Source organism: Cryptomeria japonica, chromosome 4 (genome assembly GCF_030272615.1).
Source record: "Cryptomeria japonica chromosome 4, Sugi_1.0, whole genome shotgun sequence".
Lineage (NCBI taxonomy): Eukaryota > Viridiplantae > Streptophyta > Pinopsida > Cupressales > Cupressaceae > Cryptomeria > Cryptomeria japonica.
This window is the reverse complement of record NC_081408.1, coordinates 752,814,061-752,886,149: the sequence shown is the minus strand read 5'-3', so window position 1 is coordinate 752,886,149 and position 72,089 is coordinate 752,814,061.

The window sequence follows — 72,089 nt, the reverse complement described above, 5'->3', positions numbered from 1 at the left end:
ATGTGAGTGATTTTATCCTGATTTTACTCTTCCATGGGTGTACATTCTTCTATTTTTAGGATCTCTGCCATCAAACAAATCTCTGAATTTATCAAAGAACTCATGATCCATCACACTTAAACCAGAAGCTTATCCAAATCCTTTCACATCTCTAGGATATCATCTTTGACTATCAAATTGATCCTAAGTCGACAAGTTTGTATCCTTATTCATCCTATTCCTTCTTTCCCACGGGCCACAACTAGTGCCTACAAAATCCCTCATAATTTCAAATTTGAAACTCTACCATAAATTCTAACCAGCCTGGCAAATCTAATAGTCATTTCTTGTCAACACGACCTTTGACTTTCCATCTATATCCATAGACCTACCAAGACCTGACTAGACTATGCCATATTATCTCTCGACTAGATTGTGTTAGTGGCTTCACCATAGGTCTTCTTGGCCAAATCAAAACACATGGGATCATCTCATGATGCCGCGATTTGTAACCTCCTTCCAACTTTCATCATGGGATTACGAGAGTCATCTGATCTGTTCAATCTTTGCTACTTTGCATACTGCCCGCCAACTCTTTCAAGATTAAAGGTCAAGCACCTTTTTCCTCAAGATAAAACATCTTCATTTATTTCAAGCACGTGCAATTTGATGGGACCATTAGTATACTGACCTTTATGACCCAAGAACTAGTAACACAATGCTTCGACCGGTTACATTGCTAACCCTATCAGTTTTTACTAATAACATGTGGCACAATCTCATGATGTCGGGGTCTTTAAAATTCTCACATCTTTGATCATGGGGAAGCATGAACTGTTGGATCCATCCTACCTTAAATCTCCCACCAAACTACTTAGGACTTTCAAGCTTAGGGAGATTATGGGTGTGGATATTTAAAAGGAAATTGGTCATAAAGAGACTTTGCGACTTAGTAAAAATCATGAACTGGTTATCCATCACTTAACATCTTAGGAAACGAATGGCCCCGCTTATGGTAAATAACCCTTGGCTTCAAGTGGAAAAAGTAATAGTGGAATATATCATTTCTAGGTTTTTCTTCACAAAGCATAAGAGACCTTGATAAAACCTAAACCCTAGACCTTGGATCACTTTAAAAAGATACAAATAAAACCAGAAAATCAATATTTTAAACTCAAAACTGAGAATTTCATGCAATCAATTTTCAGAGCTATCAAGTGACATGAATGCTAGAGTATTAACTAGAAGAGGGATAAGAGAGAATTCTTGTATGATCTCCACTATTGAGCCTAGAACAACAAAGGAAGCCTTTGGAGATGAACATTGGATCAAGGATATGGAAGAAGAACTTGACTAGATTGAGAAGAACAATACATTGGCATTGGTACCCAGACCGGAGAACAAGAATGTAATAGGTACAAAATGGGTATTCAGAAATAAGCAAAAGGAAGATGGAGCAACAGTTAGAAATAAAGCCAGACCGGTATGCAAAGGTTATTCACAAGAAGGTGAAGACTATGGTGAGACATTTGCACTAGTTACAAGATTGGAAGATGTAAGGACTCTACTTACATTTGTAGCATATAGAGGATTCAAGGTATATGAGATGGATGTAAAGTCAAAATTTCTAAATGAAATATTGGAAGAGAAAGTCTACATTGAATAGCCAGATGGTTATGCTTTGACTGAAGCAAAGGATATGGTGTGAAAATTGGTTTTCATAGAACCAGTGAAGATAATAACACATATATCAAGACAAAAGGGGACAAGATACTAGTTAGTGAAGTGCTTGTGGATATTATTTTTGGAGGTAATGATGACATGTGTGATGACTTTGCTAATGAGATAAAATTCTTTATAGGTTTGCAAATTCAACAGATGCAGGAAGGAATTTTTATCACGTAGTCCAAGTATGTGAAAGAAATGTTGAAGACTTTTGGAATGGGAGACTGTAAATTAGTTGGAACACCAATTGTTATAGGTTGTAAGTTGTCTAAGGAAGATGATTTTGCATCAGTTGATGAAAAAGAGTATAGGTCGATGATAGGGAAACTACACTATGTTGTTCATAGCAGGCCAGATATTGCTCATGCAGTTGGATTACTTGCCAGATTTTATAAAAGTCTAAAGGAGACACACATGGTAACAAATAAAAGAATTTTTAGATATTTGAAAGGTACAATTGACTATGGATTATGGTATCCATATGCAAGATACTTTGATTTAAAAATTTATACAGATGCATGTTATCACTATTTTAAAATTGGGTTCTTCTTTCCCCATAATTGGCTATGGTACTTTGAAAATATTCGAATAGGGTGTGGTCCCAAGTGCTTCAGCTTTGTTCTAAACCTAGAGGGTTTAAGGGTTTTTCAAGTTTTAGACTTTATCTTTTGTGTTAGATCCCCTGGTTTCTATTCTGTCGTTACTTTATTCCACTTAAGTCATGGGTCGCGGGGTCGTAGGAAGTGTCCCCCCTTGCTATTTACCTAGGCGGCTATGTTGATTATTTAAAAAAATTTTGCCTTGTTTTATTTCCTTCTAAAGTGTCAGGCCCAGTAAACGCCGATCAACTTGAGGAAAGATCTGACGGTTGGCGCTATTTTGCAAGGGTTAAGTGCTCACCCTTTAAAGCCGCGAAATAGCGAGAATGAATATCAGCCGTCCATGTGTCATGCTGAGGAAGTAAATGATATGGCCATGAAAGAAGGTAAGGCCCCCCCTTCTATGGTTTTCTTCTGGCGTATTAGATGGTAGCACGTGGCACAAGTTGCCACAGTCAGCAGGTTAAGATTAAAGTTCAAAAGTGGACCCCAAAGATGAGTCAGTTCACAGGTGGAGATGACCTGGCGGGGACAGCTCTTACAATTCATTGAGACCCCGTGGCTCCTTCCAGTGAATGAAAACTTGACAGGTCAGCTCCGAAAATGACAAGGTGCCAGGTGTCCATGACGTGTCTATGGGCCCACCTTTCCTGAAAGCTTCTAACAGGGTTTAAATGCTGAGCAAGTTGAGATATGATCTAACAGCTCGCGCTATTTCGCAGGGGTAAGATGCCCACTTCTTAAGGCCGTGAAATAGCGAGAGTTAACCAGGACCGTCCACGTGTCTTGATGACACGCGGTCTAAAAGGAAACTGTGGGTCCCTATGGTCCTCGCTTGACAAATGAAAAATTGACAAGTCGACTCCAAAAGTGACAAGGCGCCAGGTGTCCATGGCGTGTCAGTGGGCCCACCATCTTTGAGACCCTTCTCAAGGGGTTAAACACCGATCGACTGCAGAGAAGATCCGACGGTCTACGCTATCTCGCAAGGGTTAAGTGCTCACCTTTTAAAGCCACGAAATAGCGAGAATGAATATCAGCCATCCACGTGTCTTGGTGATGACGCAGGCGATAGACCTGCTGAAATGAAAGTGGGGCCCCCATGGTTCTTCTTCTGGCAAGTGATAGAATGACAAATCAGCACAGCAAGTGACTAGATGCCAGGTGTTAGTGACGACTCAGCGGGCCCACCATTCCTGAGGACCTTTTCAAAGGATTAAAAGGTGATCAACTTAAAAGATGATCCAATGGCTCGCGCTATTTTGCAAGGGTGAGGTGCTCACTTCTTAAGGCCACGAAATAGCGAGAGTTAACGAGAGCCATCCACGTGGCATGATGATGACATGGCCAAAAGGTAAAAACATGGGCCCGCCACAGTATAAAGGGATACATTCGACCAGTATCAAAACAGAATGTGAAGGGATTTTCTAAGCCAATGATCAGATGCTGCGTGGTATTATGTAGCCAATAGGAAGATGGGACCCAGACTAAAGACAAAGCCATCAAAATGCAATTCATAGTGAGACACTTGTAGGAAGGTTGCGACCTATTGGAGTTAAAATATGAATTCTCGTATGAATTCGATTTTGAAGGGACGACCAAAGCATGCGGAATCAATGTTATAGTTAAGGCCCAGAGTACAAGCATTTGATTTCCTAACAACCAAGTATAGAGATCTTTTAAAAGGATTTTGCAGAAGATTAACGCAGAGTTATCTTTTGCAAATATAGAGAAGGTGAATCAGTTGCAGAGCGAATTCCTTCAAGCAAGCATCAGGTTCTTTCTTATTTTGCAGCTATTCTTGTGTGTTGTAACATGTGGAATTATTCTCGTATTACAGAAGTGTTTAAGAAGTGATATTCATCTGGTTGTATTGCAAATGGCTCCTAAAAGGGAATTTTCTAGTAAAGTTGATTATTTAGAAAGAAGTGTGTGTGATGACTTTTTAGAACAGTTAAAGCTGTCAACCAACCAGGCATCTAAGGCCAAAGAGCTAGTACCCAGGGCTCCCCATTTGAAGATTGGAGAAGGATTATATGACAAGGGTAATTGGTTAAGAGAGCCACAGGTTGGACTATCTGGGTTGGGGTTATTTAGAGTCGGATTTGGGATGAGGAATTCTCCTGCTCCTCAAAATAGCATTTGGGAATTAGATGTTGGGAAATTGGTAGTCCCAAGGGTGTTCATGGATACAGATTTGTTAACCCAAATGGCATTGAATTATGATTCAGTTACAAGGTGCATCCGGGATGTAAATGGAAAAACCCTCGTGGAGATTAATGCAGAAGAGTTGAGAATAGCATTTGGGCTCAGTGAGTTTACCAACTTCTTGGAACCTATAAACTTCACACAATTAGCTCAGGTGCACAGGGCACAGAGGAGTCATCTCAGGAATGGGCCTCTCAAAGAACTTTTTCTGAAAGTAGGAGGGTTAGCAGTTGTAGGGCCCAACACACAAGAGCCTTTTTCATTAAGTATGTTTACCTTGAGGGCAAAAGGGATGTATTGGGCACTTTGCCAAGTTCTAGGAGAGGATGCTGAATCCAATATGCCAAACCATTATCTGTTAATGATTGTTCAAATTTTGAATCCTTCTCTTGCTATTACATTTGATTATGCTTCTTATATTGCCGATGCTATCCATGGAGGATTGATAGGGATAAAGAATGGAAAGGTGGATAGGCCATTTGGGTGGTATTCACTCTTGATGCACCTTTTTCTCTTCAAAGGTGGAGATTATTTCGCCAGTGGAATGGACCTGGTAAAAGAAAAGGAGGAAGAGAAGATGCCGGTACAACTATGGAGTACTGTATTGTCATGGGACAGAGAGGATGCTAGTTTTCTAAAGTTTGATAAGTATTTTGCATCCAAAATAAGGACTCTCCTTTGCGCTGACAACCCAAGAGTCCCCAAGGTTCTTCTGGAGTTCTTAAGACCAAAAGAATTCGCAGAGAATATCAAGATAGTTCATAACTGGGGTGATATGTACTTGTATCCAGTCTCCATAGTTTTTAGAGTCTTTGGTTTCAGAGGCACCCCATTTTTGTTACCATACCAGGTCCCCCTCAAAGTGGGAATAGCTGAGATTCTCAGACAAATTGGTGACCTGCAAGAGGCAGAGTTAACAGGTAGAGGTAAAGGGACTATTTTCCCTGTAGCTACAGTGGCCCACCAATTTATAATCACCAAGGGAGGCTGGAAATGTTTTGAGGATTTCCTCAAACCCCACCATTTGTCCACTGCAGGGTCTAGATGTGCTGATCTAGAGGACTTTTACAATGGTGTGTTCCGGAAGAAAGTAGCATGCAAAGGTAGGCCTCATCAATTCCACTTTCCTGAAGACCTCATCAGGAATGAATTTAATTTAGATGAATAGGAGTTAAGGAAGGAAAAGTGGGTGGCTTACAAGAAGGCCCTAGATTTTGTGCATCAATTTGATGCTAACTATGACCCATTGTCTAGCTTCTTCCCATTGGAAGAGAAGATAAAATTTTTGATTATTTGCTTTGAGGATGTGATGCAAACAATAAAGGAGAAGAGGGAAGTTGTAATTAAGAATAACCCTGAAAAAGCAAGAATGATTTTAGGAAAATCAACTCCCACTAAAGCAATCCCTCCTGGTGATTACACCCTGCATAAGAAAGTAGGTTATAGTGTGTTGGTGTCTGCAACAGGGGAACCCTCTTCATCCAAAGGAAAGAGGAAAGTACATGAAGTCATTGACATCCAAGACAGCCCAAAGAAGCAGAGGGTGGGGAAGGAAGTGCAATCAGATACACCCCTGTATTCCCCATCCCAATCCCCTCTCCACATAGGAGATGAACAAGTAGCAACTGAATACCTCTCTCAGTTGGGCAGCTTGGGGGAGATTGCATATACATATGATGAAGTGGAAGAAGGGATGCCAGAAGAACCCACTGAAGCACAGATGGACATCACTTCAACTGAACTTAAAGGCCAGGAGTGGGATCCTGAGATAAAGAAGGCCACTAGTGCCTTTCTAGCTGATGATAGCTTTGTCACATCTGAAGCATTCATGCAATTTATCTGGAAGCAACATATAGATAAATATAATGCTAGATGTGAAGCAAGAAAGGAAGAACAACCTAATAAAGATCCAGCCTTAGTGGAGGAAGAAATAAAATAGGAGATGATGGAAGAATTTAAAACCATCACTCCTAAATAGGGAAGGGATCTAGTAGCACAAGCTGGAGTGCTCATTTCACCAGAGTGGAATATTGCTGATGCTCTGGTGCTGGATGCAGTAAGAAAGGAGACCAAATCCATGGAAGGGGTTACATTCAGTAAGGACAATGCTGCACTAGTCATGTGGTCCCTTAAAAGAAATGAGGATAAGAAAGGTAAGGACACCTCAGGGACAAGTCACATTGGTGGACTGATGATCAAGAGAGTAGAGAGTACAGGGGTAGTAGAGGCTGCTAGCACTGTGCTAGAGACTGCCAAATTTAGCGTTGCAGTGGCTGAAAAGGAAGCCAAAGAAAAGGAGGCCCTCCAGCTTAAATTGGAAATAGTTTTAAAGGCTTATGATAGTGCTAAGGAGGAGATAAGAGGCAAAGATAGCATTATTGCTAAATTGCAGAGCCAGCTAGCAGGACAACGCCAACAAGGTGAGTCTTCAACATTAATGATCACCTCTTCTCCTGCAAGACCTCCACCTACTAGCCCCATCATTGAGCTCCCACCGTCTCCTACGCCTTCCAACTCTCAAATGATTGAGATAACTCCCCAAGAATAGGAGAATCTAAAGCAGACTCAGGCCTATTATACGGGGAAGTATGAGGAGAAGATAAAAGCCACAATCTCTAGTTTTGCAGACACTCTAAATGCGTCACTCCTTCACAATAGTGTAGGAAAGGTCATGGAGATATGGACTGAATTAAGAAGAGATAAGGCCATTTTGACACCCATTTTTGACAGATGGAGGCCTAGGGAGAAAGATTTAGAGTTCATGTGTGTTTCCTATGATGAAGCAAGGGCCAATCCCATTATAAAATCTACCTCTGATGTTGCTAAAGTTTTGATGTAATTGGCTGCAGATGTAGACAATGTGGACAGGAAGGCCAATTTATGCAAAAAGGAATACACTGATCAGGTTTTTGAGTTGCTCCCAGGAATTTTTACCAATCCAGATCAGCTGAAAGATAAGCAGATATGGCTCAATGAGATGGATGCCAAGTGTTGTTCACCAAAAGTGATAACCCAAGAACACCTGCAAATCTTTCTATGAAATGGCCAATTTCAGTCTACAAAACACATCAGGGCTTGGACAACATAACATAGGACCCTAATTGATCCTCCTGCACTTTAGGTTCTGCTAGACCTAGAGGGGGACACCCTTTTGATGCATTGAATACCACAATTACAGACACATAACTGCATCAACATTAAGCAGATAGATCATTTCACAAGCTCAACATATTAGGAAACATTATAGATTGGCTAAATCTATACAAACGATAAGATGAAACAGAGCTTGGAAAGAATGGAACACAAACACCCCTAAACATGAAGGGAAAATAGATTTATCTTTTAAATGCATATCTGAAAACATCCCCAAACTTGCAAGATCAGTGCCTTGTTCATTGGGCAACAGAGTCACAGACAGAACCACAAATATGAATCATAGATGCAAATTTGTTTTCCTTAAACAAGATATTCATGCATCAATACCTTATATTAATGCACTATTTGACTCATTCACAATTTTATCAGATCTGGAAATATATTTCATCATTTATGATTGACTACAGAGTTTAAAACCTTCCTTGAAGGATACCTATAAACAATCACACAATTTCCTTGAAATTGACAAATCTTATCCTCCTTGAGGATTCAATTCATAATAATGAAATACTTACACAGAGACAATACTGTGAGGAATTTACTCATGCCTGACACAAGCAAGACCTGCAACTAAAATCACATTTACAACAATGCACTGCAATCTTCTGTACCCTGAAACAAACCAGAAGCATTTACAAATTTGGGTCATGACATTCAGAAATGGAAGCCATCAAATCTGGAGCATTTTCCAAATTTCTGGAACCCTTACAACTGAGAAGAATTCGGAATTAAAAGAGAGAGGGAACCAAATCAAATCTGTAACTGAATTGCCAAGTGTCCCTTCTCTAACTGAATTTCGTTCCCATGAAAACTGCATCCAAAATATCCCACATTTGCCAAACTTAACCTCATATTCAGATTCCTCACTCCGAGAGCTTTCCGGCGATATATAATACTTTATATGTTGGCAAAAAATTGAACCCTGGGCGAATTAATTCTCATTTGTGCTCAGTCATTTAAATATTTCGAATTTCTCTATAGTTTAAACTATATCATTTAATCATTTTAAATTTGATTTTTGTCTCCATTTGTGCTCTGACGCCTTGCCACGTGGCGGCCTCTGACTGGTCGATGGGGTTGACTGGGCGCCACCTGGGATGACACCTCATCATCGCCACGTCATCTGCTTCGTCACTGCCACTTGGCCGCCACGTCATCGCCACCTGTGCGCCAACCGTGTGCCACCTCACTGGGACCCGCCTGCTGGACCACTGACTGTACCGACACGTGGACGACTCTCGTTCATTTTTGCTATTTCGCTGGTTTAACTCACATGCATCTTCCCTTTGCGAAATAGCGCGCACCGTTGATCTCTCTCGGACTTGCTCGCTCGTTAACCCGACCTTCGTCTGCAAAATTTTGCCTCTTTGCCTCGAGAAGTGTGCCTACGTGGGGTCCACTTGATCTTCATCTAGTCACCGCCTCCATCGCCTCGAGAAACATGCTCACGCATGGGCCCGCCTTGGGCGCCCATGGGCACCTTGTGTCAAAAGCCTTTATGGCTTAGACATTATACTATTGTGCGTTTTTGTATATAAATACCAAAAACGTCCCTTTCCCAGTCAATGTGGGATAATGTGTTTGCCTGTAGCTGCACTTTGGAGCTTTTCTCCTGGGTTTTAATGGCTGCCAATTGGGTCTACTGAAACTTAAAAGTTCCTCCTTCTTATTTCACGCCATTTACACTCACTTGGAGGGCTCACGTGGAGGGAGGATGCTGCTGTTTGCATTTTGCTTAATGTTTTCTATGGTCTTTTCAACAGTTACAACAGAGAGGGAGTGTTGGCAAAATGGTATGAAGTTTGGATTTAATTTGAAGTTTAATGCTGCTGCTAACATCTCTCAAGATGCCCCTTTACATGCCACAGCACGTGAGCTTTGGAATTTGCATTTGACTATTGTTTATAAAACAAAATGCCCCCTCCACATTGGCATTAATTTGTCTCTGTTTGCATTTTCTCAAAACTCCAGCACTGCTCCTCCACCATTTAATTTGCTTGAAGGTTTCTATAACTTTCCTTTTACCTGTCACACTGGAAGACATTGTTGGCATTGCATTTGATTTCAAATTTCCCCACCAAAAACTCCATGCAAATAGTCAAACTGCTGTTTGCATTGGCTGGAAGTTTCATTTTTTTTTTTTTTTTAAAGTTTCACACACCTCTCGTGAAGGAGGGAGGACTGGCAAAAGGCACTAGAGCTGGGCTTTACACCAGGTAATTGCATTTTTATTTTAAACCTCCCCACTCTCCATATAGGGGCTTCATTAATTTCCACTTGGTGAGAGGAGTATGTTGAAAGATTGTAAAGTCTGGGCTTTACACCAGCCAAAGGCAAAATTTGAAAGCTTAAAAAAAAAAATATTGAATTTCTTCCATACTTCACCTCAAATGCAGCTGCATCTACTATTATTGCATTTGCTTGATTTGTACATGCTTGGGTTAACCACCATGGAGAGGGATATTGCTACCATTTTGACTTGGCAATGCATCTGCTGGAGCTTTCCATCGGTCAATAGAGGAACAAGATTCATTTGTTCTTTCTAGTTCCTCTCCTCCTCTTGTTTGCTCGTTCTTCCTCTAAATGTTTCTCTTTTATTCTTAAATCATATAACATATGATTTAAAACAACAATTCATAGCTTTCCCTGAAAAAAAAAACATGAAGTGGCTAGCCAAGTCAAGGCCCAAAGTGGGTCTGACTAAATTTTTTTTTCGTTTTTAAGCAACTGGCCTCTGGAATGCTTCACTGACCTCAAACATACCTCTGGAAACGATCGGCATCGTTTTCGGATCATTAATCCGCATTTTACAACCTTCAGGCAATTACGCCACAATTTTCGCATTTAATCGCGAAGACGTAATTTTCAAACCTGTCAAAACACCTTTCTGGAGCTCGCCATCTGATAGGCGTGTACTTTGATATACAAGGATGATATCTACCAAACGGTTTCTCAAGATGAGTCCCGAGCGAAGAGATATTAATTTTTGAAAACGGCCAACTGGCTTTGTCGACACTGCGGACCTGATGAAGTCAATGTTCTGGCAACACATGATGCCTTTCTTAAAAATACCAAACGAACTCCGTAGGCCCTCAAATTTGGAACATAGGTACCTTTAAGTACATATTAAATCTTTGAATTATCAGTTCGATCACTCAACTGACAGGATGCAAACGGCGCGCTCACCAAAATGGCTACATTAATTGATCTAACACTGGAAGTGCGGATAACTGAATTTGATGACAAAATGAGTCCTTTTGAAAACCGATCAAACGGATTGATAAAATCTTGAAATTTGAAATGTAGCTCACCATTTATACCAACATTAACCCGGAACAAACATTCTGACATGACGCTCACCAGGACATTTTTACACTTGTGCAAACATCACAACCTACAAATGGATTGAGCTTTGAAAACTGAGCAAACGGATTCATAAGGACTTGAAATTTGAAACGTAGCTCACCATTTATACTGACATCAACTTGGAAGAAACACTTTGGCATGATGCTTACTGAGGCAAGTTTTACAATTGTGCAAAATAGGGCTTCAACTAGCTATCGAAACAGGGACTTGCCAAAACACACAAACTGCAAACGGATTCGGTTTTGAAAACTGAACAAATGGATTCATCAAGACTTGAAATTTTGCAGGGTGACTCACATTAATGCATACAATTGAATCCATTTTGAATTTCTCCATGACGATCAACAGGGAAAAAGATATAATTGCTCAAAGTAGGCTACTCAATAAAATATGCATTTGTGCCTAAAATGCACTTCCAGCTCACCCCTCAAACTGGGTACCTCATAAACTTATCCAAATTGAATTCTAAAAGTTGCACATCACTAAATAGGCCAAATGAAAGATGTGGGACATGAATCTCGAGCCTTACCCTTTGAAAATCAACTGGCTCCATTTTACCCCCTTGCTAACTAGGCCGTTCAAACTGACTTCATTTAGGTATGCAGAGCAAAAATTTGAAATGGGCCTATAAAATTGACTCAATTTTAATCAGTCCCAACAGTGGCTCTGACTGGGGATGGTTGATTACAAGATCAACACAAGAATCCAGATATCTTTGGTTAAGCAGACCACCCAGAAAATGGATCATTCTTCTCTCAATTCTTCTCTTCTCAAAACAGGGCTTCCTTATTCTACCCAAACAGCAGGGCACTTTATTGAAAACCACACAACTGAAGCAAAGCAACTGTACAAAATATACAACTTATCAATGGCCCCAGGCCATCGAAACTGAAATCAATTCTTACCTCTGTCAAACACTTGATTTTCATTTCCACTAATTGGAGGTAAGTTGAGATCATCATTCCAATCTGCCTGATCAAAGACACTTCCACTTCTAATCAGCTGATCACATAAAACATAATCAGTGGCATGTTCATAATCATAATATCTCTGAAAATCAAACACATGCTGAAAGGACTGATCACTAGGTGACATAAGAGTGCCATACTCTTTACCATTCTTTCCCAGCTGAAATGAAAAGTAGTCTAACTCATTCTGAAAGTTGAAAACATCAGGCACATCTATATTACTAGTTTTCTCAAATGATGAACACTCCTCCACAATGATGGCTTGCAAACTAAAGAGGAAAACTTCCTCATAACATGACTGCAATTCGTCTTGTTGATCACAATTCCTATCAGCACTTTGCACACATGAAAATACATGATTGTCACTTGTCAATGGTTCATTTCTCACTTGTAAATCTGAGAAAACTACTTCAAATTTGTCATTCTTTTTAACAGCAAGATCCACACAATGCATACCAAAATCTGAGTTCATATCAACATATGAATCTACATTATCACACCTATCGAGCATATATGCATCTTCATCTTGTCCATCACTCAAATCAAAAATAGGGAAAGAATCAATAGCATATGTATCATACTTCACACCCTCAAAAACATCATCAATATCTAAACAAGTACTGGTTGGGCGTGAGAGATTGGGCACATTTTTGGATGCATAACTCTGAAAATCAGCAGCTAAGAGCTTTGAAATTTGTTCACTACTTAGTGAACCTTCTTCATTTCCATTTTTCTTGGCTTCATCCTCTGAGCTGTAAACATTGTCCCAATCTGATAAAGGTATTAAATCAACAGTGCTCATGTCTCTATGCACATTTGTTTCATCATTACAACAACTCACATCTGCATCATAACCTTTATCATGCTGCTCATAAAGTGTTGCTATATGTTGTAACATAGTTTCATAACTGGGGTTGCAAACATTTTGTGGATTGAACTTAACAACAAGGTGACCCATATCATTAAAATCTGAAACCTCAACGGGCTCATGAATACTCGAACAATTACTTATTTTCTCATAAATTTCTTCTTGCTCTGAATACACATCTAAACTGTCATGCTGAGAATAAGAATCATCTTCAGCATCATAGGAGGCATATCCACTCATGGATTCATCTCCTTCATTGTCCTCAATCTTGTGTACATTTTCAGATTTAATTGCTTCAATCTTATCTATCCATTCTTTAATACATGCAACACTCTCTTCTCTCAAGGTAGTAGACCAATTAATTGAGTCAGGCTCTTCAAGCTCTAAAAATAATTCAATCAAAACAAACTCATGGGGTCTAGCATCAGCTGGAAACTCATTTAATGCATCTATGAATCTTTTATAAAAAATACATGATGACTCTTCCTCTTTTCTTTTCCCTATTTTCTTTCTTAAAAACCAGATGAATTTCTCTCGGATCTTTTGAAGACAAACTACAATCTCTTTATCAATCTCTTTCAGATTTGACAGAGGATTTAGAGATCTAGGAACTACATCTAGATCCATCGGGTTTAAAACATCTACTGAACCACTATCATAACCATGCATCTCACTGTTTTACAAATTCTTTTCAAAATACAAGCAGTCACTACTTTTCAGAATCATACACACTTCTCATCATATCTCTGACTGAAAACTTATTTCAATGAAGTATGTAAATTGTAAATTTCTTTTCCTTTCAATGGTGACCTTTTCACCTTATAAGGAACATGAATTGTCTCATTAATACTTTGAGGAATACCTGGAGTAAATTTGTTGCTGCTCTTCACTGCACTTCTGACTGGAAATTTGAAGAACTCCTCCAAATCTCAGGTTTGTTATTACAGAGTCACCACCTCCCTGAAGAGGAATAAAATCTAAACACTGATCTTCACTCTGAAACACTTTCAGATTTCTGGGTCTCACACACACAACAGAGTCACATAATACTTTTCAAATGTCTTAGCAACAAGAATTTCCAGGGTAAACACTTCCAAATCTGAAAATGACTTTCAGATTTGTACACTTCTAAGACTCTTCCCCAAATGAATTTTAGCTAGACTCATGGGTTTGACTGCAATCAACAAGGTTACTAGAACTTTTCTCAACCTTACTGAATAATGCAATTATAAAACACCGTTACATCCCCAGCAGAGTCGCCATTTTTGTTGTTCACCAAAAGTGATAACCCAAGAACACCTGCAAATCTTTCTATGAAATGGCCAATTTCAGTCTACAAAACACATCAGGGCTTGGACAACATAACATAGGACCCTAATTGATCCTCCTGCACTTCAGGTTCTGCTAGACCTAGGGGGGGACACCCTTTTGATGCATTGAATACCACAATTACAGACACATAACTACATCAACATTAAGCAGATAGATCATTTCACAAGCTCAACATATTAGGAAACATTACAGATTGGCTAAATCTATACAAACGATAAGATGAAACAGAGCTTGGAAAGAATGGAACACAAACACCCCTAAACATGAAGGGAAAATAGATTTATCTTTTAAATGCATATCTGAAAACATCCCCAAACTTGCAAGATCAGTGCCTTGTTCATTGGGCAACAGAGTCACAGACAGAACCACAAATATGAATCATAGATGCAAATTTGTTTTCCTTAAACAAGATATTCATGCATCAATACCTTATATTAATGCACTATTTGACTCATTCACAATTTTATCAGATCTGGAAATATATTTCATCATTTATGATTGACTACAGAGTTTAAAACCTTCCTTGAAGGATACCTATAAACAATCACACAATTTCCTTGAAATTGACAAATCTTATCCTCCTTGAGGATTCAATTCATAATAATGAAATACTTACACAGAGACAATACTGTGAGGAATTTACTCATGCCTGACACAAGCAAGACCTGCAACTAAAATCACATTTACAACAATGCACTGCAATCTTCTGTACCCTGAAACAAACCATAAGCATTTACAAATTTGGGTCATGACATTCAGAAATGGAAGCCATCAAATCTGGAGCATTTTCCAAATTTCTGGAACCCTTACAACTGAGAAGAATTCGGAATTAAAAGAGAGAGGGAACCAAATCAAATCTGTAACTGAATTGCCAAGTGTCCCTTCTCTAACTGAATTTCGTTCCCATGAAAACTGCATCCAAAATACCCCACATTTGTCAAAATTAACCTCATATTCAGATTCCTCACTCCGAGAGCTTTCCGACGATATATAATACTTTATATGTTGGCAAAAAATTGAACCCTGGGCGAATTAATTCTCATTTGTGCTCAGTCATTTAAATATTTCGAATTTCTCTATAGTTTAAACTATATCATTTAATCATTTTAAATTTGATTTTTGTCTCCATTTGTGCTCTGACGCCTTGCCACGTGGCGGCCTCTGACTGGTCGATGGGGTTGACTGGGTGCCACCTGGGATGACACCTCATCATCGCCACGTCATCTGCTTCGTCACTGCCACTTGGCCGCCACGTCATCGCCACCTGTGCGCCAACCGTGTGCCACCTCACTGGGACCCGCCTGCTGGACCGCTGACTGTACCGACACGTGGACGGCTCTCGTTCATTTTCGCTATTTCGCTAGTTTAACTCACGTGCATCTTCCCTTTGCAAAATAGCGCGCACCGTTGATCTCTCTCGGACTTGCTCGCTCCTTAACCCGGCCTTCGTCTGCAAAATTTTGCCTCTTTGCCTCGGGAAGCGTGCCTACGTGGGGTCCACTTGATCTTCGTCTAGTCACCGCCTCCATCGCCTCGAGAAACGTGCTCACGCATGGGCCCGCCTTGGGTGCCCATGGGCACCTTGTGTCAAAAGTCTTTATGGCTTAGACATTATACTATTGTGCGTTTTTGTATATAAATACCAAAAACGTCCCTTTCCCAGTCAATGTGGGATAATGTGTTTGCCTGTAGCTGCACTTTGGAGCTTTTCTCCTAGGTTTTAATGGCTGCCAATTGGGTCTACTGAAACTTAAAAGTTCCTCCTTATTTCACGCCATTTACACTCACTTGGAGGGCTCATGTGGAGGGAGGATGCTGCTGTTTGCATTTTGCTTAATGTTTTCTATGGTCTTTTCAACAGTTACAACAGAGAGGGAGTGTTGGCAAAATGGTATGAAGTTTGGATTTAATTTGAAGTTTAATGCTGCTGCTAACATCTCTCAAGATGCCCCTTTACATGCCACAGCACGTGAGCTTTGGAATTTGCATTTGACTGTTGTTTATAAAACAAAATGCCCCCTCCACATTGGCATTAATTTGTCTCTGTTTGCATTTTCTCAAAACTTCAGCGCTGCTCCTCCACCATTTAATTTGCTTGAAGGTTTCTATAACTTTCCTTTTACCTGTCACACTGGAAGACATTGTTGGCATTGCATTTGATTTCAAATTTCCCCACCAAAAACTCCATGCAAATAGTCAAACTGCTGTTTGCATTGGCTGGAAGTTTCATTTTTTATTTTTTTTTTAAGTTTCACTCACCTCTCGTGAAGGAGGGAGGACTGGCAAAAGGCACTAGAGCTGGGCTTTACACCAGGTAATTGCATTTTTATTTTAAACCTCCCCACTCTCCATATAGGGGCTTCATTAATTTCCACTTGGGGAGAGGAGTATGTTGAAAGATTGTAAAGTCTGGGCTTTACACCAGCCAAAGGCAAAATTTGAAAGCTTAAAAAAAAAAATATTGAATTTCTTCCATACTTCACCTCAAATGCAGTTGCATCTACTATTATTGCATTTGCTTGATTTGTACATGCTTGGGTTAACCACCATGGAGAGGGATATTGCTACCATTTTGACTTGGCAATGCATCTGCTAGAGCTTTCCATCGGTCAATAGAGGAACAAGATTCATTTGTTCTTTCTAGTTCCTCTCCTACTCTTGTTTGCTCGTTCTTCCTCTAAATGTTTCTCTTTTATTCTTAAATCATATAACATATGATTTAAAACAACAATTCATAGCTTTCCCTGAAAAAAAAAACATGAAGTGGCTAGCCAAGTCAGGGCCCAAAGTGGGTCTGACTAAAATTTTTTTTCGTTTTTAAGCAACTGGCCTCTGGAATGCTTCACTGACCTCAAACATACCTCTGGAAACGATCGGCATCGTTTTCGGATCATTAATCCGCATTTTACAACCTTCAGGCAATTACGCCACAATTTTCGCATTTAATCGCGAAGACGTAATTTTCAAACCTGTCAAAACACCTTTCTGGAGCTCGCCATCTGACAGGCGTGTACTTTGATATACAAGGATGATATCTACCAAACAGTTTCTCAAGATGAGTCCCGAGCGAAGAGATATTAATTTTTGAAAACGACCAACTGGCTTTGTCGACACTGCGGACCTGATGAAGTCAATGTTCTGGCAACACATGATGCCTTTCTTAAAAATACCAAACGAACTCCGTAGGCCCTCAAATTTGGAACATAGGTACCTTTAAGTACATATTAAATCTTTGAATTCTCAGTTCGATCACTCAACTGACAGGATGCAAACGGCGCGCTCACCAAAATGGCTACATTAATTGATCTAACACTGGAAGTGCGGATAACTGAATTTGATGACAAAATGAGTCCTTTTGAAAACCGATCAAACGGATTGATAAAATCTTGAAATTTGAAATGTAGCTCACCATTTATACCAACATTAACCCGGAACAAACATTCTGACATGACGCTCACCAAGACATTTTTACACTTGTGCAAACATCACAACCTACAAACGGATTGAGCTTTGAAAACTAAGCAAACGGATTCATAAGGACTTGAAATTTGAAACGTAGCTCACCATTTATACTGACATAAACTTGGAAGAAACACTTTGGCATGATGCTTACTAAGGCAATTTTTACAATTGTGCAAAATAGGGCTTCAACTAGCTGTCGAAACAGGGACTTGCCAAAACACACAAACTGCAAACGGATTCGGTTTTGAAAACTGAACAAATGGATTCATCAAGACTTGAAATTTTGCAGGGTGACTCACATTAATGCATACAATTGAATCCATTTTGAATTTCTCCATGACGATCAACAGGAAAAAAGATATAATTGCTCAAAGTAGGCTACTCAATAAAATATGCATTTGTGCCTAAAATGCACTTCCAGCTCACCCCTCAAACTGGGTACCTCATAAACTTATCCAAATTGAATTCTAAAAGTTTCACATCACTAAATAGGCCAAATGAAAGGTGTGGGACATGAATCTCGAGCCTTACCCTTTGAAAATCAACTGGCTCCATTTTACCCCCTTGCTAACTAGGCCGTTCAAACTGACTTCATTTAGGTATGCAGAGCAAAAATTTGAAATGGGCCTATAAAATTGACTCAATTTTAATCAGTCCCAACACCAAGTTGTCAGCAAGGGTCAAAGGAATCATTGATCTGGATGATACCTCTTTCTTTGTTATAACCATACAGGAAATAGAAAGAATTAAATCACACTATAGTTTTCTTAACTCAGAAGTCAACAAACTGAGGAATTCTTGGAAAAGGTTGACTAAAGTTAAGAATGATGTGATTAGTTTTGTATGGCTGACAGAGGAGACATATAGTGAGTGGGGAGTTAAATATTCCACTCAAGATCCGAAGCAGTTGGAGAGCGCCCCTGAAGAGCTAGAAGAGGTTGCAACTGAACAACCCATTGAACAGACTGCTGGGGAATCTGAAAAGAGCACATAACTGATTCACGCAGAAATTGTAACCTCTTCAATTTTTGAAATAATTGTAAAAAACTTTCCTTGAGAAGTCCGAAGCTTTGTGCATCCATATTGTTATAAATGGATACCAGGACTATAGAGAGGGGGATGAAAATTTTTTGTAAGAAAACGCTGCAGAAATATTATCTGAGCTTTTCCAAAGTTTAATGGAGAATCAGACTTTTGTAATATATTTTCAAATGAATATCAATATACAAGCCGTCAGTTTTGAGTAAAGCTCTGTGTCATCTTCAATCTTGTCCTTAAGTTTATTTACTGTTTTCATGCTGAATAATCCAAGATTTTTCTGTTTGATTGAAATTGTAAGGCAATCTCAGTATGGGTATTTTTTGCTTTTCTCTTTAGGAGGGAAATTAAATATGCATGATCACTCTTACCAGTAAATTCTTTGGGAGAAACTTTGAATTTTGAGGACCATAGTTTAGTTTGAAATGGTTGAATTCTTGTAGGTGTTAGGCATTTGCAAGGATTAATGGAAATTAAGCTGGTGGGAAGCATAAAGATATTTTGTTTTAGGGGTTTTATTTGAGTTTAAGTGACTCTGTAGCCTTGGATAAAGCACTGGTACTAATCGAAGCTGTTTATTGCATGCTTTGTCGATCAAATATGCTGAAGTTGAGTATTGTTTCATTCTTTGTTTTCAGTTGTTTTCAAGGTGAATAAACCCATTGGTTTTCTGGACTGGTTTGTTGTGGGTTTGTTGCTTAAGAGTGTGAAGTTAATTCACAAAGGGTATACCCACCTGGGCTCAAAGAAAAGCCCGAAGTGTAGAAGGTCTAACTAAACCTTGTCATATGTTGTTTTTGGAATCTCTTTATCCTTGATGTCTTCTCGGAACCCATTTTAGGTTGTATTATTTTAAGGGCATTGAAGGGGAATCGGATTTTGAGAACAACAAAAGTGGTGACTCTGCTGGGGAATAGTTATCACGAAGATATAGACACAGAATCTGTGTCGAGACTTATGGAGAGTACTGTTGTATTTGTGAGTAAGACTACTTGTTCTTCATCTTTCCCATAGTTTTGTGGGTGGCGACTCTGTTATTTTTGTAACCAGTCCTTGTGAGATACCAACTTTCTAAAATAAAGACAAGCAAGATGCAAGGAAATAGGCACACAAGATCATTCATGAAAAAACATCCTGATGAAACCTTGCAAGAAGGTCTGCCAGAGCAATCACGAAGAGGCCAGAAGAGATCTGTGATGCATGAGCCATCAAATGCTGCATGGGTGCAGAAAAACAATAATACTGGTAAGATGCCTGACCGACCTGTTTATGCAAAGTCAAATTCATCTTCAAGAGATTCAGAGCATGATATTTTAGGTTTTCATTCAGGATTGTTTGGAAATATTGATGATGTGCCTATTTTAAGTCGAGACTTATCACATGTTAGTGTTTCTGCAAAAGATGGAACTAGCTCAAATGCAATTAGGCACTCTGTTCCTAGGACAATAGATGGGAACATTAGTTTGATTGATATAGATCAAATTAATGCATCAGATTCTGAAGAAAATTATCCTGATGAGGATAAAATGTCTCAAGAGATTGAAGAATGAAATAAAAGAGTTCATCATTTAATATCTCTGAGAGCCCAAAAAGAGGCAAATAAGGAAAAGGAAGTTAAAGCCAAAATAATGGAGAGAGATAGGCTTCTTAGACAGATAGCTGATCTTGAAGTGCTTGCCAAGGAAAAAGAAAAGGGTGATGAGGAAGGCCCAGTGAATAGGGAGATCTTAATCCCTAAGATTAGACTAGTTCCTAAGTCAGTAGCCCAGCCAAGTAAGGAAGTTTCTAATGACTCCCAGCTCCCTAAAGTTAATTTAGACAAAGGGAAACAGATATGGGTAGATGATGAAGTAGAGTCTAAAATTGCAGAAGGGATTTCTCATAGGATCCTAGCACATGAGAGAGAGATGGAAAGGATGAGGAAGGAAAAGGAGGACCTCCAAATGGAGTTGGAAAAGGCTGAGTTAGAAGCTGCAAATCAGGAAGTTAAAAGAAAGATTAACTACCTAAAAGCTCCCCCTATTACATTCCCATTGGAAGATCTTAGCAAGCCTAATCCCCAACATGTCTCTCTTCCTCAGGTCAATACCCAACCAGTAGTACACACTAACATTGCCTCAGCAAGCCACATACCTTCAAATAAACAGTACACCCAAACATCTCAATCCCCAATCCCAAAAGCTAAAATGATCATGGGGAATAATAGTACTGTTTCCCCCTTTCAAAGAAGGCCGATTAATCTAGAACAATATAAGTAATTGTTTTTTGATGGGATCCCAGGATATCCAAATCATGTTCCCACTGAGTTAAGAGACAAACTCCATAAATTTGCTGGGAACAATGCAGTCAGTGCTGAGGAACATCTCAAATCTTTTGGGGATTTGATAAATGATTATGAGATAGCTGATGAAGATGTTATTATGAAACTGTTTGTTCAATCCCTAGTTGATGATGCAAGAGATTGGTACAGAGGTCTTCTAGTGGCTAGCATAGGTTCATGGGAAGAGTTCAAAAATTGCTTTCAAGAATAGTATGGTGATAAGACTAATGTGAGTTTCATGCTGAATGAGTTCAATAACATTAGAAAATCTGAAAATGAAATAGTCACTGATTTCAATGCTAGGTTCCAAAAAGCTATGCATAGATTGTATCAGGTAATGAAGCTAGATGACAATATGTGCCTTAATACATACTATAATGCATTTGATTCCAAGATGGCTTATATCCTGAGAGATAAAAATCCTCATAACCTGAGGGATGCCTTTAGAATTGCCATAAATGTTGAAAGTAATAGAAAGGCATCTGGAAAATTAGGAAGGAGGACAGATGGAAGATTATGGCATGAAACCAAACAACAACCTAACAAAGTTGCTAAAGAAGAGGATAAAATAGAAAAACTGGTTACTGCTATGAAAGATTTGACGGCTAAGGTTAACAAAAATGATAAACCTCATTACAACTGGCAAGATAGACCTCCTAGATTACATGATATGCCATACAATACAAATTGGAAGGATGGTAAACCCCAAGTTGAGAAGCCTAAAATTGCCCAAAGCCAAGACACACCAGATCCTTTGAAAGGGAAAACTGTTAACAATATAGAAAATACTCCTTGGTGTATTGCTTGTGATGGACCACATTCTCCTCATCAGTGTGCAGTGGCTCAAGCTCTAGAAGAATCCATGAGACCAGAAGCAGAGCTTGATATTAATATGTTTGAAACTATCATAGAAAGTGATGAGGAATCTATGCAAAGTGAATGCAATGATGTGCTAGATAATGAAAGATTAGTGCAAGGGTAGTTAGCCTTAGGTTGGCACCCTACATTGAATGTGGTAACAATTGAAGATGAAGAAGTTCATCTTAGGAGGCTTAGTGAAGAGGAAGTTAAAAATCTCACTAAGGCTGCAATTGCCAAAGCAGGACATAATTACAACCTGAGAAGCACCAAGAGAGATACTGATCAAGGTGAGCCAGGTTCTATGTTTGTAAAAGAAGTCACTAAGAAAGGGGCATCAAACAGTGTTACTGCTACTGTTAAAGCTAGTCAAGAAAAAGAGGAACAAGTTAAAGACTTACCTAGAACCACAGATGCCAAAATTGCTGGTGATGTACAAAAGGCGGAAATAGTAAAAAAGGCCAATCAACTCAAAGTAGAAAAGGTCAAGGCTAATACTGAAAAATGTGATTACTCTACATTTAATATGGCCCAAGCTTTAACTCAAATGAAGGTCACTGTCCCATTAGTAGAGTTATTAAAGATTAAAGAACACAAGGATGCAGCTTTGTCTCTATTCTCTAGTATATCTGATGGTGACTCAGTATTACCCACTGGTTCAGATAGAATTAGAAAGGATCAAGAGTTCCAAACTCTAGAGGTATATGTTGGAACCACTATCACTCAGGAGCCTTCTCAGGTGGATCCCTTCTATGTTACCCTGCTAGTCAATAACCGGTTAATTAAAAATTGCATGATAGATTCAGGAGCAGCTGCTAATGTAATGCCCTATGGTGTTATGAAGGAATTAGGATTGTCAGTGACTACTGTGTATGGGAAATGTTATGCCATGGATAACAGAGAAGTGCCTATGATAGGTACAATGAAAGATGTAGAAGTAAAAATAGCTGCATTTCTTGAGGCTACTTATAAAATGGATGTCATTGTCACAGATACTAAACCCCATTATGGCATGTTACTTTTTAGGCAGTGGGCAGTAGCAGTGGGGGGAAATGTTCAATTGGACTTGTCTTATGCTACTATTCTTGTTGGTGGCAATAAGGTTAAACTATACAGGGAGCCACGAACTCCTAAGGTAGTTGAAAATGTGGACCCTAATATGCTTAATTGTATGATTGATGTGGATTTAGATAACTTCAGAATTTAGCCAGTATCACCTCAATTAAAGAACACTGACCCAATTGTAGTTGAACTACAAGCACAGCAGTATGGATTGTGGCAAATGTATTTTGATGGAGCTTGTTCCAAAGAAGGGTCTGGAGCAGGGGTTCTTTTTGTATCTCCATCAGGTATAACCTTTAAATATTCATTCTTATTGGCATTCCAGTGCACAAATAATACTGCAGAGTATGAAGCCCTGTTATTAGGACTCGAGGTTGCAAAAAGACATGGAATCCGATTATTGAAAGTGATGGGCGATTCAGAGTTGGTTGTCTCTCAGGTAAGATCTAAATATGCATCCAAAAATGATAAATTGAAGCAATATAAGCATGTTGTTTGGGATGTTATTGAATATTTTGATGCCTTTTCTATCAACTGGATAGAGCGAACAAGAAATATTATGGCAGATTTCCTAGCTAATGTTGCTTTAAAAAATGATGATGCAACACTAACTGGTATTTCCACTGTGGAAATAAAAGCTAGGCCTGCTATTCCTGATAATGTATATAATTGGCAAGTTTTTGCTGATGATGAAGATATTCTTAGGTTCATCCAATGTGTTGATGATTATGATGGACAAAAAATTGATTGTAATGCATTGGTGGAAGTGGTAGATGACAGAGAGACAGTGTTTGGAAATGATATTGTCCAGTTGGAAACCAATGAGATACCTAAAGGGTTGGTGGAGTTAGAAAGTATGTTTAGTTATAATGATAGTCATTTACACCTGCAATCTACCACCAAGTTAGAAGAATTAGAGGAGGTCAACTTGGGGACAGAATCATCCCCCAAGTTGGTATATATTGGAAAGAAGCTACCTCCTCATGTTAGGACTAACCTAATCAGTTTACTGAAAAGGTATAAGCATGTTTTTGCTTGGTCTTATGAAGACCTAAAGGCGTATAGACAAGATCTTTTTCAGCATGAAGTTCCCTTACTTCTAGATGCTAAGCCTTTTAGACAGAAACAGAGACCTATTAACCCCTTGTTAGAAACAAAAATGCAACAAGAGTTGACTAAATTGAGAGAAGGGGGCATTATCAAACCAATCAGACATTCTTCATGGGTCTCTAATCTGGTCCCAATAAGAAAGAAAAATGGAGACATCAGATTGTGTGTTGATTTTAGAAATCTTAATGTTGCCTCTTTAAAAGATAATTATTCATCCCCAAATATGGAAGCAATGCTACAAAGAGTGACAGGATGTGATCTTTTATCCATGATGGATGGTTTCTCAGGATACAATCAAGTGTTGGTAAAGGAGTCAGAACAGTTTAAAACAGCTTTTACTACCCCATGGAGAACTTATGTATATGTGAGAATGCCATTTGGATTAAAGAATGCAGGGGCTACATTTCAGAGAGCTATGGATGTGGCTTTTAAGGAATTCATTAATATTATTATGGTGGTTTACCAAGATGATTTAACTTGTTTCTCAAAGAAAGCTGATGATCACTGTGGACATTTAGAGAAGGTGTTTGATAAGGCTTTGGAATTTGGTGTATCACTGAATCCTAAGAAATGTCACTTTGGGGTCACTGAAGGAAAGTTATTGGGACACATAGTTTCCAAGGAAGGAATAAGAATAGACCCTGAGAGAATTGAAGCAATCAACAGGGTGTCTGAACCAAAGAATGTGAAAGGAATCCAGTCCTTTTTAGGCAAAGTGAATTTTGTCAGGAGATTCATTGCAAACTTTGCTGAGATAGTGAAGCCTATTGTCAAGTTGCTCAAGAAGGACGCAAAGTTTCACTAGGATCAGGAAGCCTCAAAAGATTTTAATGAGATTAAGAAAGCAATCCAGGAAGCACCAGTGTTGAAGTCCCCGGATTATGGTAAGCCTTTTTCTCTGTTTTCTTTTGCTTCATATCACACAGTAGCTGCAGTATTATTACAAAAGGATAATGAAGGATATGAACATCCCATAGCTTTCTATAGCAAATCTTTGCAAGTGGCAGAATTAAAATATGAAACCATGGAGAAACAAGCTTATGCTTTGGTTAAAGCGGTTAAAGCTTTTAGGCCATATCTAGTGAATGCAAATGTCACTGCCTATGTTCCACATGCTGCAGTCAAAGATATTTTGTCTTAGTCTGAGGTTATTGGGAAGAGATGTAGATGGATCAATAGAATTCAAGAATTCAATTTGGAGATAAAGATTACTAAATTGGTGAGAGGGTTAGGTTTGGCTAAGCTCATGATTGAGTCAAATCTCATGAATGTTGAAGTACACAATGTTGAGGTTAAAGATACTTTGGTTACTAGTATTGAGAGACAACCATGGTACACAGAGATAATCCAAGTATTGAAAGGTAATATGCTATCAGAGGGAATGACACACAACCAGAAGAGGACTTTAAAGCTCAAGTCCCAAAAGTATGTCCTCATTCAGGGTGATCTTTTTTGGAGAAAAAGAGATGGGGAGTTATTACTCTGTTTGGATGAATTTCAAGCTAAACAGATGTTGAATGAAATGCATGACGGAGTATGTGGAGGTCATTACTCTGCTAAGACTACTGCTGGTAAGATAATATGGGCTGGGTATTATTGGCCTACCTTGTTTAAAGATACTCATGCATATGTTTGAAGATGTGATTCATGTCAGAGATTTTCTTCTAAGCTCAAGTATGAAGGAGCCTTACCACTAAATCCAGTCCCTGTAGAAGCTCCTTTTGTCCAATGGGGTATTGATTTTGTTGGAGAAATTGCTGAGAAATCAGGAAGAGGTCATGGATGGATTATAGTGGCCACAGATTATTTTACCAAATAGATAGAAGCTATCCCCACAAGAAGAGCTACTAGCAAAATTGTCATTGATTTCTTGATGGATAATATTGTGACTAGATTTGGAACACCTGCAAAATTGGTAATGGATAATGCTATGTGTTTTAGATCAGAAGAATTTGTAGGTTTTTGTAACAGTCATGGTATACTCATGTCATACTCATCGCCCTATCACCCTCAGGGGAACGGACAAGCAGAATCTAGCAACAAAAGCTTGCTAAATATCATCAAGAAGATCCTAGAAAAAAACAAGAGGTCTTGGGATCAAAAGTTGAAATTAGCTCTGTGGGCAGATAGAATAACAGTTAAAAAATCCATTGGAATGTCACCTTTTGAGTTGGTTTATGGTACCCAAGCCAGATTACCGGTAAATAACCTTCTCCCAGTGTATAAGTTTTTGCAGGAAGAGAACATGGAAATATCTGAACCAATGGAGAACAGAATGATCCAAATTGTAGAAATGGAGGAGCGTAGAACTTCTGCTCATAAGAAAAATCAGAAGCTCCAGTTACAGTCAAAATATCTTTTTGATAAAAGGACATCGTTAAGGAAGTTTCAAATTGATGACATGGTTCTTCAGTGGAATGTAAAAGGGCAGGATAAAGGAAAGCATAAGAAATTTGAATCACTTTGGATTGGTCCTTTTGTAGTTTGTGATTTGAATGGTAAGGATTCATATTTTTTGAAGAATATGAGTGATAAGATGCAGGAATTTCTAGTGCATGGACAATTCTTAAAGCATTATTTCTCTTAATGTCCATGCACGGTAGGTCCTTTGTTTGTATATATTTTGTTTTCTTTCCTGTTTTCCTAGTTTTGGTCTGTGTTTTGGTTTGTTTCTCCAAAATTTGTGAGTTTTCTTGTGTTGATCTCGCAATCAACCATCTTCAGTCAGAGCCGCTGTTATCACTGTTTTAAAATTGGGTTCTTCTTTCCCCATAATTGGCTATGGTACTTTGAAAATATTCGAATAGGGTGTGGTCCCAAGTGCTTCAGCTTTGTTCTAAACCTAGAGGGTTTAAGAGTTTTTCAAGTTTTAGACTTTATCTTTTGTGTTAGATCCCTTGGTTTCTATTCTGTCATTACTTTATTCCACTTAAGTCATGGGTCGTGGGGTCGTAGGAAGTGTCCCCCCTTGCTATTTACCTAGGTGGTTATGTTGATTATTTAAAAAAATTTCGCCTTGTTTTATTTCTTCCTAAAGTGTCGGGCCCAGTAAACGCCAATCAACTTGAGGAAAGATCCGACGGTTGGCGCTATTTTGCAAGGGTTAAGTGCTTACCCTTTAAAGCCGCGAAATAGCAAGAATGAATATCAGCCATCCATGTGTCATGCTGAGGAAGTAAATGATATGGCCGTCAAAGAAGGTAGGCCCCCCCCCTCTGTGGTTTTCTTTTGGTGTATTAGACGGCAGCACATGGCACAAGTCGCCACAGTCAACAGGTTAAGATTAAAGTTCAAAAGTGGGCCCCAAAGATGAGTCAGTTCACAGGTGGAGATGACCTGGTGGGGACAGCTCTTACAATTCATTGAGACCCCATGGCTCCTTCCAGCGAATGAAAAATTGATAGGTCAGCTCCGAAAATGACAAGGCGCCAGGTGTCCATGACGTGTCTATGGACCCACCTTTCCTGAAAGCTTCTAACAGGGTTTAAATGCTGAGAAAGTTGAGATATGATCTAATGGCTTGCGCTATTTCACAGGGGTAAGATGCCCACTTCTTAAGGCCACGAAATAGCAAGAGTTAACTAGGACCATCCACGTGTCTTGATGACACGTGGTCTAAAAGGAAACTGTGGATCCCTATGGTCCCCGCTTGACAAATGAAAAATTGACAGGTCAGCTCCGAAAGTGACAAGGCGCCAGGTGTCCATGGCATGTCCGTGGGCCCACCATCTCTGAGAGCCTTCTCAAGGGGTTAAACACTGATCGACTGCAGAGAAGATCCGACGGTCTGCGCTATCTCGCAAGGGTTAAGTGCTCACCCTTTAAAGCCGTGAAATAGCGAGAATGAATATCAGCCGTCCACGTGTCTTGGTGATGATGCAGGCGATAGACCTGCTGAGATGAAAGTGGGGCCCCCATGGTTCTTCTTCTGGCAAGTGACAGAATGACAAATCAGCACAGCAGGTGACTAGATTCCAAGTGTTAGTGACGACTCAGTGGGCCCACCATTCCTGAGGACCTTTTTGAAGGATTAAAAGGTGACCAACTTGAAAGATGATCCAATGGCTTGTGCTATTTTGCAAGGGTGAGGTGCTCACTTCTTAAGGCCGTGAAATAGCAAGAGTTAATGAGAGCCGTCCACGTGGTATGATGATAACATGGCCAAAAGGGAAAAACATGGGCCTGCCACTGTATAAAGGGATACATTCGGCCAATATCAAAACAGAATGTGAAGGGATTTTCTAAGCCAATAATCAGATGCCGCGTGGTATTATGTAGCCAATAGGAAGATGGGACCCAAACTAAAGACAAAGCCGTCAAAATGCAATTCACAGTGAGACACTTGCAGGAAGGCTGCGACCCGTTGGAGTTAAAATATGAATTCTCGTATGAATTCGATTTTGAAGGGATGGCCGAAGCATGCGGAATCAATGTTATAGTTAAGGCCCAGAGTACAAGCATTTGATTTCCTAACAACCAAGTATAGAGATCTTTTAAAAGGATTTTGCAGAAGAGTAACGCAGAGTTATCTTTTGCAAATACAGAGAAGGTGAATCAGTTGCAGAGCGAATTCCTTCAAGCAAGCATCAGGTTCTTTCTTATTTTGCAGCTATTCTTGTGTGTTGTAACAAGTGGAATTATTCTCGTATTACAGAAGTGTTTAAGAAGTGATATTCATCTGGTTGTATTGCAAATGGCTCCTAAAAGGGAATTTTTTGGTAAAGTTGATTATTTAGAAAGAAGTGTGTGTGATGACTTTTTAGAACAGTTAACGCTGTCAACCAACCAGGCATCTAAGGCCAAAGAGTTAGTACCCAGGGCTCCCTGTCTGAAGATTGGAGAAGGATTATATGACAAGGGTAATTGGTTAAGAGACCCACAGGTTGGACTATCTGGGTTGGGGTTATTTAGAGTCAGATTTGGGATGAGGAATTCTCCTGCTCCTCAAAATAGCATTTGGGAATTAGATGTTGGGAAATTGGTAGTCCTAGGGGTATTCATGGATACAGATTTTTTAACCCAAATGGCATTGAATTATGATTCAGTTACAAGGTGCATCCGGGATGTAAATGAAAAAACCCTCGTGGAGATTAATGCAGAAGAGTTGAGAACAGCATTTGGGCTCAGTGAGTTTACCAACTTCTTGGAACCTATAAACTTCACACAATTAGCTCAGGTGTACAGGGCACAGAGGAGTCATCTCAGGAATGGGCCTCTCAAAGAACTTTTTCTGAAAGTAGGAGGGTTAGCAGTTGTAGGGCCCAACACACAAGAGCCTTTTTCATTAAGTATGTTTACCTTGAGGGAAAAAGGGATGTATTGGGCACTTTGCCAAGTTCTAGGAGAGGATGCTGAATCCAATATGCCAAACCATTATCTATTAATGATTGTTCAAATTTTGAATCCTTCTCTTGCTATTACATTTGATTGTGCTTCTTATATTACCGATGCTATCCATGGAGGATTGATAGGGATAAAGAATGGAAAGGTGGATAGGCCATTTGGGTGGTATTCACTCTTGATGCACCTTTTTCTCTTCAAAGGTGGTGATTATTTCACCAATGGAATGGACCTGGTAAAAGAAGAGGGAGAGAAGATGCCGGTACAGCTATGGAGTACTGTATTGTCATGGGATAGAGAGGATGCTAGTTTTCTAAAGTTTGATAAGTATTTTGCATCCAAAATAAGGACTCTCCTTTGCTCTGACAACCCAAGAGTCCCCAAGGTTCTTCTAGAGTTCTTAAGACCAAAAGAATTCGTAAAGAATATCAAGATAGTTCATAACTGGGGTGATATGTACTTGTATCCTGTCTCCATAGTTTTTAGAGTCTTTGGTTTCAGAGGCACCCCATTTTTGTTACCATACCAGGTCCCCCTCAAAGTGGGAATAGCTGAGATTCTCAGACAAATTGGTGACCTGCAAGAGGCAAAGTTAACAGGCAGAGGTAAAGGGACTATTTTCCCTGCAGCTACAGTAGCCCACGAATTTGTAATCACCAAGGGAGGCTGGAAATGTTTTGAGGATTTCCTCAAACCCTACCATTTGTCCACTGTAGTGTCTAGATGTGCTGATCCAAAGGACTTTTACAATGGTGTGTTCCAGAAGAAAGTAGCATGCAGAGGTAGGCCTCATCAATTCCACTTTCCTGAAGATTTCATCAGGAATGAATTTGATTTAGATGAACAGGAGTTAAGGAAGGAAAAGTGGGTGGCTTACAAGAAGGCCCTAGATTTTGTGCATCAATTTGATGCTAGCTATGACCCATTGTCTAGCTTCTTCCCATTGGAAGAAAAGATAAAATTTTTGATTATTTGCTTTAAGGATGTGATGCAAACAATAAAGGAGAAGAGGGAAGTTGTAATTAAGAATAAATCTGAAAAAGCAAGAATGATTTTAGGAAAATTAGCTCCCACTAAAGCAATCCCTCCTGGTGATTACACCCTACATAAGAAAGCAGGTTACAGTGTGTTGGTGTCTGCAACAGGGGAACCCTCTTCATCCAAAGGGAAGAGGAAAGTACATGAAGTCATTGACATCCAGGACAGCCCAAAGAAACAGAGGGTGGGGAAGGAAGTGCAATCAGATACACCCCTGTATTCCCCATCCCAATCCCCTCTCCACATAGGAGATGAACAAGCAGCAACTGAATACCTCTCTCAGTTGGGCAGCTTGAGGGAGATTGCATATACATATGATGAAGTGGAAGAAGGGATGCCAAAAGAACCCACTGAAGCATAGATGGACATCACTTCAACTGAACTTAAAGGCCAGGAGTGGGATCTTGAGATAGAGAAGGCCACTAGTGCCTTTCTAGCTGATGATAGCTTTGTCACATTTGAAGCATTCATGCAATTTATCTGGAAGTAGCATATAAATAAATATAATGCTAGATGTGAAGCATGAAAGGCAGAACGGCCTAATAAAGATCCAGCCTTAGTGGAGGTAGAAATAAATTAGGAGATGATGGAAGAATTCAAAACCATCACTCCTGAACAGGGAAGGGATCTAGTAGCACAAGCTGGAGTGCTCATTTTACCAGAGTGGAATATTGCTAATGCTTTGGTGCTGGATGCAGTAAGAAAGGAGACCAAATCCATGGAAGGGGTTACATTCAGTAAGGACAATGTTGCACTAGTCATGTGGTCCCTTAAATGAAATGAGGATAAGAAAGGTAAGGACACCTCAGGGACAAGTCACATTGGTGGACTGATGATCAAGAGAGTAGAGAGTATAGGGGTAGTAGAGGCTGCTAGCACTGTGCTAGAGACTGCCAAATTTAGTGTTGTAGTGGCTAAAAAGGAAGCCAAAGAAAAGGAGGCCCTCCAGCTTAAATTGGAAACGGTTTTAAAGGCTTATGATAGTGCTAAGGAGGAGATAAGAGGCAAATATAGCATTATTGCTAAATTACAGAGTCAGCTAGCAGGACAACGCCAACAAGGTGAGTCTTCAACATTAATGATCACCTCTTCTCCTGCAAGACCTCCACCTACTAGCCCCATCATTGAGCTCCCACCGTCTCCTACGCCTTCCATCTCTCAAATGATTCAGATAACTCCCCAAGAATTGAAGAATCTAAAGCAGACTCAGGCCTATTATGCGGGGAAGTATGAGGAGAAGATAAAAGCCACAATCTCCAGTTTTGCAGACACTATAAATGCCTCACTCCTTCACAATAGTGTAGGAAAGGTCATGGAGATATGGACTGAATTAAGAAGAGATAAGGCCATTTTGACACCCATTTTTGACAGATGGAGGCCTAGGGAGAAAGATTTAGAGTTCATGTGTGTTTCCTGTGATGAAGCAAGGGCCAATCCCATTATAAAATCTACCTCTGATGTTGCTAAAGTTTTGATGCAATTGGCTGCAGATGTAGACAATGTGGATAGGAAGGTCAATTTATGCAAAAAGGAATACACTGATCAGGTTTTTGAGTTGCTCCCAGGAATTTTTGTCAATCCAGATCAGCTGAAAGATAAGCAGATATGGCTCAATGAGATGGATGCCAAGTTGTCAGCAAGGGTCAAAGGAATCATTGATCTGGATGATACCTCTTTCTTTGTTATAACCATATAGGAAATAGAAAGAATTAAATCACACTATAGTTTTCTTAACTCAGAAGTCAACAAACTGAGGAATTCTTGGAAAAGGTTGACTAAAGTTAAGAATGATGTGATTAGTTTTGTATGGCTGACAGAGGAGACATATAGTGAGTGGGGAGTTAAATATTCCACTCGAGATCCAGAGCAGTTGGAGAGCGCCCCTGAAGAGCTAGAAGAGGTTGCAACTGAACAACCCGTTGAACAGACTGGTGGGGAATCTGAAAAGAGCACATAACTGATTCACACAGAAATTGTAACCTCTTCAATTTTTGAAATAATTGTAACAAACTTTCCTCGAGAAGTCCGAAGCTTTGTGCATCCATATTGTTATAAATGGATACCAGGACTATAGAGAGGGGGATCAAAAAATTTTGTAAGAAAACGCTGCAGAAATATTATCTGAGCTTTTCCAAAGTTTAATGGAGAATCAAACTTTTGTAAAATCTTTTCAAATGAATATCAATATACAGGCCGTCAGTTTTGAGTAAAGCTCTGTGTCATCTTCAATCTTGTCCTTAAGTTTATTTACTGTTTTCATGCTGAATAATCTAGGATTTTTCTGTTTGATTAAAATTGTAAGGCAATCTCAATATGGGTGTTTTTTGCTTTTCTCTTTAGGAGGGAAATTAAATATGCATGATCACTCTTACCAGTAAATTCTTTGGGAGAAACTTTGAATTTTGAGGACCATAGTTTAGTTTGAAATGGTTGAATTCTTGTAGGTGTTAGGCATTTGCAAGGATTAATGGAAATTAAGCTGTTGGGAAGTATAAAGATATTTTGTTTCAGGGGTTTTATTTGAGTTTAAGTGACTCTGTAGCCTTGGATAAAGCACTGGTACTAATTGAAGCTATTTATTGCATGCTTTGTCGATCAAATATGCTGAAGTTGAGTATTGTTTCATTCTTTGTTTTCAGTTGTTTTCAAGGTGAATAAACCCACTGGTTTTCTGGACTGGTTTGCTGTGGGTTTGTTGCTTAAGAGTGTGAAGTTAATTCACAAAGGGTATACCCACCCGGGCTCAAAGAAAAGCTCGAATAGTAGAAGGTCTAACTAAACCTTGTCATATGTTGTTTATGGAATCTCTTTATCCTTGATGTCTTCTCGGAACCCATTTTAGGTTGTATTATTTTAAGGGCATTGAAGGGGAATCAGATTTTGAGAACAACAATGCAAACTAGGCAAGCAATGTTGATGACAGAAAGAGTATAACCAGAGGAGCATTTTTTCTTGGAGACAAACTTGTGCCTTGGAGTAGCAAGAAATAGAGTTGTATCTCCCAATAAACCATAGAAGATGAATATGTTGCAGCATACATGAATTGTACACAACCAATTTGGATTAAACACATTTTGGTAGGTTTCAAGTTGAAAATATCAGAACCGATAAGGATTTTTTGTGATAACACAAGTGCTATAAATATTTAAAATAACCCAGTGTTGCATGCTAGAACTAAGAATATTGAGCTGAAGTATCATTTTTTGAGAGAGAAAGTACAGAGTAAAGATGTGTCACTGGAGCATGTTTCTTCAAAACATTAACTAGCAAATATCTTTACTAAACCTCTAAATAAGGCTACATTTGAGTATCTTAGTGGTAAGTTATTTTGCAATCCAAGAACACTAAGATGGGGGGTGAATTAGTATTCTTGGATTCCAACAATCGGTATCACAGCCTTGTGCCTTGGAGGAATTTTAATAGCTTGAGGAAGATCCTGAATCCGGAATCCATGGATATGAGTTTGGAGAAGCAACTTGAGGTAGCACTTGAAGATTATAATGTTGATGTTGGTATTTTGGTATGGTTTAGTCATTGATGTCAACACCTACCAAACACTTATCAACTTTGACACTTTCTAGAATCAACAACATTTACCAGCAAGCAAGTGACTCATGCACAGCCTATGGTATTTGGTACACCGACAAGATATAATAATCATTGACACTTGGAATGATATGGAAAACACTTGGTAATGTTGAAGACATCATGTGGACACTTTGTTTTCGAGTTTTTTTTATTGGTATAATCATATTTTCATATTTGCTATTACCAGCAAATAGGTCCAGGGTTACACCGATAGGTTTATCTTTTCCAGATCAGCATGGCATGCTATAGAGATGATTAATTATTGTTGTTAATGCATTAAGTCGACATGTTTAATCGGTCATTGTATTAGATATTATATTGTTTGTAAAATGTTTTTATTGTAATATCTTGTAGAGCCAACCTACTAAAATTGGTCTTAGGTTATGGTATAAATGTAAGATCTTATTTGTAAGATCATATAGTGAAATGCAAAAAAGGATTGTGTGAAGGTATATGCGAGAATAAGCAGAGCTATACACGTAGACATCATTTGAAGATTGAAAGAGGGTTTTTATGAAGACAATCAGAACTACACCGGTACTGAATCCAGCATATGAAGATGCTATTTTGTGTAGTACATTCTTATTGGATTTAACCATCCAAATGTAGTTAGTGTGACTCCCATTTTGTGATTGAGCAATGATCTCTAGGTGCTTGGCCTTTCTGCATGTGCAGACCCCATTTATGTACACTTACTATTTGCAGTTGTATCATATGATTGTGGGTAAGGTTTCCAACTGTGGTTTTTCCCCTTATAGGGTTTCCATGTACAAATCTTGGTGTTATGTGTTGTGGATAACATTGTCTTTATGTTTCATGCACTAATCCTTACTGTTATAGCAATTAACTATTAAAACTGTCTACCAGCATATTAAACTGGTTTACCAATATTAAGCATTAAGTTGGTTAAGTTGTTTTTGGTTTGAATTTATTTGACAACTGATTCAGCCCCCCCCTCTCAGTTGCCTTTGGGACCTAACAATTGGTATCAGAGCTTAGTCCTCTTTTGCAGAAGTTTAACAGCTTGAGGAGATCCAACATCTACTAACTATTTCAGGAAGGACAATCCTAAACTTGATGGAACCAACTATGGCATATGGAACATCAGAATGGAGAAAAATCTAAATTACATTGGAAAAGACATCTGGGATGTTACTAAGAATGGTTATACTGTTGTTGTACAAGGTCAGCCTAGACTAGCTAACTTGACTAAAGATGAAGAAAATGATTGCAAAGAAAGAGAAGCAGTTTTTAGTGCATAATCAGATCAACAAATCATGGGACTATTAGATAGGTCTACTATTAAAGCTATTTGGGATCATTTGGAAACACTGAATGAAGGAGATTCCATAGTTAAAATTGCAAAACTTGAGAGGTTCTAGGTCAGGTATGAACATTTGAAAAATGGAAGAAGATGAAAGGATTTCTGCTTTTATGGAAAGAGTAAATGAGATGGTTTTGGGTATTAAATGTTGTGGAGGAACCTTAAGTGAGGATGAAATTGTTTCAAAAGTTTAAAGAGGATTGCCACTGGCATATAAAATGAAAGTCACTGTTATAAATGAGTTAAGAACAATGCCTAATACATCAGTTACTAGGGATACATTGATTGGAAAACTTTCAGCTTTTGAAATTGAAGAATTTGGTCCTATTGCTACTATAAAGATAGATTTGGCATTCAAAGCATCAACATCATCTGCTCCATCATTTGATAAATCTGATTGGAAAGCCTTTTATGCAAGAGAACTTGAAGAAAGAAGGAAAGAAAATGAAGAACTTGAAAAACTTGAAGCACTATTTGCAAGGAAAATGCCTAAAGGTCTAGTTGGAAGTAAGTATGAAGGTAAAGCACCCTTTAAATGTTTTAACTACAATAAGATTGGTCATATGGATTTGAGATGTCCTAATAGACATGCTAGACTAAGAGAAGAAGCTAGAAGAACATACAAGCCTAACCCTGAATATCAGAGATACAGATTTAAGAAGAATAAAGGTAAATCTTGTTACATTACTGATGAAGGTGTGACTGATGATTCTGATGAGGATCTGACAAACAATGGATGGGTTTTTGTTGCTATAATAGAAGATCCACCAGCACCTACTACTCAACTAGTTGAACAAGCCTTGGCAGCTAAATTTGAAGTAAAGGATGAATGGATCATTGATTCAGGATGCTCACATCATATGATAGGAGATAAAGGTAAATTCTTGAACTTTCAAGAATACAATGGAGGCTTAGTGAGATTTGGAGATGACAAAGCTTGTTCAATCAAAGGTAACAGTACAATATCTCTTGATGGTAAGTATAACACTGACAATGTCTACTATGTTGAAGGATTAAAGCATAATCTTTTGAGTGTTGGACAATTAGTTAAGAAAGGATTTTAGTTACGATTTAAAAATGGTCAATGCAAAATCATGAATAGAACTAGTTTGGAAATTGCAACCGGTGATCAGACTAGAGTTAATATCTTTCATTTGAACTACAATGAAAAGACATGCTTAATTGCACATATTGATGAAAGTTGGTTATGGCATAAGAGACACTGTCATGTAAACTTTGATTGTATGGTGAAGATCAGTACTACTAAGGCAGTTAGAGATTTACCTAAAATTGTCAAACCTCAGAATACAGTATGTAAGGAATGTCAATTTGGAAAACATGTTAGAGCTAGTTTCAAAAGTATTCCAGAAAAATCCAATAATGCTCTTGATTTGATTCACACTGATTTATGTGGTCCAGCTAGAACTAAAAGCTTACAAGGTGATAGATATTTCATGCTAATCATTGATGACTATTCTAGAATGTGTTGGGTTACTTTATTCAGAGAAAAATCAGAAGCACTAGGAAAGTTGAAACTGTTCAAAGCATTGGTAGAAAATGAAACCGGTAAGAAAATCCAATGTCTAAGATCAAATCAAGGAGGAGAATTTACATCTAAGGAGTTTAATACATTCTATGAAGTGAATGGAATAAGAAGACAACTATTAGCACCTCAGACACCACAGCAAAATGGAGTTGTTGAGAGGAAAAACAAAACTATCTTGGATGCAGTAAGAAGTAGGTTATTAGAAGAAAACCTACCACATATATATTGGAGAGAAGTAGTCAGTGCAACGGTCTATACATTCAACAAAGTTCATATCAAAGGTGAAACCGGTAAGACCCCTCATGAACTATGGTTTGGTAATACTCCTACTCTTAAGTATTTCAAAATTTTTCGAAGTAAATGTTATATAAGAAGAGATGAGTATATTGGCAAATTTGATCCTAAAAGTGATGAAGGAATATTTCTTGGTTATTCATCTAAGAGCAAGGCATATAGATGTTTTAACAAAAGATTGTAGAAAATTGTTGAAAGTACAAATGTAAAAATTGATAAACAATTCAAATGAACTTCAAGGTATATAGACTCTGAACCAGCAACATAAATTTTGACAAATGAACCTACACTGACTCCACCGGTATAGAATGAAGATCTAGTTACCCCGGTATCATCTAAGGATTCCACAGTAACTGAGGAACAATAACAAACAAAGACACCCCAGTATGTAAGACTGAATCATTCTGAAGATCAGATAATTGGAAACAAATTTAAAGGAGTTATGACAAGATGAAGATTGGCAAATGAAGAGGTTTGTCTTATTTCTCAAATTGAACCATCATCTGTTAATGAGGCATGTGAAGATAAATTTTGGATTAAAGCTATGGAAGAAGAATTAGAAAAAATTGAGAAAAACATTACTTGGACATTAGTTCCTTGGCCTAAAGATAAAAATGTAATTGGAACCAAATGGGTATTCAGAAACAAACTTAATGAAGATAGTAAAATTCTCAGAAATAAAGCAAGACTAGTGTGTAAGGGATATTCTTAGAAAGAAGGAGTTGATTACATAAACCTTTGCACCAGTAGCTAGAATTGAAGAAGTCAGATTATTTTTGGCTTTTGCAGCACACAAGAACTACAAAGTTTATCAAATGGATATTAAATGTGAAGTTTTTAATGGAGATCTTGAAGAGTAAGTGTACATTGAACAACCTGATGGATATTCTTTGATAGATGACAATGATATGGTTTGTAGGTTAAGAAAAGCTCTGTATGGATTAAAGCAAGCTCCAAGAGCTTGGTATGAAATATTGGATAAGTTATTGGTATTTTGGTATGGTTTTGTCATTGATGTCAACACCTACTAAACACTTATCAACTCTAGCACTTTGGAGAATCAGCAACATTCACCAACAAACAAGTGACTCATGCACAGTCACTCGTATCTAGTACACCGACAAGATATAATGATCACCAACACTTGGAATGATATGGAAAACACTTGGTTATGTCGAAGATGTCATGTGGACACTTTGTTTTGGAGTTTTGTTTATTGGTATATTCATATTTGTATATTTTCTATTACTAGAAAATAGGTCCAGGGTTACACCAATAGGTTTATCTTTTCCAGATTAGCACAACATGCTATGGAGATGATTAATTATTGTTGTAAATGCATTAAGCCAACATGATTGAATCGGTTATTGCATTAGATATTATATTGTTTGTAAAATATTTTTATTGTAATATCATGTAGAGCCGACCTACTAAAATTGGTCTTAGGTTATAGTATAAATGTAAGATCAAATGTGGAATGTGAAAAAGGATTGTGTGAAGGTATATGCAAGAATAAGCAGAGCTATACATGCAGACATCATTTGAAGATTGAAGGAGGGTTTTTGTAAAGACAATTAGAACTACACTGGTACTAAATCTAGCATATGAATATGCTATTTTGTGCAATACATTCTTATTGGATTTAACCATCCAACTGTAGTCAATGTGACTCCCATTTTGTGATTGAGTAGTGAGCTCTACGTGCTTGGCCTTTCTACATGTGTAGACCCCATTTATGTACACTTACTATCTGTAGTAGTATCATCTGATTGTGGGTAAGGTTTCCCACCATGGTTTTTCCCTTGATAAGGTTTCCATGTACAAATATTCATGTTATGTGTTGTGGATGACTTTGTGTTTATGTTTCTTGCACTAATCCTTACTGGTATAGCAATTAACTATTAAAACTACCTACCGACATATTAAACTGGTTTACCAGTATTAGGCATTAAGTTGGTTAAGTTGTTTTTGGTTTGAATTTATTTGACAACTGATTCACCCCCCCTCTCAGTTTTCTCTGGGACCTAACAATTGGTATCAGAGCTTAGTCCTCTTTTGCAGAAGTTTAATAGCTTGAGGAGATCCAATGTCTACTAACTATTTAGGAAGGACAGTCCTAAACTTGATGGAACCAACTATGGCATATGTAAGATTAGAATGGAGACACATCTAAATTGCATTGGAAAAGACATCTGGGATGTTAAAAAGAATGGTTATACTGCTGCTGTACAAGGTCAGCCTAGTCTAGCTAACTTGACTAAAGATGAAGAAAATGATTCCAAAGCAAGAGAAGCACTTTTGAGTGCATTATCAAATCAACAAATCATGGGACTATCAGATAGGTCTACTGCTAAAGCTATTTGGGATAATTTGGAAACATTGAATGAAGGAGATTCCATAGTTAAAATTGCAAAACTTGAGAGGTTCTAGGTCAGGTATGAACATCTAAAAAATGGAAGAACATGAAAGGATTTCTACTTTTATGGAAAGAGTAAATGAGATGGTTTTGGGTATTAAATGTTGTGGAGGAACCTTAAGTGAGAATGAAATTGTTTCAAAAGTTTTAAGAGGATTACCACCGGCATATAAAATGAGTTAAGAACAATGCGTAATACATCAATTACTAGGGATACATTAATTGGGAAACTTTTAGCTTTTGAAATTGAAGAAGTTGGTCATGTTGCTACTATAAAGACATATCTGGCCTTTAAAGCATCAACATCATCTACTCCATCATTTGACACAGCTGATTGGAAAGCCTTTTATGCAAGAGAACTTGAAGAAAGTAGGAAAGAAAATGAAGAACTTGAAGCACTATTTGCAAGGAAAATGCCTAAAGGTCCAGTTGGAAGTAAGTATGAAGGTAGAGCACCCTTTAAATGTTTTAACTGCAATAAGATTGGTCATATGGCTTTGAGATGCCCTAATAGACATGCTAGACTAAGAGAAGAAGCTAGAAGAACATACATGCCTAACCCTGAATATCAGAGATATAGATTCAAGAAGATTAAAGACAAAACTTGTTACATTGATAATGAAGGTGTGACTAATGATTTTGATGAAGATCTGACAGACAATGGATGGGTTTTTGTTGCTATAATAGAAGATTAACCAACACCTACGGCTCAACCGATAGAATAGGCCTTGGCAGCTAAAGTTGAAGTAAATGATGAATGGATCATTGATTCAGGATGCTCACATCATATGACTAGAGATAAAGGTAAATTCTTGAACTTTCAAGAATACAATGGAGGCTTAGTAAGATTTGGAGATGACAAAGCTTGTTCAATCAAAGGTAAGGGTACAATATCTCTTGATGGTAATCATAACATTGACAACATTTACTATGTTGAAGGATTAAAACATAATCTTTTGAGTGTTGGTCAATTAGTTGAGAAAGGATTTTAGTTACAATTTAAAAATGGAAAATGCAAAATCATGAACAAAACTGGTTTGGAAATTGCAACCAGTAATCAAACTAGAGGTAATATCTTTCATTTGAATAACAGTGAAAAGACATGCTTGATTGCACATATAGATGAAAGTTGGTTATGGCATAAGAGACTCTGTCATGTAAACTTTGATTGCATGGTGAAGATCAATACTACTAAGGCAGTTAGAGATTTACCTAAAATTGCCAAACCTCAGAATACAGTATGTAAGGAATGTCAATTTGGAAAACAAGTTAGACCTAGTTTCAAAAGTATTCCAAAAAAATCCAATAATGCTCTTGATTTAATTCACACTGATTTATGTGGTCTAAAAGCTTACAAGGTGATAGATATTTCATGCTAATCATTGATGACTATTCTAGAATGTGTTGGGTTACTTTCTCAAAGAAAAATCAGAAGCACTGGGAAAGTTGAAACTATTCAAAGCATTGGTAGAAAATGAAACCAGTAAGAAAATCAAATGCCTAAGATCAGATCAAGGAGGAGAATTTGCATTTAAGGAGTTTAATACATTCTGTGAAGTAAATGGAATCAGAAGACAACTATTAGCACCTCGGACACCACAACAGAATGGAGTTGTTGTAAGGAAAAATAGAACTATCTTGGATGTAGCAAGAAGTATGTTATCATAAGCAAACCTACCACATATATATTGGAGAGAAGTAGTCAGCACAAGGGTCTATACATTCAACAAAGTTCACATCAAAGGTGAAATCGGTAAGACCCCTCATGAAATATGGTTTGGTAATACTCCTACTCTTAAGTATTTCAGAATTTTTTGAAGTAAATGTTACATTAGAAGAGATGAGTATATTGACAAATTTGATCCTAGAAGTGACGAAGGAATATTTCTTGGTTATTCATCTAAGAGCAAGGCATATAGATGTTTTAACAAAATATTGCAAAAAACTGTTGAAAGTACAAATGTAAAAATTGATTAACAATTTAGAGGAACTTCAAGGTATATAGACTCTAAACCAGCAATAGAAATTCTGACAAATGAACCTTCACTGAATCCACCAGTATAGAATGAAGATCCAGTTACCCCGGTATCATCTGAGGAATCCACAGTAACTAAGGAACCGCAACAAACAAAGACACCCTGGTATGTAAGACTGAATCATTCTAAAGACTAGAAAATTGGAAACAAATTTAAAGGAGTTATGACAAGAGGAAGATTTTCAAATGAAGAGGAATGTCTTATTTCTCAAATTGAACTATCATCTATTAATGAGGCATGTGAAGATAAATTTTGGATTAAAGCTATGGAAGAAGAATTAGAACAAATTGAGAAAAATAACAGTTGGACATTAGTTCCCTGGCCTAAAGATAAAAATGTAATTGGAACCAAATGGGTTTTCAGAAACAAACTTAATGAAGATGGTAAGGTTGTCAGAAATAAAGCAAGACTAGTGTGTGAGGGATATTCTCAAAAAGAAGGAGTTGATTACAATGAAACCTTTGCACCGTTAGGTATAATTGAGGTAGTCAGATTATTTTTGGCTTTTGCAGCACACAAGAACTACAAAGTTTATCAAATGGATATTAAATGTGCATTCTTAAATGGAGATCTTGAAGAGGAAGTCTACATTGAACAAGCTGATGGATTTTTTTTGATAGATGACAATGATATGGTTTGCAGGTTAAGAAAATCTCTATATGGACTGAAGCAAGCTCCAAGAGCTTGTTATGCAAGATTGGATAAGTATATTTTAAAGATTGGTTTTACTAAAGTGAATGCAGACAACAATTTATATTACAAAATAACTAACGGTGACATCTTGATTATAGAAGTCTTTGTTGATGATATAATCTTTGGAGGAGAAGATGGATTATGTAAAGAATTTTCTATTAAAATGTAGCAAGAATTTGAAATGTCTATGATTGGAGAAATGAAATTCTTTTTAGGATTGTAGATTTCACAGACTAATAAAGGTATATTCTTGAGTCAATCCAAGTACTTAAAAGAGTTACTTAAGAAATTTGGGATGGAAAACTCTAAATCGATAAGCACACCTATGACAACAAATGACAAATTGTCACAAAGGGATGAATCTACACCTGTTAATCCAACTAAATACAAATCTATGATAGGAGATTTACTATATTTGACACAAACTAGACCTGATATTATGAATGTAGTATGTATTGTTTCAAGATTTCAAAGTAATCCTAGAGAAAATCATGAATCAGCAATAAAAAGAATTTTTCGGTACTTACAAGGCACTACAAATCTTGGATTATGGTATCCTAGAGATGAAAACTTTGAATTATGTGCATACACAGATGAAAATTGGGCAAGAGATGTGGATGATAGAAAAAGCACCACCGGCGGAGCATTCTTTCTTGGAAACAGATTAGTTTCTTGGTTGAGTAAGACACAAAGTTGTACATCTTTATCAACTGTAGAATTAGAATATGTTGTAGCAGCAACTAACTGTACACAAGTACTATGGCTTAAGAAAATGTTGAAAGACATAAAGTTAAAATGCAAGGAACCTATTACTATCTATTGTGATAATACTACAACAATTGATATATCTAAGAATCTGGTATTACATTCTAAAACCAAACATGATTCTATCAAACTGAATTTTCTAAGGGAAAATGTTGAAGCAAAGGAAATAAAATTTGTTTATGTGAATACTAAAGAGTAGATTGCAGATATCTTTACTAAACGGCTACATAAGGAGACTTTTGAATATCTCACAAATCAGCTTGGATTCATACCCCCACCGCCAGAGACTTAGGAAGTTGATAATTGTCATCAACCGGTAGAATTAACAGAGAAATCTTTTATTCCAACTTTGATGGGAAGCTACTTCTCAGGGGGAGTAGTTGGCATACTAAATTGATTGGTATTTCGTATATAAACTTGATTTTGTTGTAACTTTGGCATTTGATGTCAAAGGGGGAAAGATTGGTATGGAAAAACTTTGAAAAACACAAGGAAAACACATGTTGCTCCCAAGGGGAGAGATTGTTGTTTGGGAGAGATTATTACTCTCTGTATCTATATTTTGATTTTTGGTTATGATCTCTTTCTGGAGATTGTTGGTTTTTGATATTTGGCATTTTTGTTTTGGCACTTTGATGGTTTTTCCATCTTGTGTTGCCATCAATGCCAAAGGGAGAGATTGTTGGTATTTTGGTATGGTTTTGTCATTGATGTCAACACCTACTAAACACTTATCAACTCTGGCACTTTGGAGAATCAACAACATTCACTGGGAAGCAACTCATACACAGTCACTGGTATCTGGTACACCGACAAGATATAATGATCACCGACACTTGGAATGATATGGAAAACACTTGGTAATGTCGAAGACATCATGTGGATACTTTGTTTTGGAGGTTTGTTTATTGGTATAATCATATTTGCATATTTGTTGTTACCAGCAAATAGGTCCAGGGTTACAACGATAGGTTTATCTTTTCCAGATCAGCATGGAACGCTATGGAGATGATCAATTATTGTTGTTAATGCATTACGCCGACATGTTCAATCGGTCATTGCATCGGATATTATATTGTTTGTAAAATATTTTTATTGTAATATCTTGTAGAGCCAACCTACTAAAATTGGTCTTAGGTTATGGTATAAATGTAAGATCTTATTTGTAAGATCATATAGTGAAATGCAAAAAAGGATTGTGTGAAGGTATATGCGAGAATAAGCAGAGCTATACATGGAGACATCATTTGAAGATTGAAGGAGGGTTTTTGTGAATACAATCAGAACTACACTGGTACTGAATCCAGCATATGAAGATACTATTTTGTGTAGTACATTCTTATTGGATTTAACCATCCAACTATAGTCAGTGTGACTCCCATTTTGTGATTGAGCAGTGAGCTCTAGGCGCTTGGCCTTTCTACATGTGCAGACCCCATTTATGTACACTTACTATCTACAGTAGTATCATCTGATTATGGGTAAGGTTTTCCACTGTGGTTTTTCCCCTTATAGGGTTTCCACGTACAAATATTGGTGTTATGTGTTTTAGATGACTTTGTGTTTATGTTTCATGCACTAATCCTTACCAGTGTAGCAATTAACTATTAAAACTGTCTAGCAGCATATTAAACTAGTTTACCGATATTAAGCATTAAGTTGATTAAGTTGTTTTTGGTTTGAATTTATTTAACAACTAATTCATCCCCCCCCTCTCTCAGTTGTCTCCAAGACCTAACAGTTGAAAGGTTGAAAAAATTGAAGTTACAAGATAAATTGAATTATGCTCAAGAATTCATTCTTGTCCTACAGGAGAGGCTATCATTTGTTCAAGCTAGGAGGAAGAAACTCTTGCAAAATCAGGATGATGAAGAGAAAGATGCACTTAAGGAACATTGTCAGAAGTTGAGTCAATAGAACATGGTCATGAAAAATGAAATGCAAGCTATAACTATGATTTAATGTCTAAAGAGATTGAAGACTGGAAGAAAAAACAATAAAATCTTGTTATATCTCTAAAGAACAAATTTGAAGAATGTGGTAGGTTGGTTCATGAGAATGATATGTTGAGAATTGATTTAGTACAATCCCAGAGTAATGAAAAAGAGCTTGAGAGACAAATGATAATTCCGAGAGATGATCTAACTATTGCAAGTGAGTATAGAGAAAAATTCAAGATTAGTTCAGCACAACTAGATGAGTTATTGGAGAGACAAAGGCAGAATGGAGATTCCAGTGGACTTGGATTTGAACAAGGATAGAGTTTCGATACTGCAAATAAATATCAAAACCATAAGGAATCAATAAGGCAGTTTAATGCTTATAAATTTAATGGTAGATTCTTTTTTTGTAATAAATTTCATCACATGGCTAGGTAATGTAGAAATAGAGCAAATCAAAACATTAATTCTACTCTCAGTCAATGTTCTAAATGTAATAAGAATGTTCATAGAACAAAAGATTACAAAATGAATGTAAAACGTTATGCATGTTGAAAATTTTGAACATATGGCTAATCAGTGCAGGCTAAGCAATTATACCAATTTTAGCAAAACAATTCAAAATAATTATGTTAGAAGTTATGCATGTAATGAGGCTGGACATATTGCTAAATTTTGTAGAAGCAGAAATCCATCGGTTGGTAATGGAGTATCAAATGAGAAAGGGAAAGAAAAGGTTAATGAAATCCAATAAGATCATACCCATAGATGGGTCAGAAAGTTAGAAGATCAATCTGTTGATGGGAATGCTCTGATTACTCAACCGATAGAGGAGGTTGCTCCTGCATCGGCATGAAGCTCAACCTGTGACTGAGGTAGATGTCTTAGAGGTAGGAAAAATTCATGAAGATACTACATATGCCCTGTGAAGAGGTTTGAGAAGATGTTCAAGACATTGGATATGCTTATCCGACATGAAGATGTTTTATCAAGATCAGATATCTTCCACCGAAAGTCATTGATGTCAATGACAGATTAGGGTTTTTCTTGGAGGATAAAAGGTTGAATCTACTTCATTTTTTATCACCTTGCATTAAGAGAGATTCAGAGTGAGTCTAAGGCGATTCAATGCACTCATATATCTTCTTTAGTGATTTCATGAGTGATTGGAAGAGGTCTTTAGGGTCTTTCACTGGTAGCGATTCACAAGTATTTATCTTCAATCATGGAAGCGGGATCATCATCTGTACCTATCTTTTTTGCAAATCTGACTATTTTTGAGGTCAAGGACTTTCCCAGACCAACTTTCAAGGGATATCCGCATGTTGCTACCCTAGATGACTTGGTTGGTGTATTTTATCATGTTCGGGAAGGAGTTATGTATGTTGAAGATATAATAGCCTACATTCACTATAACATTGAGGATTTGGGAATGTCTGATATCAAGAGAATGTACATGAATGAACTAATGAGAGATTCTAGAAAGATTAAGCTTGAGTACAGGCACATTGAGGATTTAGGGTTTACCAACATTCTAGACAATCTAGAATTCGAGGATGAAATTATTAGGTATGTTTTAAGCAAAGTACATGGAGAGTTTATCTGGTTGGATAGACCATATAAGATTACAAAGGAGGCCATCAGGGAAATCACCAGTTTACCATAGGTTGGGAAACATCTAGAGAAGAAGGTTTCAAATGATCATGTCAACAAAATCACCGGCACAACTTTGGACAAGTGATCTATCAGGATTAGTACTATCATTGACATAGACTTTAGATTCAGAAGCATGATTATTGGGTATAAGGTAACTCAATCAAACCATCCAAATTCTATTTATAGCTCTTGTATTTATGAAGCTCATAAGATGATGAGAGAGAATGAGAATTTGGATCTATGTGGTTGGATGTTGGATGAACTGTTGATAAACCTAGGAAAGATTAAAGGAGAAAAGAAAGGAAATTTCTGGTATGGTAACCTAATTGTCTATTTAATGCTATTTTTCATTAATGAGACTCTCAGTTTTGGGAAGAGACAATGGGAATTTGATATCCCAGTAGGGAGGCAACTAAAATAGTCAATTGCTTCATTGGGTAGTCAGAGAGATGACAAAGTATGTGGTTATTTTAAGGCATTCTAGAGGGCTATGAAATCTAGCAAGAGGGTTCCTAAGCCCATTGTTGAGAAATACTCAAACGACATATGCTTCATGGTTAAGAAAGATAAAACACTCATGGAAGCAGTCAAACCCTGGAAGATATGGATTGAGGAGATGGGTTATGAAGTTGATGCACATATTCTAGATGCTTATGCAAAGATGCTAATTGATGCACCGAGAGATGAAAATGTAAAGACCTTTGGTACTACTAAGCAAAAGACTTATGAGGTTGAAACTAAGTTCAATCAGAAGAAGAGAGAGAAATAGGAAGGTAAGGCAAGTAAGTTTGTTGAAAAGGTTTCACAGGACATCAAAGCATTGATTAATGTTGTCCCGGAGAAAGGCAAGAAGAGAAAAGAACCAGAAATATTTATTGAACCTATTGTAGTTGAATCTACATCTGAAGATGACATGGCCTTGGAAATTAAAAGGGTAATAAGGAAGAAAAATGAGAAAACTAAGGTACAGGCTAAGAATAAATCAGATAGGAAAGTTACCATCAAGGTACTTGCAGAAAGAAGAGCTCCTATAGAAACACCTTTAGCCCCATCTGGTACTAGAAGGAGAAAGAAGAAGGATGACATTGATTTGGAAATTGAATTTGGTAATGAAACTATCATTCCATCAAAGACTTGTGCAAAATTAGTTGATGAGATTACTAAAGATGGTATGTTAAAGAATGTATATTTTTATTATGAATGTTTATATAATAATGAACAAAGAGAAGTAGAGGAAGCAATTTTGTTTAATTTGGATATTTATAAGAAAACCCTGTTAGAAATTGAAGACCAAATACCAACACAGTTGTATGATATGTTAGATACTACGAGACGGATAGGGAGGATCCTATTTGCTTGAGTCAACTTGACTCACTCCAGGGCCTTTTCTCCTAGCCTAGTCCTGGAATATTATTTTATATTCCCTTAATCCACTCTAGGTCTTGACTATTGAGGTTTGTTACTCTGTTCTATGTGAATTCACTTTCATAAATCCACCAACTCACTAGACACCTTGCAGGGTTTCTCTACCATTGATTAAACCTACAACTTCTCCCAAGTTGTTTTTCTCCTCATACTAGGATCTTCTCTCCATTCGATCCCATATTCCCCTGATCTAAGGCTAATAGCCTAGATTCCAATTTACCCTGCACGTGATTCCTCTTGGTCACTAATACCTAGCTGGGCTATCATCAAGCTCGCCTAGGGCCAGTCTACTGAAACAATGACGCAATTCCCTGGTCATCTACAAATGGAACTCTATTATACATGATTGGCTCTTCTTGACAACCTCCAATGGTCATGTGGATCCCACGATGGAGTCTCAAGATAGAGCCATATTTGCAACTACTTGTCACCAACAAAAAAATAGAAAACAAAACAACTCTATTTATAGAGTTGAGCCTGGCACGAACTTAGAATTGGAACTCACAAAATAGAAAAAAAGAAACATATATACTATCTGCATTATCACTTGAATATTTAAGCCATGTTAACAACAAAAATGAAACCAGAAAATGATCTTCCAATTGTTATTAAAAAAAAAAGTCTATTCTTGTGAAGATGACACTTCCGACAATCCCAATCCAACCTATCCAACCTATTACAGAATTCCCATTGGGTCTTATATATCCTCTAGACATGTTGTGAATCACCCTTAACGGATGAGATTCAACTTGACACAATCAGTTTCCTGTGGTAACTATCTTTCAACCTCCCTCGAGTCATCGGGTTAGTAGAGCAATACTTATCCCAACATTCGATGGGGATTTACAACTCACTTGTTTTTCTATCAGGTCATCAGAGTAGCCTCAAAACACTTCCTCCGATGTCCAATGACATTTCACACATTGCACACTTCAACATTGGTTTCCATCGAGTCATCGGGTTAGCATCAAGAAATTCTTATCGATGGCTGATGGTGCGCTCCCAACAAAAAGCTTCCTTATCGATTTATCAGTATAGCTCCAAACATTGTTATCTTGATAATTGAATGCACTTCCAATAGTATGCTTCCTTGTCAGGTCTTTGGTGTAGCTCCCCAACATGTTATGCTGAGAGCCAAGTGCAGGCTCCAAATGACCTTCCTTCCCATTGGGTTATCGGTATAGCTCTTACCATGCTATACTGATAGATGATGGTGCGCTCCAAACCATATGTTTTTCCATCAGGTTACCAGGCAGCACAAAAACTAGTTATGTCGATACCTGATGGCTCCACTCCGACTCGCTCCACTGGCTAATTTCTCGCTAGGTCCCACCATGGTCACCAAGTCATGGGAGATAAACCTCATGTAGCTTGCCATAGTGGTATAGTGACCGACGTTGATCAACCCATGACTTGCTCACCCATTATTTGGCGGTTTCATCAGGGCAAGTCTTGCCAAAAAAATGAAATTTTCAAAAAGGAGTCAAAATGCACTCCAAGCTCCAAATAAACAACCAAAATGGACTAGAAATAGTCCCTATGCTACATTATCACTTGAAGATTTAAGCCATGTTAGCAATAGAAATGAAACCAAAAAATGATCTTCAAATTGTTATTCAAAAACAAAGTCTGTTCTAGTGAAAATGACACTTCCAACAATCCCAATCCAACCTATCCAACCTGTTATAGAATGCCCATTGGGTCTTATATATTCTCTAGACATGTCATGAATCACCCTTAAAAGATGAGATTCAACTCAACACAATTGGTTTCCTATAGTAACTGTCTTTCAACCTCCCTCAGGTCATCGAATTAGCACCACAATACTTATCCCGATGTTTGATGGCAATTTACAACTCACTTGTTTTTCTATCAGGTCATCGAAGTAGCCTCAAAACACTTCCTTTGATGTCCAATGATATTTCACACATTGTGCATTTCCACATTGGTTTCCATTGGGTCATCGAGTTAGCATCAAGACATTCTTGTCAATGGCCGATGGTGCGTTCCCAACTAAAAGCTTCCTTATCGGGTTGTCGGTATAGCTCCAAACATTGTTATCTTGATAACTGAATGTGTTTCCAAAAGTATGCTTCCCTATTGGGTCTTTGGCATAGCTCCCCAAGATGTTGCACCAATAGCTGAGTGTGGGCTCTGAATGACCTTCCTTCCCCTCAGGTTATTGGTGTAGCTCCAACCATGCTAAAATGATAGCCAATGGTGCACTCCAAACCATATGTTTTCCCATCGGGTTACCGGGCAGCACATAAACTAGTCTTGCCAAAAAAATGAAATTTTCAAAAAGGAGTTAAAATGCACTCCAAGCTCCAAACAAACAACCAAAATGGACTAGAACTAGTCCTTATACCAAAATTGTCAAAATTTGCAAAGGGTATTGTCTCACCCTTAGTTTCTCTAGCACCATACTCCCCATACGAAAAATAAAATCCCCCCTAGGGACGGCAAGGTGACATCAATGCCTAGGCATTGGAAATCGGATTCTACAACCCAAGTGGCTTCAACTTCAGGTAAGTGACACCACTTAACTAAGTGTTCCATATACATGCCATGCCTTATTCTCCACTTCACCTTGGGATCTAAAATCTACTCTGCTTGTGGCTTAGAAATTGGTGGTACTCAAATATTACTAAGAGTAGTGTCCCCTTCTGGATTTGGTCCATCTGGCACTGCAACGGGACCTTTAAACTGAACCAAGTCTTGGACATTAAACACAGGGGACAATGCCAAATCTGTGGGTAACTCTACCTTATAGGCATTGGAGCCATACTTAGCCAAAATATTGCAAGGACCTATTCTCCTCATCTGAAGCCTTCTAGGGACTCCCTTCTACAATCTTTCCTTGTTCAGATGTACCATGACCATATCTCCAACTATAAACTAAATGTCCTTTCTCCTTTCATCTGCTTTAGCCTTAATCCTTTGCGTAACATCGATCAATGTCTTTTGCACTTGTTCATGCACCTCTTTCATAGACTGAGTGAAATCCTCTACATGTTCACTTCTTCCTTCTAGGTTTCCCAGATCTCAAAGTTCACAAACATCGTGTGGGTGGATTCCATAAACAATCTCAAAAGGACTCTTACCTGTAGTTTTGTTGACACTGTCATTATACGTAAATTCTGCCTATGGTAGCACTTGATCCCACATTTGTCCATATTCTTTTGTCAGACACCTCAGAAGATTACCCAATACTCGGTTGATGACCTCAATTTGACCATCTGTCTATGGATGGTATGCAGAACCAAAAGAAATGTTCTTTCCTAGTCTTGTCCACAAAGTTTTCCAAAAGTGTCCCATGAACTTCACATCCCTGTCTAAAACTATACTTAAAGGAAACTCATGAATTCTAACCACCTCTTTGAAAAACAAATGCACAATGTAACTAGCATCATGTGTAGTCTTACATGGAACAAAATGACTTATTTTACTAAACTGGTCAATAATGACAAAATTACTATCCAGGCCAGTCTTGGTCTTTGGTAATCCCATAATGAAATCCATACTGATGCACTCCCATGGTCTTTTGGGAATTGGTAAAGGTTGGTATAGTCCAGAATTTGAACTAGTACCCTTGGCTCTCTGACACACAATACACTGCTCAACATACTTCCTAACATCCTTTTGCATTTTTGGCCAGTAATAAAATCTTTGTACCAACTCAATTGTCTTATTCAGACCAAAAGGTCCACTAAGACTCCCATTATGTTTTTCCTGTATGAGATTTTCCCTCATAGATCCCCTTGGCACACATAACTGACATCCCTTAAACAAAAGACCACTCTGGAATGTATAATTTGCATACTAGCTATTGAAATGATTATTAAACTCATTGCATACCTTGTATACCTCCGAAAAGTCTTCATCTTCCTTATAAAGCCCCTTGAAACTCTCCACACCTATGCTTTGCAAATTCACTTCTTGGACAGTGGGAATTCTTTTGCTAAAGGTGTTTGCTACCTTGTTCAGCTGTCCCTTTTTGTGATTGATAGTGAAAGTGTATGCTTGCAGGTATTCCATCCATTTGATGTGTCTATTGCTCAACTTTTCTTCAGAATTGATAAAACTCAAGGCTTGGTTATCTGTAAACACTACAAATTCTTTTGGAAAAAGATAATGCCTCCACTTCCTAAGAGCTTGCACTAAGCATAAAATTCTAAGTCATAGGATGAGTATTTCTACTTGGCTTCATTCAATTTCTCACTATAGAATTCTACTGGTCTTCCCTTTTGGTTCAAAACAACTCCTACTGCTATATGACTAGCATCACATTCTAGGGTAAAAAACATATCAAAACTTGGTAAAAATAGGATGGGTTGGGTAGCTATCCTCTTCTTGAGCAACTCAAACCCCTACTCAGCTTCTTTAGTCCACCTAAACTTAGTTTTCAACCCACCCTTAATTGTATCAAGAACAGGAGCACAAATTTCACTAAAACCTTGAATGAACTTTCTATAAAATTGGGCAAGCCCATGGAAACTTCTTACCTCAGTAGAAGTTCTCAATGTAGGCCAACTCTGTATTGCTTCCACCATTTTCAAAGTTCCTTGTGTCACTACAAAACCCAGGTAATTGAGTTTGTGTTTCATGAATTCACATTTTTCAAGGTTAATTGCCAACTGTTCCTCATGCATTTTTCTTAATACAATCTGCAAGTGTTCAAGGTGTTCTTCCTTTGTTTTGCTAAATATGAGAATATCATCCAGGTGTACCACTACAAATATACCTATGTAGTCCTTCAACATTTCATTCACCAGTCTCATAAAGGTGCTAGGGGCGTTAGTAAGCCCAAATGACATAACTAACCACTCATATAACCCCTCTGTAGTCTTAAAAGTTGTTTTCCATTCATCCCCTTCTTTAATCTAGATCTGGAGATATCCACTCTTAAAATCTAACTTAGTAAAATGCTTTACTTCTCCAAGACAATCCATTTAATCCTCAATCCTAGGGATAGGAAATCTGTATCTTATGGTGATTTTGTTTATTACCCTAGAGTTAGTACATAATCTCCATTTTCCTCCTTTCTTGGTTGCCAACACCACAGCTACAACACATGGACTTATACTTTTCTTGATTAAACCTTGGTCAAGTAGCTCTTGTACTTGTCTTGCTATTTCCTTGTTTTGAGTAGGCGTCATCTTATATGTAGCCTTGTTAGGTAGCTCCAAGTATAAAGTCTATCTGGTGACTTACCATTCTAGGAGGAGGTAGTTTTGTAGGAGTTCCATCACTCACAATGTCCTTAAACTATTCTAACAACTACTAAAACTCTTTAGGTAAACTTTCTTGCTTAGTCTTCTCTTCTTGACTAGGTTTTATTAAGAGAGCATAATATTCTCCATCACCTTTCTTGAGATCTTCCAAAAATTCTTTTCCTCTAGCCAACAACAAACTAGGACTACTAGTCTTGGTTGCTTCATCCTCTACCAAAGATTGAATCCTGTACATCACCTCTTCCTTTGTGAATGCATAAGAGTTCTTTTCTCCATCATGGACAATTTTTCTATCAAATTGCCATGGTCTACCTAGCAACAAATGGCAGCCATCCATGGGTAGAACATCACATAAAATTCTATCAAAATACCTCCCAATTTCAAATTCAACCCATACTTGTTCATTTACTAACACATGTTGCCCTTTATTCAACTATGTGACCTTGTAAGGATGACTATGTGGTATTCTACTCAGCCCAACTTTACTTACTACTTCTTTGGAGATGATATTATCAGTGGATCCTGAGTCAATGATCACTTTACAGACCTTACCAAGTATCTTGCACTTTATTCTGAAAAGAGACCTCCTATGTTTCAGTTCTTCCTTAATCGACTCCCTGATTAGTACCCTTCTAATCATCAGAATATTACCACTCTCTATGTCAAGGTCTACTTCAGGAGACTTCACACTACTGGAATCCCCTTGTGTATAATTAATTCTTTTCTCTGAATGTGATGAAGTAGTCTTGTTTAGACACCTATAGGCAGGATGGCCAAAATTACTACAATAGTAACACTTCATGTTTCCAAAGTATGAACCTCTACTAGAACTTCCATATCTACCTCTGGTATTGTTGTTATTACGTCTTCCTCTACCATAGTTTTCTCTTCCACTGGATTCATTGGACTACTCGGTTAGTTTTGACTCTCCTTGCGATCTTGTTTCACTTTCTCTACCTCCATAGTTTCCTCTGAAACCTCTTGAATCTCATACTCTACCTCTACCTCTACTAGTACCTTCATGTTTCTTCTTGTTCTTTTCTTCTACCTTCAAGGCCAATTGATAACATTTGTGAGTGGTATTTGGACTCAACAAACCTAATTCCTCTTGTATGTTCCATCTAAGACCATTAAGGTATCTTGCTACTCTAATGCTTTCATCCTCCATCACTTTTGACCTTAGACACAGCTTTTGGAACTCTTCAGTGTAAGTACTTACATCTAACTCCTTTTGTCTTTTCCTATACAACTGCACTTCATAATCCTTAGGAAGATATGTCTCTCTGATTTTACTTACCATCTCTTTCCAAGTAGAGATGGGAATCTTACCTTCTCTCTCCCTCTCATTCTATATAAACTTACACCAAGTAATGACAACACCTCTCATTCTTGACTTAGCCACCTTAACCTTCTAGGCCTCAGACACACCTTCACACTCAAAATGGTTTTCCATTCCTTCTATACATTCCATTACTGACTCTGCTTCCATCTTGCCACTAAACAGTGGTACTCCATCCAAATAATTTCCACTCATTTCCTTCAGTGCCTTCAAGAATGGTTCTTGATCAACAATAGGGTCTAGGGTAGGGACTTCATCCTCTATTGCCAATATTTTACCCTTTTCATCTATCTTCTCACTCACTTCTATTGTCTTGACTTCTACTACAACTAGTTTCTGCTCCAACTGCTCCAACCTTTCCTTGAGCAAAAAGTTTTCATCTTCTTGGCCAGTGACCTGCTTAGCCAATTTTGCATTGGTCACAATCTTTACTCCTTCTTCTGATACTAGATCAATTTTGCACTCTTCACCCCAAATCTTTAACTTTCTCTCATACCAATCTAATAGGGAGGATCCTATTTGCTTTAGTCAGCTTGAATCACTCCAAGGCCTTTTCTCCTAGCCTAGTCCAGGAATATTCTTTTCTATTCCCCTAATCCACTCTAGGTCCTCACTACCAAGGTTTGTTACTCTATTCTCTGTGAATTCACTTTTGTAAATCTACCAACTCAACAGACACCTTTCAGGGTTTCTCTACCATTGATTAAACCTACAACTTCTCCCAAGTTGTTTTTCTCCTAATACTAGGATCTTCTCTCCATTCGATCCCATCTTCCCCTAATCTGAGGCTAATAACCTAGATTCCAATCTACCCTGCAAGTGATTCCTCTTGGTCATGAATACCTAGCCGGGCTATCATCAAGCTCTCGTAGGGCTAGTCTGCTGAAACGGTCGATGCCATTCCCTAGTCATCTACAAATGGAACTCTATTATACATGACTAGCCCTTCTTGACAACCTCCAATGGTCGTGTGGATCCCACGATGGAGTCTCAAGATAGAGCCATATTTGCAACTACTTGTCACCAACAAAAAAATAGAAAACAAAACAACTCTATTTATAGAGTCGAGCTTGGCACGAACTCAGAATTGGAACTCACAAAATATAGAAAAGAAACATCTACACTATTTGTATTATCACTTGAATATTTAAGACATGTTAACAACAAAAATGAAACCAGAAAATGATCTTCCAATTGTTATTCAAAAACAAAGTCTATTCTTGTGAAAATGACACTTTCAACAATCCCAATCCAACCTATCCAACCTGTTACAGAATTCCAATTAGGTCTTATATATCCTATAAACATGTTGTGAATGACCCTTATCGGACGAGATTCAACTCGACATAATTGGTTTCCTGCGATAACTGTCTTTCAACCTCCCTCGGGTCATCGAGTTAGCACTGCAATACTTATCCCGACATCTGATGGTGATTTACAACTCACTCATTTTTCTACCGTGTCATCAAAGTAGCCTCAAAACACTTCCTCCAATGTCCAATGACATTTCACACTTTGCGCACTTCCACATTTGTTTCCATCGGTTCATCAAGTTAGCAACAAAACATTCTTACCGATGGCCAATGGTGCGCTCCCAACAAAAATCTTCCTTATCAGGTTTTCAGTATAGCTCCAAACATTCTTATCCTAATAACTAAATGCGCTTCCAACAGTATGCTTCCCTATCAGGTCTTCAACATAGCTCCCCAACATGTTGTGATGATAGCCGAGTGCGGGCTCCAAATGGCCTTCCTTCCCATCGGGTTATTGACGTAGCTCCTACCATGCTATACTGATAGCCGATGGTGCACTCCAAACTATATGTTTTCCCATCGGGTTACTAGGAAACACAAAAACTAGTAATGCTAATACCCAATGGCTCCACTTTGACTCGCTCCTCTCATTGACTTCTCGTTGGGTCCCACCATGGTCACCAAGTCATGGGAGATAAACCTTGTACACCTTGCCATAGCGGTATAGCAATCGACGTTGATCAACCCATGACTTGCTCACCCGTTAGCTGGCAGTTTCATCGGGGAAAGTCTTGCTGAAAAAATGAAATTTTCAAAAAGGAGTCAAAATGCACTTCAAGCTTCAAACAATCAACCAAAATGGACTAGAACTAGTCCTTATGCTAAAATTGTCAAAATTTGCAAAGGGTATTATCTCACCCTTAGGTGCTCCTACACCAAAGAATATCAGTAATGAAAGAGGACAAGCATATAAAGATACAAGAGTTGCAATCTATTTGTGTTTCTATTGCTCCAGAGGAGATGGATCAAACACTTGAGGTTGTAGATAGCAAAATCTTTAACAACAAACATAGAATAATCAGTCTTATGTTAAGAAGGGTAAATGAGATAATAAAGGAGACCCACAAGGCATGGTTAAGTTCTTAGAAGAGAACCATGGTTTTATACTTCACTGAAATAAAAAATAGATACTACAGACATCCTGATTGAATGAAAAAGAAAAGGTATTATAGGTACTTCACCATCAATTTTGAAAAACACTAAGATAGTGGAAATTGAGCCCCCCGTAGATAAAAATGTATAGATAAATATTGAGATACCGGTAGATATAGAGAGTGGAAAGGTTGATAATGTAAACATTTCTAATGTTAAGGGTAATAGTCCTCTGGATCAGATTATACAAGATGAGGATAAAGTTGTTAGACACAATGCATCTCTGAGAGGGGGGGTTAATCAGTGGTTCTCAAACTTTTATATTAAACTATCCTATGTGTGCATATTGATTATTAGATCTAACTATGAACATACTTATTCATTAGTGTGAAGACTAACTCAGATGCAAACACACAAAGGGACATCACATAACACCAGGATGTACGAGGAAAACCCAAGAAGGGAAAAACCTCGGTGAGCAATACTATTGGAGACTACTGCTCCAATCTAGCCTCACAATTAAACTTAGTTACAATGTTTAGGGCACCAACCCAAGGAGCACCAACCCTTGACTTTAGGCCACCAACCCAAGGAACATCAACCCCTAACTTTAGGGCATCAACCCAAGGCACACCAACCCTTAACTTTATGGGCTACAACCCAAAGGAGTTACAACCCCTGCACCAAGATACAACTTAGTGAGCTTGATGAAAACATCAAATACAAGATTAACAATATTGTTACAAGTGAGTCTTGTAACCATTCAATACATCTTACTTCATCAATGAGATTCCTTCTCTGCTACATTGACTCACTCTCTTGCTGATGTCATCTGCTTCTCCACTACTGGTGAACTCTACTAGTTCACCTCTACTCCCCTTCTACTTTGTTAGATCTCTTCCTCACTGCTCTTCTCTTCAGTTCTCTCAACTGTCCTTCTACTAGTACAAGATCCTACTAGTTATCTCTTCAGATGCACTCAAGTTGTTATAGCAGTTGCTCAGACCATACCAGTAAACCCTCTTTTTCTCAGTCACTGCTATCCTTAGCTATTTTCTCTCTAACTGATCTAGCTCTTTCATGCAACACTCAAACACTTCACAAGACACTTATCCTCTTCTCTTCAATAGTACTTAATAATGTCTTTTGGTTGCTCATTTATAGGGTAGACCTCCTGCCAAAAACCAATTCAAACTTGGCACCTTAGGGTTTCCTCATCATCCTCAAGGAAAACCAAATCCAATCAAATACCACTCAATCTGATCTCCCTCATGGCTAGTTGTTTATCTCCGCCATTGTTGCGTCTTCCAATACATGTTTTTCAAATATAGAAAACATGATCCTTTTTCTCGACTTGCATCTTTCAAACCACCATTAATACCTCTATTTTTTCCTATTTGAGGTCTTCTCACCATCTGATCTTCTTTCTTTGATCTAGGTACCAACAACTCCCTAATTCTACTTTGTTGTTCATTCTTCCTCAAGCCACGCACCTCTGATCCAATCCACAAATCATGAGATCCATATTCAATGCACTCCTATAGAGATACCTATCTCTACTTGGCACTTCACCAACCTTTGTGAGCTTTCCACCTTGAATCCATGTGGCATCCACATCAACCAAGTGTCAACTTAGCTCATCATGTCAGTCCATATAGGATCACTGATCAAACTCTCTACTGATTCTTTTTCTCTACTAGTTTTCTAACCCTGCTGGTATCTCACATTGTGTCAGTTACCTCATCATGTCTACTCTTTGCTGAACTACCTGTGGAACACCTAAACTGGTCTTTAGACATGTCTATCCTAAGAATACACATTCCCACAACCTGGGAAGTCTTCTGCACCTACACCTTGTCCATATTACTGGTGGACTTATGTATCGGTAAGAACTCCTAATGACATCCTGTCATCAACCTTCACCAAAATTCATCTTCATTCAGGCCACATTCTACTCTGACTGTATTTTCCTAGCCTTGCCTTCTCCTTGATGTGCTTGTACCATATCTTAGCTAGTTTGTCAAGCTAACAAGCTCATCACTCTTCATCTATACCAATATCTCAACATGCTTCTATGTTGGTCCAGTGCATAACCGTGATTTCATGCACTTGAGGCATTCCTTTGTTTTACCGGTAGGTCTAGTGTGAGCCTTCAAACACCTGCATTTGACTCATCTACCTTATCTTATGAGACTATGATGTACACTATGCATACTAGAAGATAAGTTCCACTTACCAGTGAGAGTGAGTCTTTGTATTCTACATCTTGTAGTGCACTCATGTGGCATCTCATGATGATTGGATCTTCATCCGGTGGGTGTCCTTTTTTTCTGCAACCTCTCAGCATATTGATGACCTATTCATCCTTCTCCTCCTATGTTGGTGTGATTTTGGTAGCATTCCGCCTCTTCATCACAAACAACCACTCAAGCACCTTTCCCATCCTTCTTGTGCACTGGTCATGATCTTGCTGGTTGTCAACCACTCACTTGGTTGATCTGACTCCTCTATGTCAGCACATCACATACTAGTTGACACCCTTTCCTTACCAATGATACACTGTACCGATATCGATAACCATATGATTCCATCCACACAAGTTAGGCACTAACTTGTGCACCGGTATCACTAGTGATCACTTTCCTTACCTTATCGGTGTTCTATAACACAAGGTGATATCCATGATATCACAACATGTATTCCTTCATATCAATGTTGCACAAACATCACTTCTAATAGTACTCATCCCTTATCAGTTGACATCAATGACAACACAATGCCAACAATCTCCCCCTTTGGCATTGATGTCAACTCATGTAGTATCCAGAATACTACATAGTATTTGTCCCTCTTATTGTGATCCAAGGATTCACACAGATGTAGTATGTGGTATACTACATAATCCTTCTCCCCCTTTGACAATAATGGCAAAGGGGACTATCAGAGTATCATTCAACCTTGTATTTACTGATTTTTGATAGAAATCTTTCTCCCCTTTGATACAACTATTTTCATAATAAATGTGATTGTACCATGAATACAACCAACCAGAAGATAGGTAGATACCCATAACCATCTAGGGTACACTTATTGCATTTAGTGTCATCTTGCAGTTTGGGCAGTCAATATCCTTACAAGTTCAAGCATGTTGGCTATGCATCATGAGCACTTGAACTCCCCCTGAGTCACACATCTCAGGCTCTCATCTTCGGTTAGATGCAATAACGGGACTCCAATCTCATTCATATACTAGTTAAGCTATGCATATGAGATCATCTGATGATCCTTCACCTTCATTATATCCACCTTAGTATATGACATGATTCTAGATCTACACAATGCCAAACAATGTTATCATCATGCCAAAAATCAAACCGGTTAGCCCAAAAACATGCACGCCTACATAGTGAACAATCAGGCCAACAAATGGCATTCAGGTCTTTTCCAATACCACCTAAGACATACATTTTCTTCATGCTATTAGGGGTAATGCAATGATCTCTATCCTCATTGTCCTATATAACCTACAAGTACCTATTAGTATACATGTCGGTAACATCCTGCACATACCAGTTAACATCTGATGCCAATTGTTAACCTCCACTCATTGACACAAGCAGTAGTGATCCAACACTAATCTATAGGTGTGTAGTTTAATGTAGCCTCTACACACACTTGTCATCTTCTTCCTTCATATCAACAATAACATCTTTTTCAATGTTGCCTACATTGCCTACATCACTGAGGGGGTGAATGATAAATTCAATGTGTTGCTCCCCCTAAGATCCTACATCTCCTTTAGGCCTTAGGAGATATCACTTGTGCATTGAGTGCATAGTGGCAGTCGAAGGTCCTATTTCCCTGCTTCTTTCTTGATGTCTGCATGGTCTCTCTTTTCATCCCCTTTTCAGCCCAGGGAGCAGGTTTCTTCTTCTCCTACTGATTGATCCTTACACTTCTGGATTCAACACCAAGATAGGAAGTAGTGTTGTAGAATCACACATTATCCATGCTAACCTCATGGGAAACCTTCTATTGTACCAATTTTCTCTTCTTCTTCTTATCATGTCATTGTATCCATTTGTCGGCCTCCTTGGATACCTTGCTTGAGCAGGAACATCACTCATCTTGTTCCATGCAAGTCTTTGTTGCTTGTATCCCCTATAACTACTTCCATGTTGAGCATGACTATTCCACTGGTTGTAATGGGAATGTATATACTTCTTCCCACATTCATAGCTTCTATGTCCTAAACCATTGCAGCTATAACACACAATGTTTACATTTTTAGGAGTAGTACATGGATTCATGTTAGCATAATCGGGAAGGAGAACATGCATGTTTCTACTCTGTGAGACATTAATCTTACATGCATTAACTATATGGCCTTCTGATGAAGAACACTCTATCTATTCCTAGTCCTCATTTCACATTCTTCTTTCCTATGGCCATATATTTTACATGCAAAACAATAACCTAAAAAAGGAGGCTTATTAATTACAAATTTATTCTGCCAAACATGAGATGATCTTACAAGTTTGGCCTCTCTATTTCTCCTTCTTTGGGGATGGACTCTGGGTTGTCCATGCTCTGCAGATTTTCCATCCAATCTCCTCTTCTTCCATGCTTATCTTTTGCTAGTAGGAAGACTTATCCTATGCTTTCTTCTTGTGTTCTTACTTATGATGAAGCTCTCTTCTCTTATTTTCCCTTTTCCTTTCAGATCTGTATTGTTCCTCCATGGAACACCATTCTTTATTCTCAGCTTCATGTCCTCATCGGTTATAGTCAGATCTAACCTTTTCTTTGGATCATTTCTGATTGTGAGAGTCTAGCCTTTTTCATTTTCATTTGAGGAGACAAGTTGAATAACTTTGTGGGAGGTCTCCTTTCTTGTAGAGCATTCACCGACATCATATCCTAATCCTTCGGTATCCTTGGTGTGTTTTTGTTCACTTAACATTTTGTCCAAGGCATTAGTACTTCCATTGTACTAGATCCTTGCCTTGAGCTCATTTTGACTTTTCTCAAAGTCTATCCTGATGCTCTCCATTTCCTCTTTTAGCTTTTGACACTCCTTGTCCTTTGTTTCCACCTCTAGCTGAAGATCCTCACATCATCTCTCCTTAGCATCGAGGACTTATTTCAACTCACTAGTCAATCCTTTTGCTTGATCAAGTTGAGATGCCAATATGCAGATATTTTTATTTGATTCTTCAAGGCATATTCTCAACCGACTGCAATCATTATGAACTAAATCTTTGTAATTTTTAAAATCCTTTCTAACACTTTGTAGCTCATCTAGTGCACTTACTAGTTCACTTTCAAGATCTACTTTGAATTCTTCTTCATCATCACTTCCAAACACATCTTTCTAGTGGGATATGTCTGTCTTGTCACACTTTGATGTGTGCACATCACTTTCTATTTCTTGTGCCATGAAGAGATGAGTTTCCTCTTCATCAAAACTGTAGCAATTGATTGATCTGCTAAGAACACTTCCACATGTGTCTACATTGCTATCCTTCATGCTTCCACAATCTAATTCAATAGTGCATGGCTCATTTCCATAAAGCATCTTCAGTCTATCCCATAGACTATTTTCTCATCTACATTTGTCCACCTATGAGGAGATATCACTAGCGAGCCCACTGAATACGACCTTCATGGCATCTTCATTGCATATGTATCTCCTTTCAACTTCTGATCTAGAGGGAGGATTGACTTTCTTAGGGAGACCATTTACAACTGACATCCATACATCAAACCCTAGAGAGGATAGGAATACTTCCATTCTACAACTCTAGATAGCATAGTTTGATCCATCAAAAACTAGAGCAGGAATTGACACTAAACAAACCATTGTGTCCTTAGGCTGGAATCTACCCAAGTTGGAGAAAACTCTTCTAACTGGGAACCTAGGCTCTGATACCAATTGTTAGACATAATGCACAACTAAGAGGGGGTGTGAACCAGTGGTTCTCAAATTTTTCTCTTAAACTATCCTATGTGTGCATACCAATTATTAGATCTAACTATGAATAGACTTATGGGTTAGTGAGAAGACCAACTCAGATGCTAACACACAAATGGATATCACATAACACCAAGATGTGCGAGGAAAACCTAAGAAGGGAAAAAACTTGGTGAGCAATGCTGCTAGAGACTACTGCTCTGATCCAGCCTCACAATGGAACTCTGTTACAATGTTTAGGGCACCAACCCAAGAAGTACCAGCCACTGACTTTAGGGCACCAACCCAAGGAGCACCAACCCCTAACTTTATGGGATATAGCCCAAAGGAGCTACAACCCCTACACCAAGCTACAATTTAGTGAACTTGATGAAAACATCTAATACAAGATTAACAATATAGTTACAAGTGAGTCTTGTAACCATTCAATACATGTTACTCTGTCGGTGATATTCCTTCTCTTCTACATTGACTCACTCTCCTACTATTGTCATCAACTGCTCCACTGCTGGTGAACTCTATCAATTCACCTCTACTCTCCTTCTACTCTACTGGATCTCTTCCTCACTACTCTTCTCTTTAGTTCTCTCAACTGTCCTTTTACTGATACAAGATCCTACCGGTTATCTCTTCAGATGCACTCAAGTTGTTATACTGGTTTCTCTAACAATACTAGTAAACCCTCACTCTCTTAGTCATTGCTATCTTTAGCTATTTTCTCTTTGACTGATCTAACTCTTTCATACAACACTCAAACACTTTGCAGTACACTTGTCCTCTTCTCTTTAGTAGCAATTAAAAATGCCTTTTTCTTACTCATTTATAGGCCATACTTCCTACCAAAAACCAATTCAAACTTGGCGCCTTAGGGTTTCCTTATCATCCTCAAGGCAAACCAAATCCAATCAAATCTCACTCAATCTAATCTCCCTGATGGCCAATTATTTATCTCTACCATTGTCGCGCCTTCCAATACATGTTTTCTAAATATAGAAAACATGATCCTTTTTCTAGACCTACATCTGTCAAACTACCATTAATACCTCTGTTGTTTCCTCTTCAAGGTCTTCTCACCATCTGATCTTCTTTCTTTGATCTAGGTTCCAACAACTCCCTAATTCTACTTTTTCATTCAATCTTCCTCAAGCCACACACCTCTGATCCAATCCACAAATCATGGGATCCATATTCAATGAAATCATGTAGAGATACCTATCTCTACATGACACTTCATGAACCTCTATGAGCTTTCCACCTTGACTCCATGTGGTATCCACATCAACCAAGTGTCAACTTGGCTCATCATGTCGCTCTAGATAGGATCACCAACCAAACTCTCTACCAATTCCTTTTCTATGTCGGTTTGCTAACCCTATCGATATCTCACATTGTGTCAGTTACCTAATCATGTCTTCTCTTTGTTGAACTATTGGTGGAACACCTAAACTGGTATTCAGACATGTCTATCCTAAGCATGCACATTCCCACAACCTGGGAAGTCTTCTACACCTACACCTTGTCCATATTACTGGTGGACTTATGTACCAGTAAGTGCTCCTGATGACATCCTATCCTCAACCTTCACCAAACTTCATCTTCAGTCAGGCCACATTTTACTCTGATTGTATCTGCCCAACCTTGCCTTCTCCCTGATCTATTTGGACCATATCTTAGACGGTTTGTTAAGATGACAAGCTCATCACTCTTCATCTATATCAGCATCTCAACATGCCTTCTATATCTATCTAGTGCATAACCCTAATTTCATGGACTTGAGGCATTCCTTTGTTTTATTGGTAGGTCTGGTGTTATCCTTCAAACACCTGCCTTTGACTCATCTACCTTATCTTATGGAACTATGATGCACACTATACACAGTAGAAGATAAGTTCCACTTACTGGTGAGAGTGAGTCTTTGTAATCTACATCCTGTAGTGCACTCATGTGGCATCTCATGATGACTGCATCTTCATCCAGTGGGAGTCCTGCTATTCTACAACCTCTCAGCATATAGATGACCTATTCATCCTTCTCCTGTGTTGGTGTGATTTTGGTAGTATTCTGCCTCTTCATCACAAACAACCGCTCAAGAACCTTGGCCATCCTACTTGTGCACTGGTCATCATCTTGCAGGTTGTCAACCACTCACTTGGTTGATTTGACTCCTATATGTCAACACATCATGTACCAGTTGACACCATTTCCTTATAGGTGATATACTGTACTGGTACTGACAACCATACCATTTAAATCCATACAAGTCAGGCACTAACTTGTGTATCGATATCACTAGTGATCAGTTTCCTTACCTTATCGGTGTTCTATAACACAAGGTGATATCCAAGATATCATAACCTATACTCCTTCATGTCAGTGTTTCACAAACATCACTTCTACCAGTAGTCATCCCTTATCGGTTGACATCAATGACAACATAATACCAACAAAAGTTCATAGGGAGGAACCAATAGTTACTGATACTGCACCAAGTGGTGAAGCCACTGATGTAAGTGAGGAAGCTACAAAGGTTAAATCATTAGAGGAGAAAAAAGAGGAATCTGACAGGGAACTGGTAGTGAGTCCATCATTGTTTTTAATTGACATCTTGAAGGTTGAAAAGAAAAGCATAACCAAGATGAGCTCTACTGAACTCATGATGATGGTTGTACAAAAAATGTTGAAGGATGGATCTATGGATAAAGGGATTATTGATCAGTCTATCACTGTCATGCATAGACTAGTCCAGGATTGCAAGTTTGATAGAGAAGTGGGCCCATCTAGTAAGCTTAAGACAATCACTGAGCACATTTCAAAGAATTTTCAATCCTTGCAACAAATATCAAATCGGCAAGCATTAGAGAGATTCACATAGGCAAAGAGATATACATGTGATCAAATGATTGAGTCTGAAAGAAAGGAAATCAATGATAAGTTGAAATTAATAGACAATTCTTTAAAGCAGTGTACAAATATTTACAGAGTATGTTTAACACATTTTCTTACATTTAATTTGGATTAAAGATTAAGGAATCTCAGGAGAAAATTGTTGGTATAGCCAATTCTTTTGATGGATTGAATTTATTGACTACATCCATTGATGGTCAGATTTTGGTTTTGGAAGCCCAAGTTTCTGCTCTTGAGAAAAAAAAAAAAAAATCATAAAAAGAGCCAGAAGTCTTAGAGGTTTGGTGAGTCCCTGGTTGGATTCACTCATTGTACATAACGAGTGTATAGATATGGTTGGTAAGCCCACACCAACAAAGTTAAATGAGAAAGAGTCATTTGCCCATATGGTAAATGGACTTGTATCTATTTTCAGAACTTTCAAATTTGATTGGGATACCTATCTTGAGCTTTTGGAGAAGGCCTATCTGGAAATTTTCAAATATATTAAGTTGCAGTAAGGTATTTTTGGTATATCATTGTATAGTATCTTTCATTCTTCATCTTGGTTTTGGATTTTTGGTACTCTTTTTGGAATTTTTGATGGCATTGATTTCAAAGAAGGAGAGATATTGATGTTAAAAAGAAAAAGAGGGAGTTGTATACATTAGGGGTAGTACAGATGGAAAACTATGGAAGTATGGAGTATTGTGTATTGATGGATATTTAGCTTAGGGGGAGTAGGGTCAAGATGAAACCATGATCATTTTTCACATTAGTGTTGCCATCAATGCCAAAGGGAGAGATTTTTGGCAATTGACATTCAATTGGTTGGTTTCAATATATTGTCATTGATGGCAACATGGTAATCTATTTTGGCTTCATGTTTTGGTTCAATTGTGTACTAGCATGCACTTCATAGACACTTCACCAACACTGGTACTGGCACCAATAGGATGGAAGGAATTCTTAGGTTACCAAAAATGAAGGTCGACATGGTTTACAATAAGGTTATCTGTATTGAAGGTCGACATCTTTTGGATCCGACATCTATTGGCTATTTGGTGGAATTGATTATGTGTTGCATTGATGTTTTGTCATTGATGCCAACACTAGTTGTTTGGATGCTTTACTGGTACCCTTTTCATTCCGATAGGATGAGTGGTTTCTAGTTAACTTGGATCCGACATGATCTGGTAGGCTCCAATATAGTCTAGTGAATGAATTGGCTTGTTCATGATACTCTTACTCATATTTGGTAAGTTGGTTTGGAGATCAGATGCTATACTGCTTGCTTAGAAGCTTGGCTTCTAGTTCTAGTGAGGGTTTCACCGATAAATATTTTGCTGGAGATCTTTGATGAATTGCATAAGTGGTGTTGGTGCAACTTTTGGTGGAGTTTTAGGATGTTGTTGGTGATCATGTTCGAGACTTGGCAGATGGAGATCATTGCAGAAGCTTATGGACCTATATTATGTCTTGACTGATCGAGGATATGGACCAACTTTAATGTAACATGTGGATAAGACATATTGATGTATTTCCAGGATGTCTTATGTGTTGATATTGTTGGCATATGGACACTCGAATGAGACATTGTGTGTGATTGAAGGTTTTGTCATTGATGGCAACCTTGCAATCCTATGGCACCAACAAGACATTATACCGGCAAAGCATTACTCAAGCAACCTTGCAATCCTATGGCACTAGCAAGAAATTATACCGGCAAAGCATTACTCAGGCAACCTTGCAATCCTATGGCACCGGCAAGACATTATACTGGCAAACCATTACTCAAACAACATAGTGCACTGGCATCAACAAGATCAATCTACACTAGCACCGGCACAAAAGATGTACACCGGCATAGAAAAGAACATGTATACTGGCACTGAGGCCGACAGGATTTTTGATATGTAATATTTTGTTTATTATTTTAAGCCGACTTGGCAAATTGTAAAATGACTCTTGTATATAAAAGAGATCATTGTAGACATTTGTAGGATATGAATGGGAGGCATAAAATAAATTATAAGGCAGACCTAATGTGCGAATTATAGGTCAAGGGTATATGTAAAGAACAAAGCAAGAACCGGTACTGAATCTGGCATTGAAGATGCTATTGTAAAGCAGTACAGAATATTGGATTTGTGTAAATCCTCATTGTAATTCAGTGTGACTTCTTATTGAGCAGTGAGCTCTAGGCAGTTGGCCTTCCTACATGTGCAGGCCCCTATTGTAAGTAGTATTCTCTTATTGGCCAGTAAGTGAATATTGTGGGTCACAAATCCCACCGAGTTTTTTCCCACACCGGGTTTCCTCATTAAAAATCTTGTGTTATGGTGTTCTTTTCATGTGGATGTTTTTGATTCTTCTATTTACATTAATTATTGCATACCAGTATACTATTACTTGATGTTTTGCATATTTAGTTTCAAGAAAATTTCATTACCAGTCAGATACTAATTCCCCCCCCCCTCTCAGTATCTGTGGGAACCCTAACAATTGGTATCAGAGCTTGGCCCTCTATTTTCAGAAGCCTAACAGCTTGAGGAAGATCTTGACATCGGTAAAGATGGAAAATCTGATGAAGCAACTTGAAGGAGCTCTTACTGACTATGATGCAGAGAAGTTGAAAAATATCAAATTAGAAGATGATTTAAAAGAAGCTCAGGACATTATTCAGGCACTTCAAGAAAATCTTACTATTACAAGAAACAAGAGAAGAGAACTTTGTGAAAAATTGCAAAATGAGAATGATGAAAAGGAATCACTAAATGATATGATAAACAAATTGAAACAAGAGATCATGACAACAAAAAATGAAATGCAGGATATGACTATGAGATTTTGCAAAGAGATTGAGGATAGAAATAAGAATGAAGAAGAATTGACTAGAAGACTAAGTGATGTAGCAAATGAGAACACAAGACTTAGCTATAAAAATGACATGTTGAAGACAGATTTGATGCATACTCAGAATGACTCAAGTGAACTAATGAGACAAAAAGAAATCTTGGAAAGGGAATTGGAAACTACAAATCAACACAAAGAAAAATTCAAGAAAAGCTCAGAAGAACTTGCTACCTTATTGAAGAATCAAAAACCCAAAGGTGACACTTCTGGAATTGGATTTGAAGTTGGAGAAAGCTCTGGTACTGCAAATACCTAGGATCATAGCAAACTGATAAGACCTTCTAATACTTACAAATTCAATGGAAAATGCTTTAACTGCAATAAATATGGTCATAGGGCAAATGAATATAGATCTAGGAATTATCAAAATATCAATCCTCCCACCGGTCAATGCACCAAATGCAACAAAATTGGTCATAACTCTGAAAATTGCAGAATGAATGTAAGATGTTATGTTTGTGGAAGATTTGGTCATTTATCAAATAAATTTAGAACACAAACCGGCATAGGTTATGGGAAAGCTATTGAGAAAAATATTGTAACTTTGTATGCATGTATCAAGATTGGTCATATTGCTAAATTTTGTAGAAGTAAAGGTACACCGGTAGATAACAGAAGTACTAGCTTGAAAGGTAAAGAAAAGGTTGAATAGGTTAAGCAAGAATTTTCAAAGCAATGGATTAGAAAAGGTGATCTAAAAATTGGGGATACTCCTCCACCGGTAAAAACAACAACTATAGAAGTTCAATTGGCAGCTGAGAGTATGGACATAGAGGATAATAATCCTAATCTTGAAGTCCTATATACTGTGAATGTTGATACTCAGAAAATCAACATAGTGGTAGATAAGGATACAACATATAAATCAAGAAACAAAGAGCAACCGACAACAAGAAACAAAGAGAAACCGGTAGCAGATTCAGAGTAAAAGATGGAATCTGGAACACAAATAGAGAAACCAACAAAGCTAAAGGCTCCAGAACAGATGCCACCGGTAAGAAATGATGTAGGAAAACTAGTGCTTAAAGAAATGGAGACACAAATAGACCTACCAGAGGTCAATACTAGCATGGTCACTTCCACCGGCACTCAGTTTGTTGGGTCACCATCAAATGTAACAGAGGTATTGCTCGAATCTATCAAGAAAATAACTAATTATAGCTCACATAAAGCGATAGATGATTCAATTCCAGTTTTGAAATCAATAGCTCCAAATTGTAATATAGCCAACAAAGATTCTTTAGGCTAGTTGGATACAATTTGTAAATATATTTCTAGAAATTTTGAGAAAACAAAGGTAGAAACTGTAAAGGAAAGTGTAGAAAAAGAGAAACATAAATTCTTTGAGGAAGGAATAAAGAAGTGTAACAGGGAATTCGACACACTTCTACCGGAACTGTGCAATTTATTGAAAGAGTACAAAACAGTGTACAAAGACACCTGTAAGATAAAATTTTTGACCATAGATGTAGACAAAAAGATGAGAAAGGTATAGGAAGAGATCAATAAACCTACTGATAATTTTGTTAACTCACCCGATACATAATCAGTTTTTGAGGAAAAGATAACAAATTTTGAGGAAGAATTGCTCAAATTAGAAAGAGAGAAAGAGAAAATAATAAACAAGGCAAAATTATTGAGATCTAAACTAAGTCCAAGATTGGACTATTTAGCATCTCTGTGGAAGGAAATCTCAGAGGCACTAACGCAAGGTAGCAAAACATTGGCAGAGCACTTGCAGCATCTCACCGGTACAGTATACAGAATTGAGATAGCAATAAAGGAGAGCAAGAAGTTTATGGATGACATAAACTTAATTTTGGGAGATATTCTTTAGATAATAACCACTCAACTACAAGGTTGAGGTTATGAATTGGTACAACTACAAAATCTACTAACGTTTGTCATTGATGCCAAAGGGGGAGTAGTAGGATGAGAAAATTCAAAGCACAAGGATCACATGCTCAGGGGGAGCTCTCACATTTTTGGTCTACACATTTTTGGATATCTTTTTGAAATTTCTCATGAGTGTTGCCATCAATGCCAAAGGGGGAGATTGTTGGCATATGGACACTCCAATGAGACATTGTGTGTGATTGAAGGTTTTGTCATTGATGGCAACCTTGCAATCCTATGGCACCAACAAGACATTATACCGGAAAAGCATTAATCAGGGAACCTTGCAATCCTATGGCATTGGCAAGACATTATACCGACAAAGGATTACTCAGGCAACCTTGCAATCCTATGGCACCGGCAAGACATTATACCGGCAAAGCATTACTCAAACAAGATAGTGCACTAGCATTAGCAAGATCAATCTACACTAGCACCAACATAGAAGATGTACATTGGCATAGAAAAGAACATGTATACTGGCACTGAGGCCGACAGGATTTTTGATATGTAATATTTTGTTTATTATTGTAGACCGACTTGGCAAATTATAAAATGACTCTTGTATATAAAAGAGATCATTGTAGACATTTGTAGGATATGAATGGGAAGCATAAAATAAATTATAAGGCAAACCTAATGTGTGAATTATAGGTCAAGGGTATATGTAAAGAACAGAGCAAGAATCGGTACTGAATCTGGCATTGAAGATGCTATTGTAAAGCAGTATAGAATATTGGATTGTGTAAATCCTCATTGTAAGTCAGTGTGACTTCTTATTGAGCAGTGAGCTCTAGGTAGTTGGCCTTCCTGCATGTGCAGGCCCCTATTGTAAGTAATATTCTCTTATTGGCCAGTAAGTGAATATTGTGGGTCACAAATCCCACCGAGGTTTTTCCCACACCGGGTTTCCTCGTTAAACATCTTGTGTTATGGTGTTCTTTTCATGTGGATGTTTTTGTTTCTGCTATTTACATTAATTCTTGCATACTGATATACTGTTACTTTATGTTCTGCATATTCAGTTTCAAGAAAATTTCATTACCAGTCAGATACTGATTCACCCCCCTCTCTCAGTATATGTGGGAACCCTAACAGATATTACTTGTTTGGCCTAAGGATGACATGGTTTGTAATTAATCGGTTTATTGTTTGATGGTTGACCTGATTGTTAATGGTTGAAGGTTTTATATAAATAGATGTAAGATCTCATTGTAGATCATCATGATTATTATTAGAGGTCATGGTCAAGGAATGTAATCTACAAATAATGTAATATCATTCAAGCAGAGGAGTTAGTCAATCATTGTAGATTGAATTGGGTTTATGT